The following is a 72,089-nucleotide window of genomic DNA, read 5'->3' on the forward strand; positions in this document are numbered from 1 at the left end:
CCTAGTACTCTTATTATTATCAGCCTAACTCATATTATTAGCCATATTATGCTTATATGATCGATAGAACGACAATTACTATACTCATTACTCTTATTATTATCGATCTAACTCATATTATTAGCCATATTATGCTTAAATGATCGATAGAACGACAATTACTATACTTATTACTCTTATTATTATCTACCTAACTCATATTATTAGCCATATTATGCTTATATTTTTGATAGAACGACAATTACTATACTTATTACGCTTATTATTATCAATCTAACTCATATTATTAGCCATATTATGCTTATATGATCGATAGAGCGAGAATTACTATACTCACTACTCTTAGTATTATCAATCTAACTCATATTATTAGCCATATTATGCTTATATTATCGATAGAACGACAATTACTATACTTATTACTGTTATTATTATCAATCTAACTCATGTTATTAGCCATATTATGCTTATATGATCGATAGAACGACAATTACTATACTTATTACACTCACTATTATCAATCTAACTCATATTATTAACCATATTATGCAGATATGATCGATAGCACGACATTTACTATACCTATTACTCTTATTATTATCAATCTAACTCATGTTATTAGCCATATTATGCTTATATGATCGATAGAACGACAATTACTATACTTATTACACTCACTACGATCAATCTAACTCATATTATTAACCATATTATGCAGATATGATCGATAGCACGACATTTACTATACCTAGTACTCTTATTATTATCAGCCTAACTCATATTATTAGCCATATTATGCTTATATGATCGACAGAACGACAACTACCATACTTATTACACTCACTGTTATCAATCTAACTCATATTATTAACCGTATTATGCAGATATGATCGATAGCACGACATTTACTATACTCATTACTCTTATTATTATCAACCTAAGTCATATTATTAGCCATATTATGCTCATATGATCGATAGAAGGACAATTACTATACTTATTACTCTTATTTTGATCAACCCAACTCATATTATTCGCCATATTATGCTTAAATGATCGATAGAACGACATTTACTATACTTATTACGTTCACTACTATCAATCTAACTCATGTTATTAACCATATTATGCACATATGATCGATAGAACGACAATTACTATACTTATTACTCTTATTATTATCAATCTAACTCATATTATTAGCCATATTATGCTCATATGATCGACAGAACGACAACTGCCATACTTATTACACTCACTGTTATCAATCTAACTCATATTATTAACCATATTATGCAAATTTGATCGATAGAACGACAATCACTATACTTATTACACTCACTATTATCAATCTAACTCATATTATTAACCATATTATGCAGATAAGATCGATAGCACGACATTTACTATACCTATTACACTCATTATTATCAACCTAACTCATATTATTAGCCATATTATGCTTATATGATCGATAGAATGACAATTACTATACTCACTACTCTTATTATTATCAATCTAACTCATATTATTAGCCATATTATGCTTATATGATCGATAGAACGACAATTACTATACTTATTACTGTTATTTTTATCAATCTAACTCATATTATTAACCATATTATGCTAATATGATCGATAGAACGACAATTTCTATACTTATTACACTCACTATTATCAATCTAACTCATATTATTAACCATATTATGCAGATAAGGTCGATAGCACGACATTTACTATACCTATTAGACTTATTATTATCAAGCTAACTCATATTATTAGCCATATTATGCTTATACGATCGATAGAACGACAATTACTATACTTATTATTCTTATTATTATCAATATCACTCATATTATTAGCCATATTATGCTTAAATGATCGATAGAACGACAATTACTATACTTATTACTCTTATTATTATCAACCTAACTCATACTATTAGCCATATTATGCTTATATGATCGATAGAGCGACAATTACTTTACTTATTACTCTTATTATTATCAATCTAACTCATGTTATTAGCCATATTATGCTTATATGATCGATAGAACGACAATTACTATACTTATTACACTCCCTATTATCAATCTAACTCATATTATTAACCATATTATGTAGATATGATCGATAGCACAACATTTACTATGCCTATTACTCTTATTATTATCAATCTAACTCATATTATCAACCTTATTATGCTAATATGATCGATAGAACGACAATTACTATACTTATTACACTGACTATTATCAATCTAACTCATATTATTAACCGTATTATGCAGATATGATCGATAGCACGACATTTACTATACTCATTACTCTTATTATTATCAACCTAAGTCATATTATTAGCCATATTATGCTTATATGATCGATAGAAGGACAATTACTATACTTATTACTCTTATTTTGATCAACCCAACTCATATTATTCGCCATATTATGCTTAAATGATCGATAGAACGACATTTACTATACTTATTACGTTCACTACTATCAATCTAACTCATGTTATTAACCATATTATGCACATATGATCGATAGAACGACAATTACTATACTTATTACTCTTATTATTATCAATCTAACTCATATTATTAGCCATATTATGCTCATATGATCGACAGAACGACAACTACCATACTTATTACACTCACTGTTATCAATCTAACTCATATTATTAACCATATTATGCAAATTTGATCGATAGAACGACAATCACTATACTTATTACTCTTATTATTATCAACCTAACTCATATTATTAGCCATATTATGCTTATATTATCGATAGAACGACAATTACTATACTTATTACTGTTATTATTTTCAATCTAACACATATTATTAGCCATATTATGCTTATATGATCGACAGAACTACAATTACTGTACTTATTACTCTTATCATTATCGATCTAACTCATATTATTAGCCATATTATGCTTATATGATCGATAGAACGACAATTACTATACTTATTACTCTTATTATTATAAATCTAACTCATATTATTAGCCATATTATGCTTATATGATCGATAGAACGACAAATACTATACTTATTACGCTTATTATTATCAATCTAACTCATATTATTAGCGATATTATGCTTATATGATCGATAGAACGATAATTACTGTACTCATTACTCTTATCATTATCGATCTAACTCATATTATTAGCCATATTATGCTCATATGATCGATAGGACGACAATTACTATACTTATTACGCTTATTATTATCAATCTAACTCATATTATTAGCGATATTATGCTTATATGATCGATAGAACGATAATTACTATACTTATTACTCCTATTGTTATCACTCTAACTCATATTATTAGCCATATTATGCTTATATGATCGATAGAACGACAATTACTATACTCATTACTCTTATTATTATCAATCTAACTCATATTATTAGCCATATTATGCTTAAATGATCGATAGAACGACAATTACTATACTTATTACTCTTATTATTATCTACCTGACTCATATTATCAGCCATATTATGCTTATATTTTTGATAGAACGACAATTACTATACTTATTACGCTTATTATTATCAATCTAACTCATATTATTAGCCATATTATGCTTATATGGTCGATAGAGCGAGAATTACTATACTCACTGCTCTTAGTATTATCAATCTAACTCATATTATTAGCCATATTATGCTTATATGATCGATAGAAGGACAATTACTATACTTCTTACTCTTATTATTATAAATCTAACTCATATTATCAACCATATTATGCTAATATGATCGATAGAACGACAATTACTCTACTTATTACTCTTATTATTATCAATCTAACTCATATTATTAAGCATATTATGCAGATATGATCGATAGCACGACATTTGCTATACCTATTACTCTTATTATTATGAATCTAACTCATATTATTAACCATATTATGCAGATAAGATCGATAGCACGACATTTACTATACCTATTACACTCATTATTATCAACCTAACTCATATTATTAGCCATATTATGCTTATATGATCGATAGAATGACAATTGCTATACTCACTACTCTTATTATTATCAATCTAACTCATATTATTAGCCATATTATGCTTATATGATCGATAGAACGACAATTACTATACTTATTACTGTTATTTTTATCAATCTAACTCATATTATTAACCATATTATGCTAATATGATCGATAGAACGACAATTACTATACTTATTACACTCACTATTATCAATCTAACTCATATTATTAACCATATTATGCAGATAAGGTCGATAGCACGACATTTACTATACCTATTAGACTTATTATTATCAAGCTAACTCATATTATTAGCCATATTATGCTTATACGATCGATAGAACGACAATTACTATACTTATTATTCTTATTATTATCAATCTCACTCATATTATTAGCCATATTATGCTTAAATGATCGATAGAACGACAATTACTATACTTATTACTCTTATTATTATCAACCTAACTCATACTATTAGCCATATTATGCTTATATGATCGATAGAACGACAATTACTATACTCATTATTCTTATTATTATCGATCTAACTCATATTATTAGCCATATTATGCTTATATGATCGATAGAACGACAAATACTATACTTATTACTCTTATCACTATCGATCTAACTCATATTATTAGCCATATTATGCTTATATGATCGATAGAACGACAATCACTATACTTATTACTCTTATTATTATCAACCTAACTCATATTATTAGCCATATTATGCTTAAATGATCGATAGAGCGACAATTACTTTACTTATTACTCTTATTATTATGAATGTAACTCATATTATTAACCATAATGTGCAGATATGATCGATAGAACGACAATTACTATACTTATTACTGTTATTATCAATCTAACTCATATAATTAGCCATATTATGCTTATATGATCGACAGAACGACAATCACTGTACTTATTACTCTTATCATTATCGATGTAACTCATATTATTAGCCATATTATGCTTATATGATAGATAGAACGACAACTACTATACTTATTACTCTTATCATTATCGATATAACTCATATTATTAACTATATTATGATAATATGATCGATAGAACGACAATTACTATACTTATTACACTCACTATTATCAATCTAACTCATATTATTACCCATGTTATGCTGATATGATCGATAGAACGACATTCACTATACTTATTACACTCACTATTATCAATCTAACTCATATTATTACCCATGTTATGCTGATATGATCGATAGAACGACATTCACTATACTTATTACACTCACTATTATCAATCTAACTCATATTATTAACCATATTATGCAGATATGATCGATAGAACGACAATTACTATACTTATTACTCTTATTATTATCATTCTAACTCAAATTATTAACCATATTATGCAGATATGGTCGATAGAACTACAATTACTATACTCATTACTCTTATTATTATCAATCTAACTCATATTATTAGCCATATTATGCTTATATGATCGATAGAACGACAAATACTATACTTATTACTCTTATCATTATCGATCTAACTCATATTATTAGCCATATTATGCTTATATGATCGATAGAACGATAATCACTATACTTATTACTTTTATTATTATCAACCTAACTCATATTATTAGCCATATTATGCTTAAATGATCGATAGAGCGACAATTACTTTACTTATTACTCTTATTGTTATCAATCTAACTCATGTTATTAGCCATATTATGCTTATATGATCGATAGAACGACAATTACTATACTTATTACACTCCCTATTATCAATCTAACTCATATTATTAACCATATTATGCAGATATGATCGATAGCACAACATTTACTATGCCTATTACTCTTATTATTATCAATCTAACTCATATTATCAACCTTATTATGCTAATATGATCGATAGAACGACAATTACTATACTTATTACACTGACTATTATCAATCTAACTCATATTATTAACCGTATTATGCAGATATGATCGATAGCACGACATTTACTATACTCATTACTCTTATTATTATCAACCTAAGTCATATTATTAGCCATATTATGCTTATATGATCGATAGAAGGACAATTACTATACTTATTACTCTTATTTTGATCAACCCAACTCATATTATTCGCCATATTATGCTTAAATGATCGATAGAACGACATTTACTATACTTATTACGTTCACTACTATCAATCTAACTCATGTTATTAACCATATTATGCACATATGATCGATAGAACGACAATTACTATACTTATTACTCTTATTATTATCAATCTAACTCATATTATTAGCCATATTTTGCTCATATGATCGACAGAACGACAACTACCATACTTATTACACTCACTGTTATCAATCTAACTCATATTATTAACCATATTATGCAAATTTGATCGATAGAACGACAATCACTATACTTATTACTCTTATTATTATCAACCTAACTCATATTATTAGCCATATTATGCTTATATTATCGATAGAACAACAATTACTATACTTATTACTGTTATTATTTTCAATCTAACACATATTATTAGCCATATTATGCTTATATGATCGACAGAACTACAATTACTGTACTTATTACTCTTATCATTATCGATCTAACTCATATTATTAGCCATATTATGCTTATATGATCGATAGAACGACAATTACTATACTTATTACTCTTATTATTATAAATCTAACTCATATTATTAGCCATATTATGCTTATATGATCGATAGAACGACAATTACTATACTCATTACTCTTATTATTATCAGCCTAACTCATATTATTAGCCATATTATGCTTATATGATCGACAGAACGAAAACTACCATACTTATTACACTGACTCTTATCAATCTAACTCATATTATTAACCGTATTATGCAGATATGATCGATAGAACGACAATTACTATACATATTACTCTTATTTTTATCAATCTAACTCATATTATTAACCATATTATGCTAATATGATCGATAGAACGACAATTACTATACTTATTACACTCACTATTATCAATCTAACTCATATTATTAACCATATTATGCAGATAAGATCGATAGCACGACATTTACTATACCTATTACACTCATTATTATCAACCTAACTCATATTATTAGCTATATTATGCTTATATGATCGATAGAATGACAATTGCTATACTCACTACTCTTATTATTATCAATCTAACTCATATTATTAGCCATATTATGCTTATATGATCGATAGAACGACAATTACTATACTTATTACTGTTATTTTTATCAATCTAACTCATATTATTAACCATATTATGCTAATATGATCGATAGAACGACAATTACTATACTTATTACACTCACTATTATCAATCTAACTCATATTATTAACCATATTATGCAGATAAGGTCGATAGCACGACATTTACTATACCTATTAGACTTATTATTATCAAGCTAACTCATATTATTAGCCATATTATGCTTATACGATCGATAGAACGACAATTACTATACTTATTATTCTTATTATTATCAATCTCACTCATATTATTAGCCATATTATGCTTAAATGATCGATAGAACGACAATTACTATACTTATTACTCTTATTATTATCAACCTAACTCATACTATTAGCCATATTATGCTTATATGATCGATAGAACGACAATTACTATACTCATTATTCTTATTATTATCGATCTAACTCATATTATTAGCCATATTATGCTTATATGATCGATAGAACGACAAATACTATACTTATTACTCTTATCACTATCGATGTAACTCATATTATTAGCCATATTATGCTTATATGATCGATAGAACGACAATCACTATACTTATTACTCTTATTATTATCAACCTAACTCATATTATTAGCCATATTATGCTTAAATGATCGATAGAGCGACAATTACTTTACTTATTACTCTTATTATTATGAATGTAACTCATATTATTAACCATAATATGCAGATATGATCGATAGAACGACAATTACTATACTTATTACTGTTATTATCAATCTAATTCATATAATTAGCCATATTATGCTTATATGATCGACAGAACGACAATTACTGTACTTATTACTCTTATCATTATCGATCTAACTCATATTATTAGCCATATTATGCTTATATGATAGATAGAACGACAAATACTATACTTATTACTCTTATCATTATCGATATAACTCATATTATTAACTATATTATGATAATATGATCGATAGAACGACAATTACTATACTTATTACACTCACTATTATCAATCTAACTCATATTATTACCCATGTTATGCTGATATGATCGATAGAACGACATTCACTATACTTATTACACTCACTATTATCAATCTAACTCATATTATTAACCATATTATGCAGATATGATCGATAGAACGACAATTACTATACTTATTACTCTTATTATTAACATTCTAACTGAAATTATTAACCATATTATGCAGATATGGTCGATAGAACTACAATTACTATACTCATTACTCTTATCATTATCGATCTAACTCATATTATTAGCCATATTATGCTTATATGATCGATAGAACGACAAATACTATACTTATTACTCTTATCATTATCGATCTAACTCATATTATTAGCCATATTATGCTGATATGATCGATAGAACGACAATTACTATACTTATTACTCTTATTATTATCATTCTAACTCATATTATTAACCATATTATGCAGATATGGTCGATAGAACTACAATTACTATACTCATTACTCTTATTATTATCAATCTAACTCATATTATTAGCCATATTATGCTTATATGATCGATAGAACGACAAATACTATACTTATTACTCTTATCATTATCGATCTAACTCATATTATTAGCCATATTATGCTTATATGATCGATAGAACGACAATCACTATACTTATTACTCTTATTATTATCAACCTAACTCATATTATTAGCCATATTATGCTTAAATGATCGATAGAGCGACAATTACTTTACTTATTACTCTTATTATTATCAATCTAACTCATGTTATTAGCCATATTATGCTTATATGATCGATAGAACGACAATTACTATACTTATTACACTCACTATTATCAATCTAACTCATATTATTAACCATATTATGCAGATATGATCGATAGCACGACATTTACTATACCTAGTACTCTTATTATTATCAGCCTAACTCATATTATTAGCCATATTATGCTTATATGATCGATAGAACGACAATTACTATACTCATTACTCTTATTATTATCGATCTAACTCATATTATTAGCCATATTATGCTTAAATGATCGATAGAACGACAATTACTATACTTATTACTCTTATTATTATCTACCTAACTCATATTATTAGCCATATTATGCTTATATTTTTGATAGAACGACAATTACTATACTTATTACGCTTATTATTATCAATCTAACTCATATTATTAGCCATATTATGCTTATATGATCGATAGAGCGAGAATTACTATACTCACTACTCTTAGTATTATCAATCTAACTCATATTATTAGCCATATTATGCTTATATTATCGATAGAACGACAATTACTATACTTATTACTGTTATTATTATCAATCTAACTCATGTTATTAGCCATATTATGCTTATATGATCGATAGAACGACAATTACTATACTTATTACACTCACTATTATCAATCTAACTCATATTATTAACCATATTATGCAGATATGATCGATAGCACGACATTTACTATACCTATTACTCTTATTATTATCAATCTAACTCATGTTATTAGCCATATTATGCTTATATGATCGATAGAACGACAATTACTATACTTATTACACTCACTACGATCAATCTAACTCATATTATTAACCATATTATGCAGATATGATCGATAGCACGACATTTACTATACCTAGTACTCTTATTATTATCAGCCTAACTCATATTATTAGCCATATTATGCTTATATGATCGACAGAACGACAACTACCATACTTATTACACTCACTGTTATCAATCTAACTCATATTATTAACCGTATTATGCAGATATGATCGATAGCACGACATTTACTATACTCATTACTCTTATTATTATCAACCTAAGTCATATTATTAGCCATATTATGCTCATATGATCGATAGAAGGACAATTACTATACTTATTACTCTTATTTTGATCAACCCAACTCATATTATTCGCCATATTATGCTTAAATGATCGATAGAACGACATTTACTATACTTATTACGTTCACTACTATCAATCTAACTCATGTTATTAACCATATTATGCACATATGATCGATAGAACGACAATTACTATACTTATTACTCTTATTATTATCAATCTAACTCATATTATTAGCCATATTATGCTCATATGATCGACAGAACGACAACTGCCATACTTATTACACTCACTGTTATCAATCTAACTCATATTATTAACCATATTATGCAAATTTGATCGATAGAACGACAATCACTATACTTATTACACTCACTATTATCAATCTAACTCATATTATTAACCATATTATGCAGATAAGATCGATAGCACGACATTTACTATACCTATTACACTCATTATTATCAACCTAACTCATATTATTAGCCATATTATGCTTATATGATCGATAGAATGACAATTACTATACTCACTACTCTTATTATTATCAATCTAACTCATATTATTAGCCATATTATGCTTATATGATCGATAGAACGACAATTACTATACTTATTACTGTTATTTTTATCAATCTAACTCATATTATTAACCATATTATGCTAATATGATCGATAGAACGACAATTTCTATACTTATTACACTCACTATTATCAATCTAACTCATATTATTAACCATATTATGCAGATAAGGTCGATAGCACGACATTTACTATACCTATTAGACTTATTATTATCAAGCTAACTCATATTATTAGCCATATTATGCTTATACGATCGATAGAACGACAATTACTATACTTATTATTCTTATTATTATCAATATCACTCATATTATTAGCCATATTATGCTTAAATGATCGATAGAACGACAATTACTATACTTATTACTCTTATTATTATCAACCTAACTCATACTATTAGCCATATTATGCTTATATGATCGATAGAGCGACAATTACTTTACTTATTACTCTTATTATTATCAATCTAACTCATGTTATTAGCCATATTATGCTTATATGATCGATAGAACGACAATTACTATACTTATTACACTCCCTATTATCAATCTAACTCATATTATTAACCATATTATGTAGATATGATCGATAGCACAACATTTACTATGCCTATTACTCTTATTATTATCAATCTAACTCATATTATCAACCTTATTATGCTAATATGATCGATAGAACGACAATTACTATACTTATTACACTGACTATTATCAATCTAACTCATATTATTAACCGTATTATGCAGATATGATCGATAGCACGACATTTACTATACTCATTACTCTTATTATTATCAACCTAAGTCATATTATTAGCCATATTATGCTTATATGATCGATAGAAGGACAATTACTATACTTATTACTCTTATTTTGATCAACCCAACTCATATTATTCGCCATATTATGCTTAAATGATCGATAGAACGACATTTACTATACTTATTACGTTCACTACTATCAATCTAACTCATGTTATTAACCATATTATGCACATATGATCGATAGAACGACAATTACTATACTTATTACTCTTATTATTATCAATCTAACTCACATTATTAGCCATATTATGCTCATATGATCGACAGAACGACAACTACCATACTTATTACACTCACTGTTATCAATCTAACTCATATTATTAACCATATTATGCAAATTTGATCGATAGAACGACAATCACTATACTTATTACTCTTATTATTATCAACCTAACTCATATTATTAGCCATATTATGCTTATATTATCGATAGAACGACAATTACTATACTTATTACTGTTATTATTTTCAATCTAACACATATTATTAGCCATATTATGCTTATATGATCGACAGAACTACAATTACTGTACTTATTACTCTTATCATTATCGATCTAACTCATATTATTAGCCATATTATGCTTATATGATCGATAGAACGACAATTACTATACTTATTACTCTTATTATTATAAATCTAACTCATATTATTAGCCATATTATGCTTATATGATCGATAGAACGACAATTACTATACTTATTACTCGTATTATTAACAACCTAACTCATACTATTAGCCATATTATGCTTATATGATCGATAGAACGACAATTACTATACTTATTACGCTTATTATTATCAATCTAACTCATATTATTAGCGATATTATGCTTATATGATCGATAGAACGATAATTACTATACTGATTACTCGTATTATTATCAACCTAACTCATATTATTAGCCATATTATGCTTATATGATCGATAGAACGACAATTACTATACTCATTACTCTTATTATTATCAGCCTATCTCATATTATTAGCCATATTATGCTTATATGATCGACAGAACGACAACTACCATACTTATTACACTGACTCTTATCAATCTAACTCATATTATTAACCGTATTATGCAGATATGACCGATAGAACGACAATTACTATACTTATTACACTGAATATTATCAATCTAACTCATATTATTAACCATATTATGCAGATATGGTCGATAGAACTACAATTACTATACTCATTACTCTTATTATTATCAACCTAACTCATATTATTAGCCATATTATGCTTATATGATCGATAGAACGACAAATACTATACTTATTACGCTTATTATTATCAATCTAACTCATATTATTAGCGATATTATGCTTATATGATCGATAGAACGATAATTACTGTACTCATTACTCTTATCATTATCGATCTAACTCATATTATTAGCCATATTATGCTCATATGATCGATAGGACGACAATTACTATACTTATTACGCTTATTATTATCAATCTAACTCATATTATTAGCCATATTATGCTTATATTATCGATAGAACGACAATTACTATACTTATTACTGTTATTATTTTCAATCTAACACATATTATTAGCCATATTATGCTTATATGATCGACAGAACTACAATTACTGTACTTATTACTCTTATCATTATCGATCTAACTCATATTATTAGCCATATTATGCTTATATGATCGATAGAACGACAATTACTATACTTATTACTCTTATTATTATAAATCTAACTCATATTATTAGCCATATTATGCTTATATGATCGATAGAACGACAATTACTATACTTATTACTCGTATTATTAACAACCTAACTCATACTATTAGCCATATTATGCTTATATGATCGATAGAACGACAATTACTATACTTATTACGCTTATTATTATCAATCTAACTCATATTATTAGCGATATTATGCTTATATGATCGATAGAACGATAATTACTATACTGATTACTCGTATTATTATCAACCTAACTCATATTATTAGCCATATTATGCTTATATGATCGATAGAACGACAATTACTATACTCATTACTCTTATTATTATCAGCCTATCTCATATTATTAGCCATATTATGCTTATATGATCGACAGAACGACAACTACCATACTTATTACACTGACTCTTATCAATCTAACTCATATTATTAACCGTATTATGCAGATATGACCGATAGAACGACAATTACTATACTTATTACACTGAATATTATCAATCTAACCCATATTATTAACCATATTATGCAGATATGGTCGATAGAACTACAATTACTATACTCATTACTCTTATTATTATCAATCTAACTCATATTATTAGCCATATTATGCTTATATGATCGATAGAGCGACAATTACTTTACTTATTACTCTTATTATTATCAATCTAACTCATGTTATTAGCCATATTATGCTTATATGATCGATAGAACGACAATTACTATACTTATTACACTCACTACTATCAATCTAACTCATGTTATTAACCATATTATGCACATATGATCGATAGAACGACAATTACTATACTTATTACTCTTATTATTATCAATCTAACTCATATTATTAGCCATATTATGCTCATATGATCGACAGAACGACAACTGCCATACTTATTACACTCACTGTTATCAATCTAACTCATATTATTAACCATATTATGCAAATTTGATCGATAGAACGACAATCACTATACTTATTACACTCACTATTATCAATCTAACTCATATTATTAACCATATTATGCAGATAAGATCGATAGCACGACATTTACTATACCTATTACACTCATTATTATCAACCTAACTCATATTATTAGCCATATTATGCTTATATGATCGATAGAATGACAATTACTATACTCACTACTCTTATTATTATCAATCTAACTCATATTATTAGCCATATTATGCTTATATGATCGATAGAACGACAATTACTATACTTATTACTGTTATTTTTATCAATCTAACTCATATTATTAACCATATTATGCTAATATGATCGATAGAACGACAATTTCTATACTTATTACACTCACTATTATCAATCTAACTCATATTATTAACCATATTATGCAGATAAGGTCGATAGCACGACATTTACTATACCTATTAGACTTATTATTATCAAGCTAACTCATATTATTAGCCATATTATGCTTATACGATCGATAGAACGACAATTACTATACTTATTATTCTTATTATTATCAATATCACTCATATTATTAGCCATATTATGCTTAAATGATCGATAGAACGACAATTACTATACTTATTACTCTTATTATTATCAACCTAACTCATACTATTAGCCATATTATGCTTATATGATCGATAGAGCGACAATTACTTTACTTATTACTCTTATTATTATCAATCTAACTCATGTTATTAGCCATATTATGCTTATATGATCGATAGAACGACAATTACTATACTTATTACACTCCCTATTATCAATCTAACTCATATTATTAACCATATTATGTAGATATGATCGATAGCACAACATTTACTATGCCTATTACTCTTATTATTATCAATCTAACTCATATTATCAACCTTATTATGCTAATATGATCGATAGAACGACAATTACTATACTTATTACACTGACTATTATCAATCTAACTCATATTATTTACCGTATTATGCAGATATGATCGATAGCACGACATTTACTATACTCATTACTCTTATTATTATCAACCTAAGTCATATTATTAGCCATATTATGCTTATATGATCGATAGAAGGACAATTACTATACTTATTACTCTTATTTTGATCAACCTAACTCATATTATTAGCCATATTATGCTTATATTATCGATAGAACGACAATTACTATACTTATTACTGTTATTATTTTCAATCTAACACATATTATTAGCCATATTATGCTTATATGATCGACAGAACTACAATTACTGTACTTATTACTCTTATCATTATCGATCTAACTCATATTATTAGCCATATTATGCTTATATGATCGATAGAACGACAATTACTATACTTATTACTCTTATTATTATAAATCTAACTCATATTATTAGCCATATTATGCTTATATGATCGATAGAACGACAATTACTATACTTATTACTCGTATTATTAACAACCTAACTCATACTATTAGCCATATTATGCTTATATGATCGATAGAACGACAATTACTATACTTATTACGCTTATTATTATCAATCTAACTCATATTATTAGCGATATTATGCTTATATGATCGATAGAACGATAATTACTATACTGATTACTCGTATTATTATCAACCTAACTCATATTATTAGCCATATTATGCTTATATGATCGATAGAACGACAATTACTATACTCATTACTCTTATTATTATCAGCCTATCTCATATTATTAGCCATATTATGCTTATATGATCGACAGAACGACAACTACCATACTTATTACACTGACTCTTATCAATCTAACTCATATTATTAACCGTATTATGCAGATGTGACCGATAGAACGACAATTACTATACTTATTACACTGAATATTATCAATCTAACTCATATTATTAACCATATTATGCAGATATGGTCGATAGAACTACAATTACTATACTCATTACTCTTATTATTATCAACCTAACTCATATTATTAGCCATATTATGCTTATATGATCGATAGAACGACAAATACTATACTTATTACGCTTATTATTATCAATCTAACTCATATTATTAGCGATATTATGCTTATATGATCGATAGAACGATAATTACTGTACTCATTACTCTTATCATTATCGATCTAACTCATATTATTAGCCATATTATGCTCATATGATCGATAGGACGACAATTACTATACTTATTACGCTTATTATTATCAATCTAACTCATATTATTAGCCATATTATGCTTATATTATCGATAGAACGACAATTACTATACTTATTACTGTTATTATTTTCAATCTAACACATATTATTAGCCATATTATGCTTATATGATCGACAGAACTACAATTACTGTACTTATTACTCTTATCATTATCGATCTAACTCATATTATTAGCCATATTATGCTTATATGATCGATAGAACGACAATTACTATACTTATTACTCTTATTATTATAAATCTAACTCATATTATTAGCCATATTATGCTTATATGATCGATAGAACGACAATTACTATACTTATTACTCGTATTATTAACAACCTAACTCATACTATTAGCCATATTATGCTTATATGATCGATAGAACGACAATTACTATACTTATTACGCTTATTATTATCAATCTAACTCATATTATTAGCGATATTATGCTTATATGATCGATAGAACGATAATTACTATACTGATTACTCGTATTATTATCAACCTAACTCATATTATTAGCCATATTATGCTTATATGATCGATAGAACGACAATTACTATACTCATTACTCTTATTATTATCAGCCTATCTCATATTATTAGCCATATTATGCTTATATGATCGACAGAACGACAACTACCATACTTATTACACTGACTCTTATCAATCTAACTCATATTATTAACCGTATTATGCAGATATGACCGATAGAACGACAATTACTATACTTATTACACTGAATATTATCAATCTAACCCATATTATTAACCATATTATGCAGATATGGTCGATAGAACTACAATTACTATACTCATTACTCTTATTATTATCAATCTAACTCATATTATTAGCCATATTATGCTTATATGATCGATAGAACGACAAATACTATACTTATTACTCTTATCATTATCGATCTAACTAATATTATTAGCCATATTATGCTTATATGATCGATAGAACGACAATCACTATACTTATTACTCTTATTATTATCAACCTAACTCATATTATTAGCCATATTATGCTTAAATGATCGATAGAGCGACAATTACTTTACTTATTACTCTTATTATTATCAATCTAACTCATGTTATTAGCCATATTATGCTTATATGATCGATAGAACGACAATTACTATACTTATTACACTCACTACTATCAATCTAACTCATATTATTAACCATATTATGCAGATATGATCGATAGCACGACATTTACTATACCTAGTACTCTTATTATTATCAGCCTAACTCATATTATTAGCCATATTATGCTTATATGATCGACAGAACGACAACTACCATACTTATTACACTCACTGTTATCAATCTAACTCATATTATTAACCATATTATGCAAATTTGATCGATAGAACGACAATCACTATACTTATTACTCTTATTATTATCAACCTAACTCATATTATTAGCCATATTATGCTTATATTATCGATAGAACGACAATTACTATACTTATTACTGTTATTATTATCAATCTAACACATATTATTAGCCATATTATGCTTATATGATCGACAGAACTACAATTACTGTACTTATTACTCTTATCATTATCGATCTAACTCATATTATTAGCCATATTATGCTTATATGATCGATAGAACGACAATTACTATACTTATTACTCTTATTATTATAAATCTAACTCATATTATTAGCCATATTATGCTTATATGATCGATAGAACGACAATTACTATACTTATTACTCGTATTATTATCAACCTAACTCATATTATTAGCCATATTATGCTTATATGATCGATAGAACGACAATTACTATACTCATTACTCTTATTATTATCAATCTAACTCATATTATTAGCCATATTATGCTTATATGATCGATAGAACGACAATCACTATACTTATTACTCTTATCATTATCGATATAACTCATATTATTAACCATATTATGCAGATATGATCGATAGCACGACATTTACTATACCTATTACTCTTATTATTATCAGCCTATCTCATATTATTAGCCATATTATGCTTATATGATCGACAGAACGACAACTACCATACTTATTACACTGACTCTTATCAATCTAACTCATATTATTAACCGTATTATGCAGATATGACCGATAGAACGACAATTACTATACTTATTACACTGAATATTATCAATCTAACTCATATTATTAACCATATTATGCAGATATGGTCGATAGAACTACAATTACTATACTCATTACTCTTATTATTATCAACCTAACTCATATTATTAGCCATATTATGCTTATATGATCGATAGAACGACAAATACTATACTTATTACGCTTATTATTATCAATCTAACTCATATTATTAGCGATATTATGCTTATATGATCGATAGAACGATAATTACTGTACTCATTACTCTTATCATTATCGATCTAACTCATATTATTAGCCATATTATGCTCATATGATCGATAGGACGACAATTACTATACTTATTACGCTTATTATTATCAATCTAACTCATATTATTAGCGATATTATGCTTATATGATCGATAGAACGATAATTACTATACTTATTACTCCTATTGTTATCACTCTAACTCATATTATTAGCCATATTATGCTTATATGATCGATAGAACGACAATTACTATACTCATTACTCTTATTATTATCAATCTAACTCATATTATTAGCCATATTATGCTTAAATGATCGATAGAACGACAATTACTATACTTATTACTCTTATTATTATCTACCTGACTCATATTATCAGCCATATTATGCTTATATTTTTGATAGAACGACAATTACTATACTTATTACGCTTATTATTATCAATCTAACTCATATTATTAGCCATATTATGCTTATATGGTCGATAGAGCGAGAATTACTATACTCACTGCTCTTAGTATTATCAATCTAACTCATATTATTAGCCATATTATGCTTATATGATCGATAGAAGGACAATTACTATACTTCTTACTCTTATTATTATAAATCTAACTCATATTATCAACCATATTATGCTAATATGATCGATAGAACGACAATTACTATACTTATTACACTGAATATTATCAATCTAACTCATATTATTAACCATATTATGCAGATATGGTCGATAGAACTACAATTACTATACTCATTACTCTTATTATTATCAATCTAACTCATATTATTAGCCATATTATGCTTATATGATCGATAGAACGACAAATACTATACTTATTACTCTTATCATTATCGATCTAACTAATATTATTAGCCATATTATGCTTATATGATCGATAGAACGACAATCACTATACTTATTACTCTTATTATTATCAACCTAACTCATATTATTAGCCATATTATGCTTAAATGATCGATAGAGCGACAATTACTTTACTTATTACTCTTATTATTATCAATCTAACTCATGTTATTAGCCATATTATGCTTATATGATCGATAGAACGACAATTACTATACTTATTACACTCACTACTATCAATCTAACTCATATTATTAACCATATTATGCAAATTTGATCGATAGAACGACAATCACTATACTTATTACTCTTATTATTATCAACCTAACTCATATTATTAGCCATATTATGCTTATATTATCGATAGAACGACAATTACTATACTTATTACTGTTATTATTATCAATCTAACACATATTATTAGCCATATTATGCTTATATGATCGACAGAACTACAATTACTGTACTTATTACTCTTATCATTATCGATCTAACTCATATTATTAGCCATATTATGCTTATATGATCGATAGAACGACAATTACTATACTTATTACTCTTATTATTATAAATCTAACTCATATTATTAGCCATATTATGCTTATATGATCGATAGAACGACAATTACTATACTTATTACTCGTATTATTATCAACCTAACTCATATTATTAGCCATATTATGCTTAAATGATCGATAGAACGACAATTACTATACTCATTACTCTTATTATTATCAATCTAACTCATATTATTAGCCATATTATGCTTATATGATCGATAGAACGACAATCACTATACTTATTACTCTTATCATTATCGATATAACTCATATTATTAACCATATTATGCAGATATGATCGATAGCACGACATTTACTATACCTATTACTCTTATTATTATCAATCTAACTCATATTATCAACCTTATTATGCTAATATGATCGATAGAACGACAATTACTATACTTATTACACTGAATATTATCAATCTAACTCATATTATTAACCATATTATGCAGATATGGTCGATAGAACTACAATTACTATACTCATTACTCTTATTATTATCAACCTAACTCATATTATTAGCCATATTATGCTTATATGATCGATAGAACGACAAATACTATACTTATTACGCTTATTATTATCAATCTAACTCATATTATTAGCGATATTATGCTTATATGATCGATAGAACGATAATTACTGTACTCATTACTCTTATCATTATCGATCTAACTCATATTATTAGCCATATTATGCTCATATGATCGATAGGACGACAATTACTATACTTATTACGCTTATTATTATCAATCTAACTCATATTATTAGCGATATTATGCTTATATGATCGATAGAACGATAATTACTATACTTATTACTCCTATTGTTATCACTCTAACTCATATTATTAGCCATATTATGCTTATATGATCGATAGAACGACAATTACTATACTCATTACTCTTATTATTATCAATCTAACTCATATTATTAGCCATATTATGCTTAAATGATCGATAGAACGACAATTACTATACTTATTACTCTTATTATTATCTACCTGACTCATATTATCAGCCATATTATGCTTATATGATCGATAGAACGACAATTACTATACTTATTACGCTTATTATTATCAATCTAACTCATATTATTAGCGATATTATGCTTATATGATCGATAGAACGATAATTACTATACTGATTACTCGTATTATTATCAACCTAACTCATATTATTAGCCATATTATGCTTATATGATCGATAGAACGACAATTACTATACTCATTACTCTTATTATTATCAGCCTATCTCATATTATTAGCCATATTATGCTTATATGATCGACAGAACGACAACTACCATACTTATTACACTGACTCTTATCAATCTAACTCATATTATTAACCGTATTATGCAGATATGACCGATAGAACGACAATTACTATACTTATTACACTGAATATTATCAATCTAACTCATATTATTAACCATATTATGCAGATATGGTCGATAGAACTACAATTACTATACTCATTACTCTTATTATTATCAACCTAACTCATATTATTAGCCATATTATGCTTATATGATCGATAGAACGACAATTACTATACTCATTACTCTTATTATTATCAGCCTATCTCATATTATTAGCCATATTATGCTTATATGATCGACAGAACGACAACTACCATACTTATTACACTGACTCTTATCAATCTAACTCATATTATTAACCGTATTATGCAGATATGACCGATAGAACGACAATTACTATACTTATTACACTGAATATTATCAATCTAACTCATATTATTAACCATATTATGCAGATATGGTCGATAGAACTACAATTACTATACTCATTACTCTTATTATTATCAATCTAACTCATATTATTAGCCATATTATGCTTATATGATCGATAGAACGACAAATACTATACTTATTACTCTTATCATTATCGATCTAACTAATATTATTAGCCATATTATGCTTATATGATCGATAGAACGACAATCACTATACTTATTACTCTTATTATTATCAACCTAACTCATATTATTAGCCATATTATGCTTAAATGATCGATAGAGCGACAATTACTTTACTTATTACTCTTATTATTATCAATCTAACTCATGTTATTAGCCATATTATGCTTATATGATCGATAGAACGACAATTACTATACTTATTACACTCACTACTATCAATCTAACTCATATTATTAACCATATTATGCAGATATGATCGATAGCACGACATTTACTATACCTAGTACTCATATTATTATCAGCCTAACTCATATTATTAGCCATATTATGCTTATATGATCGACAGAACGACAACTACCATACTTATTACACTCACTGTTATCAATCTAACTCATATTATTAACCATATTATGCAAATTTGATCGATAGAACGACAATCACTATACTTATTACTCTTATTATTATCAACCTAACTCATATTATTAGCCATATTATGCTTATATTATCGATAGAACGACAATTACTATACTTATTACTGTTATTATTATCAATCTAACACATATTATTAGCCATATTATGCTTATATGATCGACAGAACTACAATTACTGTACTTATTACTCTTATCATTATCGATCTAACTCATATTATTAGCCATATTATGCTTATATGATCGATAGAACGACAATTACTATACTTATTACTCTTATTATTATAAATCTAACTCATATTATTAGCCATATTATGCTTATATGATCGATAGAACGACAATTACTATACTTATTACTCGTATTATTATCAACCTAACTCATATTATTAGCCATATTATGCTTATATGATCGATAGAACGACAATTACTATACTCATTACTCTTATTATTATCAATCTAACTCATATTATTAGCCATATTATGCTTATATGATCGATAGAACGACAATCACTATACTTATTACTCTTATCATTATCGATATAACTCATATTATTAACCATATTATGCAGATATGATCGATAGCACGACATTTACTATACCTATTACTCTTATTATTATCAGCCTATCTCATATTATTAGCCATATTATGCTTATATGATCGACAGAACGACAACTACCATACTTATTACACTGACTCTTATCAATCTAACTCATATTATTAACCGTATTATGCAGATATGACCGATAGAACGACAATTACTATACTTATTACACTGAATATTATCAATCTAACTCATATTATTAACCATATTATGCAGATATGGTCGATAGAACTACAATTACTATACTCATTACTCTTATTATTATCAACCTAACTCATATTATTAGCCATATTATGCTTATATGATCGATAGAACGACAAATACTATACTTATTACGCTTATTATTATCAATCTAACTCATATTATTAGCGATATTATGCTTATATGATCGATAGAACGATAATTACTGTACTCATTACTCTTATCATTATCGATCTAACTCATATTATTAGCCATATTATGCTCATATGATCGATAGGACGACAATTACTATACTTATTACGCTTATTATTATCAATCTAACTCATATTATTAGCGATATTATGCTTATATGATCGATAGAACGATAATTACTATACTTATTACTCCTATTGTTATCACTCTAACTCATATTATTAGCCATATTATGCTTATATGATCGATAGAACGACAATTACTATACTCATTACTCTTATTATTATCAATCTAACTCATATTATTAGCCATATTATGCTTAAATGATCGATAGAACGACAATTACTATACTTATTACTCTTATTATTATCTACCTGACTCATATTATCAGCCATATTATGCTTATATTTTTGATAGAACGACAATTACTATACTTATTACGCTTATTATTATCAATCTAACTCATATTATTAGCCATATTATGCTTATATGGTCGATAGAGCGAGAATTACTATACTCACTGCTCTTAGTATTATCAATCTAACTCATATTATTAGCCATATTATGCTTATATGATCGATAGAAGGACAATTACTATACTTCTTACTCTTATTATTATAAATCTAACTCATATTATCAACCATATTATGCTAATATGATCGATAGAACGACAATTACTATACTTATTACACTGAATATTATCAATCTAACTCATATTATTAACCATATTATGCAGATATGGTCGATAGAACTACAATTACTATACTCATTACTCTTATTATTATCAATCTAACTCATATTATTAGCCATATTATGCTTATATGATCGATAGAACGACAAATACTATACTTATTACTCTTATCATTATCGATCTAACTAATATTATTAGCCATATTATGCTTATATGATCGATAGAACGACAATCACTATACTTATTACTCTTATTATTATCAACCTAACTCATATTATTAGCCATATTATGCTTAAATGATCGATAGAGCGACAATTACTTTACTTATTACTCTTATTATTATCAATCTAACTCATGTTATTAGCCATATTATGCTTATATGATCGATAGAACGACAATTACTATACTTATTACACTCACTACTATCAATCTAACTCATATTATTAACCATATTATGCAAATTTGATCGATAGAACGACAATCACTATACTTATTACTCTTATTATTATCAACCTAACTCATATTATTAGCCATATTATGCTTATATTATCGATAGAACGACAATTACTATACTTATTACTGTTATTATTATCAATCTAACACATATTATTAGCCATATTATGCTTATATGATCGACAGAACTACAATTACTGTACTTATTACTCTTATCATTATCGATCTAACTCATATTATTAGCCATATTATGCTTATATGATCGATAGAACGACAATTACTATACTTATTACTCTTATTATTATAAATCTAACTCATATTATTAGCCATATTATGCTTATATGATCGATAGAACGACAATTACTATACTTATTACTCGTATTATTATCAACCTAACTCATATTATTAGCCATATTATGCTTAAATGATCGATAGAACGACAATTACTATACTCATTACTCTTATTATTATCAATCTAACTCATATTATTAGCCATATTATGCTTATATGATCGATAGAACGACAATCACTATACTTATTACTCTTATCATTATCGATATAACTCATATTATTAACCATATTATGCAGATATGATCGATAGCACGACATTTACTATACCTATTACTCTTATTATTATCAATCTAACTCATATTATCAACCTTATTATGCTAATATGATCGATAGAACGACAATTACTATACTTATTACACTGAATATTATCAATCTAACTCATATTATTAACCATATTATGCAGATATGGTCGATAGAACTACAATTACTATACTCATTACTCTTATTATTATCAACCTAACTCATATTATTAGCCATATTATGCTTATATGATCGATAGAACGACAAATACTATACTTATTACGCTTATTATTATCAATCTAACTCATATTATTAGCGATATTATGCTTATATGATCGATAGAACGATAATTACTGTACTCATTACTCTTATCGTTATCGATCTAACTCATATTATTAGCCATATTATGCTCATATGATCGATAGGACGACAATTACTATACTTATTACGCTTATTATTATCAATCTAACTCATATTATTAGCGATATTATGCTTATATGATCGATAGAACGATAATTACTATACTTATTACTCCTATTGTTATCACTCTAACTCATATTATTAGCCATATTATGCTTATATGATCGATAGAACGACAATTACTATACTCATTACTCTTATTATTATCAATCTAACTCATATTATTAGCCATATTATGCTTAAATGATCGATAGAACGACAATTACTATACTTATTACTCTTATTATTATCTACCTGACTCATATTATCAGCCATATTATGCTTATATTTTTGATAGAACGACAATTACTATACTTATTACGCTTATTATTATCAATCTAACTCATATTATTAGCCATATTATGCTCATATGGTCGATAGAGCGAGAATTACTATACTCACTGCTCTTAGTATTATCAATCTAACTCATATTATTAGCCATATTATGCTTATATGATCGATAGAAGGACAATTACTATACTTCTTACTCTTATTATTATAAATCTAACTCATATTATTAGCCATATTATGCTTATATGATCGATAGAACGACAAATACTATACTTATTACTCTTATCATTATCGATCTAACTAATATTATTAGCCATATTATGCTTATATGATCGATAGAACGACAATCACTATACTTATTACTCTTATTATTATCAACCTAACTCATATTATTAGCCATATTATGCTTAAATGATCGATAGAGCGACAATTACTTTACTTATTACTCTTATTATTATCAATCTAACTCATGTTATTAGCCATATTATGCTTATATGATCGATAGAACGACAATTACTATACTTATTACACTCACTACTATCAATCTAACTCATATTATTAACCATATTATGCAGATATGATCGATAGCACGACATTTACTATACCTAGTACTCTTATTATTATCAGCCTAACTCATATTATTAGCCATATTATGCTTATATGATCGACAGAACGACAACTACCATACTTATTACACTCACTGTTATCAATCTAACTCATATTATTAACCATATTATGCAAATTTGATCGATAGAACGACAATCACTATACTTATTACTCTTATTATTATCAACCTAACTCATATTATTAGCCATATTATGCTTATATTATCGATAGAACGACAATTACTATACTTATTACTGTTATTATTATCAATCTAACACATATTATTAGCCATATTATGCTTATATGATCGACAGAACTACAATTACTGTACTTATTACTCTTATCATTATCGATCTAACTCATATTATTAGCCATATTATGCTTATATGATCGATAGAACGACAATTACTCTACTTATTACTCTTATTATTATAAATCTAACTCATATTATTAGCCATATTATGCTTATATGATCGATAGAACGACAATTACTATACTTATTACTCGTATTATTATCAACCTAACTCATATTATTAGCCATATTATGCTTATATGATCGATAGAACGACAATTACTATACTCATTACTCTTATTATTATCAATCTAACTCATATTATTAGCCATATTATGCTTATATGATCGATAGAACGACAATCACTATACTTATTACTCTTATCATTATCGATATAACTCATATTATTAACCATATTATGCAGATATGATCGATAGCACGACATTTACTATACCTATTACTCTTATTATTATCAGCCTATCTCATATTATTAGCCATATTATGCTTATATGATCGACAGAACGACAACTACCATACTTATTACACTGACTCTTATCAATCTAACTCATATTATTAACCGTATTATGCAGATATGACCGATAGAACGACAATTACTATACTTATTACACTGAATATTACCAATCTAACTCATATTATTAACCATATTATGCAGATATGGTCGATAGAACTACAATTACTATACTCATTACTCTTATTATTATCAACCTAACTCATATTATTAGCCATATTATGCTTATATGATCGATAGAACGACAAATACTATACTTATTACGCTTATTATTATCAATCTAACTCATATTATTAGCGATATTATGCTTATATGTTCGATAGAACGATAATTACTGTACTCATTACTCTTATCATTATCGATCTAACTCATATTATTAGCCATATTATGCTCATATGATCGATAGGACGACAATTACTATACTTATTACGCTTATTATTATCAATCTAACTCATATTATTAGCGATATTATGCTTATATGATCGATAGAACGATAATTACTATACTTATTACTCCTATTGTTATCACTCTAACTCATATTATTAGCCATATTATGCTTATATGATCGATAGAACGACAATTACTATACTCATTACTCTTATTATTATCAATCTAACTCATATTATTAGCCATATTATGCTTAAATGATCGATAGAACGACAATTACTATACTTATTACTCTTATTATTATCTACCTGACTCATATTATCAGCCATATTATGCTTATATTTTTGATAGAACGACAATTACTATACTTATTACGCTTATTATTATCAATCTAACTCATATTATTAGCCATATTATGCTTATATGGTCGATAGAGCGAGAATTACTATACTCACTGCTCTTAGTATTATCAATCTAACTCATATTATTAGCCATATTATGCTTATATGATCGATAGAAGGACAATTACTATACTTCTTACTCTTATTATTATAAATCTAACTCATATTATCAACCATATTATGCTAATATGATCGATAGAACGACAATTACTATACTTATTACACTGAATATTATCAATCTAACTCATATTATTAACCATATTATGCAGATATGGTCGATAGAACTACAATTACTATACTCATTACTCTTATTATTATCAATCTAACTCATATTATTAGCCATATTATGCTTATATGATCGATAGAACGACAAATACTATACTTATTACTCTTATCATTATCGATCTAACTAATATTATTAGCCATATTATGCTTATATGATCGATAGAACGACAATCACTATACTTATTACTCTTATTATTATCAACCTAACTCATATTATTAGCCATATTATGCTTAAATGATCGATAGAGCGACAATTACTTTACTTATTACTCTTATTATTATCAATCTAACTCATGTTATTAGCCATATTATGCTTATATGATCGATAGAACGACAATTACTATACTTATTACACTCACTACTATCAATCTAACTCATATTATTAACCATATTATGCAAATTTGATCGATAGAACGACAATCACTATACTTATTACTCTTATTATTATCAACCTAACTCATATTATTAGCCATATTATGCTTATATTATCGATAGAACGACAATTACTATACTCATTACTGTTATTATTATCAATCTAACACATATTATTAGCCATATTATGCTTATATGATCGACAGAACTACAATTACTGTACTTATTACTCTTATCATTATCGATCTAACTCATATTATTAGCCATATTATGCTTATATGATCGATAGAACGACAATTACTATACTTATTACTCTTATTATTATAAATCTAACTCATATTATTAGCCATATTATGCTTATATGATCGATAGAACGACAATTACTATACTTATTACTCGTATTATTATCAACCTAACTCATATTATTAGCCATATTATGCTTATATGATCGATAGAACGACAATTACTATACTCATTACTCTTATTATTATCAATCTAACTCATATTATTAGCCATATTATGCTTATATGATCGATAGAACGACAATCACTATACTTATTACTCTTATCATTATCGATATAACTCATATTATTAACCATATTATGCAGATATGATCGATAGCACGACATTTACTATACCTATTACTCTTATTATTATCAATCTAACTCATATTATCAACCTTATTATGCTAATATGATCGATAGAACGACAATTACTATACTTATTACACTGACTATTATCAATCTAACTCATATTATTAACCGTATTATGCAGATATGATCGATAGCACGACATTTACTATACTTATTACTCGTATTATTATCAACCTAACTCATATTATTAGCCATATTATGCTTATATGATCGATAGAACGACAATTACTATACTCATTACTCTTATTATTATCAATCTAACTCATATTATTAGCCATATTATGCTTATATGATCGATAGAACGACAAATACTATACTTATTACGCTTATTATTATCAATCTAACTCATATTATTAGCGATATTATGCTTATATGATCGATAGAACGATAATTACTGTACTCATTACTCTTATCATTATCGATCTAACTCATATTATTAGCCATATTATGCTCATATGATCGATAGGACGACAATTACTATACTTATTACGCTTATTATTATCAATCTAACTCATATTATTAGCGATATTATGCTTATATGATCGATAGAACGATAATTACTATACTTATTACTCCTATTGTTATCACTCTAACTCATATTATTAGCCATATTATGCTTATATGATCGATAGAACGACAATTACTATACTCATTACTCTTATTATTATCAATCTAACTCATATTATTAGCCATATTATGCTTATATGATCGAGAGAGCGAGAATTACTATACTTATTACTCTTATTATTATCAACCTAACTCATATTATTAGCCATATTATGCTTAAATGATCGATAGAGCGACAATTACTTTACTTATTACTTTTATTATTATCAATCTAACTCATGTTATTAGCCATATTATGCTTATATGATCGATAGAACGACAATTACTATACTTATTACACTCACTACTATCAATCTAACTCATATTATTAACCATATTATGCAGATATGATCGATAGCACGACATTTACTATACCTAGTACTCTTATTATTATCAGCCTAACTCATATTATTAGCCATATTATGCTTAAATGATCGACAGAACGACAACTACCATACTTATTACACTCACTGTTATCAATCTAACTCATATTATTAACCATATTATGCAAATTTGATCGATAGAACGACAATCACTATACTTATTACTCTTATTATTATCAACCTAACTCATATTATTAGCCATATTATGCTTATATTATCGATAGAACGACAATTACTATACTTATTACTGTTATTATTATCAATCTAACACATATTGTTAGCCATATTATGCTTATATGATCGACAGAACTACAATTACTGTACTTATTACTCTTATCATTATCGATCTAACTCATATTATTAGCCATATTATGCTTATATGATCGATAGAACGACAATTACTATACTTATTACTCTTATTATTATAAATCTAACTCATATTATTAGCCATATTATGCTTATATGATCGATATAACGACAATTACTATACTTCTTACTCGTATTATTACCAACCTAACTCATATTATTAGCCATATTATGCTTATATGATCGATAGAACGACAATTACTATACTTATTACGCTTATTATTATCAATCCAACTCATATTATTAGCCATATTATGCTTATATGATCGATAGAGCGAGAATTACTATACTCGCTGCTCTTAGTATTATCAATCTAACTCATATTATTAGCCATATTATGCTTATATGATCGATAGAACGACAAATACTATACTTATTACGCTTATTATTATCAATCTAACTCATATTATTAGCGATATTATGCTTATATGATCGATAGAACGATAATTACTGTACTCATTACTCTTATCATTATCGATCTAACTCATATTATTAGCCATATTATGCTCATATGATCGATAGGACGACAATTACTATACTTATTACGCTTATTATTATCAATCTTACTCATATTATTAGCGATATTATGCTTATATGATCGATAGAACGATAATTACTATACTTATTACTCCTATTGTTATCACTCTAACTCATATTATTAGCCATATTATGCTTATATGATCGATAGAACGACAATTACTATACTCATTACTCTTATTATTATCAATCTAACTCATATTATTAGCCATATTATGCTTAAATGATCGATAGAACGACAATTACTATACTTATTACTCTTATTATTATCTACCTGACTCATATTATCAGCCATATTATGCTTATATTTTTGATAGAACGACAATTACTATACTTATTACGCTTATTATTATCAATCTAACTCATATTATTAGCCATATTATGCTTATATGGTCGATAGAGCGAGAATTACTATACTCACTGCTCTTAGTATTATCAATCTAACTCATATTATTAGCCATATTATGCTGATATGATCGATAGAAGGACAATTACTATACTTCTTACTCTTATTATTATAAATCTAACTCATATTATCAACCATATTATGCTAATATGATCGATAGAACGACAATTACTATACTTATTACACTGAATATTATCAATCTAACTCATATTATTAACCATATTATGCAGATATGGTCGATAGAACTACAATTACTATACTCATTACTCTTATTATTATCAATCTAACTCATATTATTAGCCATATTATGCTTATATGATCGATAGAACGACAAATACTATACTTATTACTCTTATCATTATCGATCTAACTAATATTATTAGCCATATTATGCTTAAATGATCGATAGAGCGACAATTACTTTACTTATTACTCTTATTATTATCAATCTAACTCATGTTATTAGCCATATTATGCTTATATGATCGATAGAACGACAATTACTATACTTATTACACTCACTACTATCAATCTAACTCATATTATTAACCATATTATGCAGATATGATCGATAGCACGACATTTACTATACCTAGTACTCTTATTATTATCAGCCTAACTCATATTATTAGCCATATTATGCTTATATGATCGACAGAACGACAACTACCATACTTATTACACTCACTGTTATCAATCTAACTCATATTATTAACCATATTATGCAAATTTGATCGATAGAACGACAATCACCATACTTATTACTCTTATTATTATCAACCTAACTCATATTATTAGCCATATTATGCTTATATTATCGATAGAACGACAATTACTATACTTATTACTGTTATTATTATCAATCTAACACATATTATTAGCCATATTATGCGTATATGATCGACAGAACTACAATTACTGTACTTATTACTCGTATTATTATCAACCTAACTCATATTATTAGCCATATTATGCTTATATGATCGATAGAACGACAATTACTATACTCATTACTCTTATTATTATCAATCTAACTCATATTATTAGCCATATTATGCTTATATGATCGATAGAACGACAAATACTATACTTATTACGCTTATTATTATCAATCTAACTCATATTATTAGCGATATTATGCTTATATGATCGATAGAACGATAATTACTGTACTCATTACTCTTATCATTATCGATCTAACTCATATTATTAGCCATATTATGCTCATATGATCGATAGGACGACAATTACTATACTTATTACGCTTATTATTATCAATCTAACTCATATTATTAGCGATATTATGCTTATATGATCGATAGAAGGATAATTACTATACTTATTACTCCTATTGTTATCACTCTAACTCATATTATTAGCCATATTATGCTTATATGATCGATAGAACGACAATTACTATACTCATTACTCTTATTACTATCAATCTAACTCATATTATTAGCCATATTATGCTTATATGATCGAGAGAGCGAGAATTACTATACTTATTACTCTTATTATTATCAACCTAACTCATATTATTAGCCATATTATGCTTAAATGATCGATAGAGCGACAATTACTTTACTTATTACTTTTATTATTATCAATCTAACTCATGTTATTAGCCATATTATGCTTATATGATCGATAGAACGACAATTACTATACTTATTACACTCACTACTATCAATCTAACTCATATTATTAACCATATTATGCAGATATGATCGATAGCACGACATTTACTATACCTAGTACTCTTATTATTATCAGCCTAACTCATACTATTAGCCATATTATGCTTATATGATCGACAGAACGACAATTACTGTACTTATTACTCTTATCATTATCGATCTAACTCATATTATTAGCCATATTATGCTTATATGATCGATAGAACGACAATTACTATACTTATTACTCTTATTATTATAAATCTAACTCATATTATTAGTGTAGGACAGTGATAACGGTCGTGCCGCGAATATACCGCGAAGTTTCGGAAATTGTCTAGCATAAAATTACCGTATTTCATGGAGTGCCTTTTAGTTTCGGAGGTAACGATAGGGCAAGGGTCGCCCGTCGTTCGCAACGTAACGAAACCGATAATCAACGAACGAGGTCTTTGGCTCGACTTCGACGTGACGTACCAAGGATCCCTGACCATGACGGTCGAAACGAAACTGAACCTGATGAAGTTGACGAGGGCCGGATCGGTTCCGAGTAACAGCAACGTAATAATTTCTTCGGAGAAACACGAATCGATGGCGAGGTCAGCGATTTTTGACAGCGACTTAGAGGACACTCCAGAAACGTCTACGGAGGACGAAGATGCTTCGAGAGCACAGTTATACAACACGGCCAAAGAAGCAACCGGTATACGACAGTCGTCTGGGAAAAAGTTTCTCAGCATGGTCGACAGGATAGCTGCAAACAAATATTTTCAACATGCGACGGAATTGTCTTACGTTCGAAGGGCGATGGAAGGAGTTTCGAACACGGAAATTCGTCTGATGGTTACCGTTTCAAGTATAGAAGGTTGTCTGTCGGTAAACGTTCCACCGGCGCCGTCCGATCGTTTATGGTACGGTTTCAAACCCGTGCCGAAAGTAACTCTTACCGTAAAACCCGCGGTTGGCGAGAGAACGGTTAACATCGTTTACGTTACCAAGTGGATAGAAGCCAAGTTACTCAGGGAATTTGAGAAGCTAAGAGCGAACAACGGGTGACGAGCGTGTGTGCGACGATTACGATCTTTATCACGGTTACGGTTCACGATTACGGCGTACGATTTTACGAATTACGGATTTCTGGACTTTTGGACTTTTGGACTTTTGGACTTTTGGACTTTTTTGTACTTTTGTTGTTGTGTGTGCGTGCGTGTATGTTTTTGTAATTTTACGTGTACTTTTCACCACTGTTCTATCGTGTTCTGTAATAAAGGTTTAGTTCGTGAAAATACTAATCCTACAATTGGGGGCTCGTCCGGGATCTCAACAGCGATCCAAAAGTGCGTGATAAAACAGTGTTTGTGAAACGGACAATTACGATAAAATGGAGGAAAAATCCTTGCAAGACCTGACCACGGCACGCTTGAAAGAGATCTTGCGAGAGAAAGCTCTTTCTACGAGTGGTACGAAAAACGAATTAGTCGCGAGACTGCTCGAACACGGCACACAGGTGGATGATGTTTTTTACGGAGGCGAGACGTCGCGCGACAACGACAGCAAACTGGCACCGACGCCTCATACACCAGCTCAGTCTACAGAATTGGAGCTGATGAAGCTACGACTGGAACTTTTAGAAAAAGAAAAGGAAATGGCCCTCCGAGAAGCAGATCTGGCGAGGCGCGAGCTGGAATTCGCGCGCGCGGCTCAAGGTAACGCGGGTCAACCATCAACGAGAGCGGAGGTCGCGGCTGTGCCACCCGAACCCCTTCGCATGAACATCACGGCTATGGCGGATCTTTTGAACCACTTCGATGGATCAGAAGGCGCATTTGAAACGTGGTCGAGACAACTACAGCTGCTACGGGAAACCTACAGAGTGCAAGACGATGCATGCCGCTTCCTCGTCGTGTCAAGACTCCGAGGGAGAGCGCAGGAATGGTTCCATTCCCGCCCCGAGCACATGACGATGACGATTGAGATGCTGCTGGGGCGAATGGGCTCAATGTACGATCGACGGCCAAATCGGTTGGTGGCGAGACGGCGATTTGAAGAGCGGACGTGGCACCGAGGGGAAACCTTCGCCGATTACCTCCACGAGAAAGTAATCCTGGCGAACCGGATTTCTCTAAACGAAGAGGAACTCATCGACTACGTCATCGACGGGATTCCCGATCCCGTTCTCCAGGACCAGGCTCGTCTCCAGAGGTTCAAGACGAACGCCGATTTGCTGGAAGCATTCGGCAATATCACCTTGAGGCCGAAAGCGACGAACACCACGGGCAAAGGAGGAGAGTCAGCGTCGAAATCTCGAAGCGATGGTGCAGCCTATGCAGCAACGGCAGGGAGAAGATGCATCAACTGCGGCGACCAAGGACATCTGACGTCGGAATGTCCCTCGCAAGGAAAAGGGCGTAAGTGCTTCCAATGTAACGAGTTTGGCCACATTTCGCGCGAGTGCCCGACGAAAAAAGAAGCGATCGCGAAAAACGTTCTCACTGTTACGGCAAGGGGGAAAGGAAAATACCGGAAAGACATACGCGTGAACGGATGCGCCGCGCTAGCCGTGTTAGATACGGGGAGTGACATTTCGCTAATTAGAAAAACCGTGTACATGAGCATCGGGGCACCTCCGCTGACCAATGAGGTAATGCGTCTCCGTGGCGTGGGGTCGGACGAATACTTGACGCTCGGGAAATTCGACGGCGAAATCGAAATAGACGGGGAGAGGCGCGGGGTCACCTTGCATGTAGTGGAGGACGCGCTCCTAAAGTGCGGGGTATTGCTGGGCTTCGACTTTATAACGACCGCGGAATGGATAATAAAGAACGGAACTATGTCGCTCATAACACGGCCAAACGCGTGTGATGCACCGGCGGAAATTTTGTATATCGATTGCGAACGAGACCGCGACACGATTGAATTAGCCGACGTCGAAAACCCGGAAATTCGCGAGCAAACCGAGACCGTCATTCGCGAATACAAACCCAAGCGAAGTCGCGAATGTAATGTAATGATGAAACCTGTATTGAAAGATGACGAACCGGTGTACGAACGGGCGAGACAGCTTGCTTCCTCCAAAAGAGAAGAGTTTAACTGGCAAAACGAAAAAGGGATACGCGACGATATTGTACGATCTTCTCTGTCGGAGTACGCAAGGCCGATCGCCCTAGTCGAAAAGAACGACGGGACTGCCCGCTTATGCGTTGATTGTAGGCGACTGAACGTGGAAAAAGTACGAGACCGGTACCCCATGGTCAAGATTTACGAAAACGAGCGACCGAAACGGAAAAGAAAACGAGGAAGAGATATTAAGAAGAAGCAGAAGAAGGATTATGAAAGGCATCTGGGGTCATATGCCTTTTTAGGATGGCCGAGTGTAGGACAGTGATAACGGTCGTGCCGCGAATATACCGCGAAGTTTCGGAAATTGTCTAGCATAAAATTACCGTATTTCATGGAGTGCCTTTTAGTTTCGGAGGTAACGATAGGGCAAGGGTCGCCCGTCGTTCGCAACGTAACGAAACCGATAATCAACGAACGAGGTCTTTGGCTCGACTTCGACGTGACGTACCAAGGATCCCTGACCATGACGGTCGAAACGAAACTGAACCTGATGAAGTTGACGAGGGCCGGATCGGTTCCGAGTAACAGCAACGTAATAATTTCTTCGGAGAAACACGAATCGATGGCGAGGTCAGCGATTTTTGACAGCGACTTAGAGGACACTCCAGAAACGTCTACGGAGGACGAAGATGCTTCGAGAGCACAGTTATACAACACGGCCAAAGAAGCAACCGGTATACGACAGTCGTCTGGGAAAAAGTTTCTCAGCATGGTCGACAGGATAGCTGCAAACAAATATTTTCAACATGCGACGGAATTGTCTTACGTTCGAAGGGCGATGGAAGGAGTTTCGAACACGGAAATTCGTCTGATGGTTACCGTTTCAAGTATAGAAGGTTGTCTGTCGGTAAACGTTCCACCGGCGCCGTCCGATCGTTTATGGTACGGTTTCAAACCCGTGCCGAAAGTAACTCTTACCGTAAAACCCGCGGTTGGCGAGAGAACGGTTAACATCGTTTACGTTACCAAGTGGATAGAAGCCAAGTTACTCAGGGAATTTGAGAAGCTAAGAGCGAACAACGGGTGACGAGCGTGTGTGCGACGATTACGATCTTTATCACGGTTACGGTTCACGATTACGGCGTACGATTTTACGAATTACGGATTTCTGGACTTTTGGACTTTTGGACTTTTGGACTTTTGGACTTTTTTGTACTTTTGTTGTTGTGTGTGCGTGCGTGTATGTTTTTGTAATTTTACGTGTACTTTTCACCACTGTTCTATCGTGTTCTGTAATAAAGGTTTAGTTCGTGAAAATACTAATCCTACATTAGCCATATTATGCTTATATGATCGATAGAACGACAATTACTATACTTATTACTCGTATTATTAACAACCTAACTCATATTATTAGCGATATTATGCTTATATGATCGATAGAACGACAATTACTATACTCATTACTCTTATTATTATCAGCCGAACTCATATTATTAGCCATATTATGCTTATATGATCGACAGAACGACAACTACCATACTTATTACACTGACTATTATCAATCTAACTCATATTATTAACCGTATTATGCAGATATGATCGATAGAACGACAATTACTATACATATTACTCTTATTTTTATCAATCTAACTCATATTATTAACCATATTATGCTAATATGATCGATAGAACGACAATTACTATACTTATTACACTCACTATTATCAATCTAACTCATATTATTAACCATATTATGCAGATAAGATCGATAGCACGACATTTACTATACCTATTACACTCATTATTATCAACCTAACTCATATTATTAGCCATATTATGCTTATATGATCGATAGAATGACAATTACTATACTCACTACTCTTATTATTATCAATCTAACTCATATTATTAGCTATATTATGCTTATATGATCGATAGAACGACAATTACTATACTTATTACTGTTATTTTTATCAATCTAACTCATATTATTAACCATATTATGCTAATATGATCGATAGAACGACAATTACTATACTTATTACACTCACTATTATCAATCTAACTCATATTATTAACCATATTATGCAGATAAGGTCGATAGCACAACATTTACTATACCTATTAGACTTATTATTATCAAGCTAACTCATATTATTAGCCATATTATGCTTATACGATCGATAGAACGACAATTACTATACTTATTATTCTTATTATTATCAATCTCACTCATATTATTAGCCATATTATGCTTAAATGATCGATAGAACGACAATTACTATACTTATTACTCTTATTATTATCAACCTAACTCATACTATTAGCCATATTATGCTTATATGATCGATAGAACGACAATTACTATACTCATTATTCTTATTATTATCGATCTAACTCATATTATTAGCCATATTATGCTTATATGATCGATAGAACGACAAATACTATACTTATTACTCTTATCACTATCGATCTAACTCATATTATTAGCCATATTATGCTTATATGATCGATAGAACGACAATCACTATACTTATTACTCTTATTATTATCAACCTAACTCATATTATTAGCCATATTATGCTTAAATGATCGATAGAGCGACAATTACTTTACTTATTACTCTTATTATTATCAATGTAACTCATATTATTAACCATAATATGCAGATATGATCGATAGAACGACAATTACTATACTTATTACTGTTATTATCAATCTAACTCATATAATAAGCCATATTATGCTTATATGATCGACAGAACGACAATTACTGTACTTATTACTCTTATCATTATCGATCTAACTCATATTATTAGCCATATTATGCTTATATGATAGATAGAACGACAAATACTATACTTATTACTCTTATCATTATCGATATAACTCATATTATTAACTATATTATGATAATATGATCGATAGAACGACAATTACTATACTTATTACACTCACTATTATCAATCTAACTCATATTATTACCCATGTTATGCTGATATGATCGATAGAACGACATTCACTATACTTATTACACTCACTATTATCAATCTAACTCATATTATTAACCATATTATGCAGATATGATCGATAGAACGACAATTACTATACTTATTACTCTTATTATTATCATTCTAACTCATATTATTAACCATATTATGCAGATATGGTCGATAGAACTACAATTACTATACTCATTACTCTTATTATTATCAATCTAACTCATATTATTAGCCATATAATGCTTATATGATCGATAGAACGACAAATACTATACTTATTACTCTTATCATTATCGATCTAACTCATATTATTAGCCATATTATGCTTATATGATCGATAGAACGACAATCACTATACTTATTACTCTTATTATTATCAACCTAACTCATATTATTAGCCATATTATGCTTAAATGATCGATAGAGCGACAATTACTTTACTTATTACTCTTATTATTATCAATCTAACTCATGTTATTAGCCATATTATGCTTATATGATCGATAGAACGACAATTACTATACTTATTACACTCACTATTATCAATCTAACTCATATTATTAACCATATTATGCAGATATGATCGATAGCACGACATTTACTATACCTAGTACTCTTATTATTATCAGCCTAACTCATATTATTAGCCATATTATGCTTATATGATCGACAGAACGACAACTACCATACTTATTACACTCACTGTTATCAATCTAACTCATATTATTAACCATATTATGCAAATTTGATCGATAGAACGACAATCACTATACTTATTACTCTTATTATTATCTACCTAACTCATATTATTAGCGATATTATGCTTATATGATCGATAGAACGATAATTACTGTACTCATTACTCTTATCATTATCGATCTAACTCATATTATTAGCCATATTATGCTCATATGATCGATAGAACGACAATTACTATACTTATTACGCTTATTATTATCAATCTAACTCATATTATTAGCGATATTATGCTTATATGATCGATAGAACGATAATTACTATACTGATTACTCGTATTATTATCAGCCGAACTCATATTATTAGCCATATTATGCTTATATGATCGACAGAACGACAACTACCATACTTATTACACTGACTATTATCAATCTAACTCATATTATTAACCGTATTATGCAGATATGATCGATAGAACGACAATTACTATACATATTACTCTTATTTTTATCAATCTAACTCATATTATTAACCATATTATGCTAATATGATCGATAGAACGACAATTACTATACTTATTACACTCACTATTATCAATCTAACTCATATTATTAACCATATTATGCAGATAAGATCGATAGCACGACATTTACTATACCTATTACACTCATTATTATCAACCTAACTCATATTATTAGCCATATTATGCTTATATGATCGATAGAATGACAATTACTATACTCACTACTCTTATTATTATCAATCTAACTCATATTATTAGCCATATTATGCTTATATGATCGATAGAACGACAATTACTATACTTATTACTGTTATTTTTATCAATCTAACTCATATTATTAACCATATTATGCTAATATGATCGATAGAACGACAATTACTATACTTATTACACTCACTATTATCAATCTAACTCATATTATTAACCATGTTATGCAGATAAGGTCGATAGCACGACATTTACTATACCTATTAGACTTATTATTATCAAGCTAACTCATATTATTAGCCATATTATGCTTATACGATCGATAGAACGACAATTACTATACTTATTATTCTTATTATTATCAATCTCACTCATATTATTAGCCATATTATGCTTAAATGATCGATAGAACGACAATTACTATACTTATTACTCTTATTATTATCAACCTAACTCATACTATTAGCCATATTATGCTTATATGATCGATAGAACGACAATTACTATACTCATTATTCTTATTATTATCGATCTAACTCATATTATTAGCCATATTATGCTTATATGATCGATAGAACGACAAATACTATACTTATTACTCTTATCACTATCGATCTAACTCATATTATTAGCCATATTATGCTTATATGATCGATAGAACGACAATCACTATACTTATTACTCTTATTATTATCAACCTAACTCATATTATTAGCCATATTATGCTTAAATGATCGATAGAGCGACAATTACTTTACTTATTACTCTTATTATTATCAATCTAACTCATGTTATTAGCCATATTATGCTTATATGATCGATAGAACGACAATTACTATACTTATTACACTCACTATTATCAATCTAACTCATATTATTAACCATATTATGCAGATATGATCGATAGCACGACATTTACTATACCTAGTACTCTTATTATTATCAGCCTAACTCATATTATTAGCCATATTATGCTTATATGATCGACAGAACGACAACTACCATACTTATTACACTCACTGTTATCAATCTAACTCATATTATTAACCATATTATGCAAATTTGATCGATAGAACGACAATCACTATACTTATTACTCTTATTATTATCTACCTAACTCATATTATTAGCCATATTATGCTTATATTATCGATAGAACGACAATTACTATACTTATTACTGTTATTATTATCAATCTAACACATATTATTAGCCATATTATGCTTATATGATCGACAGAACTACAATTACTGTACTTATTACTCTTATCATTATCGATCTAACTCATATTATTAGCCATATTATGCTTATATGATCGATAGAACGACAATTACTATACTCATTACTCTTATTATTATCAATCTAACTCATATTATTAGCCATATTATGCTTATATGATCGATAGAACGACAATTACTATACTTATTACTCGTATTATTATCTACCTAACTCATATTATTAGCCATATTATGCTTATATTTTTGATAGAACGACAATTACTATACTTATTACTCTTATTATTATCAATCTAACTCATATTATTAGCGATATTATGCTTATATGATCGATAGAACGATAATTACTATACTTATTACTCCTATTGTTATCAATCTAACTCATATTATTAGCCATATTATGCTTATATGATCGATAGAACGACAATTACTATACTCATTACTCTTATTATTATCAATCTAACTCATATTATTAGCCATATTATGCTTATATGATCGATAGAACGACAATTACTATACTTATTACTCGTATTATTATCAACCTAACTCATATTATTAGCCATATTATGCTTATATGATCGATAGAACGACAATTACTATACTCATTACTCTTATTATTATCAATCTAACTCATATTATTAGCCATATTATGCTTAAATGATCGATAGAACGACAATTACTATACTTATTACTCTTATTATTATCTACCTAACTCATATTATTAGCCATATTATGCTTATATTTTTGATAGAACGACAATTACTATACTTATTACTCTTATTATTATCAATCTAACTCATATTATTAGCGATATTATGCTTATATGATCGATAGAACGATAATTACTATACTTATTACTCCTATTGTTATCAATCTAACTCATATTATTAGCCATATTATGCTTATATGATCGATAGAACGACAATTACTATACTTATTACTCTTATTATTATCAACCTAACTCATATTATTAGCCATATTATGCTTATATGATCGATAGAACGACAATTACTATACTCATTACTCTTATTATTATCAATCTAACTCATATTATTAGCCATATTATGCTTAAATGATCGATAGAACGACAATTACTATACTTATTACTCTTATTATTATCTACCTAACTCATATTATTAGCCATATTATGCTTATATGATCGATAGAACGACAATTACTATTCTCATTACTCTTATTATTATCAATCTAACTCATATTATTAGCCATATTATGCTTATATGATCGATAGAACGACAAATACTATACTTATTACTCTTATCATTATCGATCTAACTCATATTATTAGCCATATTATGCTTATATGATCGATAGAACGACAATCACTATACTTATTACTGTTATTATTATCAATCTAACACATATTATTAGCCATATTATGCTTATATGATCGACAGAACTACAATTACTGTACTTATTACTCTTATCATTATCGATCTAACTCATTTTATTAGCCATATTATGCTTATATGATCGATAGAACGACAATTACTATACTTATTACTCTTATTATTATAAATCTAACTCATATTATTAGCCATATTATGCTTATATGATCGATAGAAGGACAATTACTATACTTATTACTCTTATTTTGATCAACCCAACTCATATTATTCGCCATATTATGCTTAAATGATCGATTGAACGACATTTACTATACTTATTACGTTCACTACTATCAATCTAACTCATGTTATTAACCATATTATGCACATATGATCGATAGAACGACAATTACTATACTTATTACTCTTATTATTATCAATCTAACTCATATTATTAGCCATATTATGCTCATATGATCGACAGAACGACAACTACCATACTTATTACACTCACTGTTATCAATCTAACTCATATTATTAGCCATATTATGCTTAAATGATCGATAGAGCGACAATTACTATACTTATTACTCTTATTATTATCTACCTAACTCATATTATTAGCCATATTATGCTTATATTTTTGATAGAACGACAACTACTATACTTATTACGCTTATTATTATCAATCTAACTCATATTATTAGCGATATTATGCTTATATGATCGATAGAACGATAATTACTGTACTCATTACTCTTATCATTATCGATCTAACTCATATTATTAGCCATATTATGCTCATATGATCGATAGAACGACAATTACTATACTTATTACGCTTATTATTATCAATCTAACTCATATTATTAGCGATACTATGCTTATATGATCGATAGAACGATAATTACTATACTGATTACTCGTATTATTATCAACCTAACTCATATTATTAGCCATATTATGCTTATATGATCGATAGAACGACAATTACTATACTCATTACTCTTATTATTATCAGCCTAACTCATATTATTAGCCATATTATGCTTATATGATCGACAGAACGACAACTACCATACTTATTACACTGACTATTATCAATCTAACTCATATTATTAACCGTATTATGCAGATATGATCGATAGAACGACAATTACTATACATATTACTCTTATTTTTATCAATCTAACTCATATTATTAACCATATTATGCTAATATGATCGATAGAACGACAATTACTATACTTATTACACTCACTATTATCAATCTAAGTCATATTATTAACCATATTATGCAGATAAGATCGATAGCACGACATTTACTATACCTATTACACTCATTATTATCAACCTAACTCATATTATTAGCCATATTATGCTTATATGATCGATAGAATGACAATTACTATACTCACTACTCTTATTATTATCAATCTAACTCATATTATTAGCCATATTATGCTTATATGATCGATAGAACGACAATTACTATACTTATTACTGTTATTTTTATCAATCTAACTCATATTATTAACCATATTATGCTTATATTTTTGATAGAACGACAATTACTATACTTATTACGCTTATTATTATCAATCTAACTCATATTATTAGCCATATTATGCTTATATGATCGATAGAGCGAGAATTACTATACTCACTACTCTTAGTATTATCAATCTAACTCATATTATTAGCCATATTATGCTTATATTATCGATAGAACGACAATTACTATACTTATTACTGTTATTATTATCAATCTAACTCATGTTATTAGCCATATTATGCTTCTATGATCGATAGAACGACAATTACTATACTTATTACACTAACTATTATCAATCTAACTCATATTATTAACCATATTATGCAGATATGATCGATAGCACGACATTTACTATACCTATTACTCTTATTATTATCAATCTAACTCATATTATTAACCATATTATGCTAATATGATCGATAGAACGACAATTACTATACATATTACTCTTATTTTTATCAATCTAACTCATATTATTAACCATATTATGCTAATATGATCGATAGAACGACAATTACTATACTTATTACACTCACTATTATCAATCTAACTCATATTATTAACCATATTATGCAGATAAGATCGATAGCACGACATTTACTATACCTATTACACTCATTATTATCAACCTAACTCATATTATTAGCCATATTATGCTTATATGATCGATAGAATGACAATTACTATACTCACTACTCTTATTATTATCAATCTAACTCATATTATTAGCTATATTATGCTTATATGATCGATAGAACGACAATTACTATACTTATTACTGTTATTTTTATCAATCTAACTCATATTATTAACCATATTATGCTAATATGATCGATAGAACGACAATTACTATACTTATTACACTCACTATTATCAATCTAACTCATATTATTAACCATATTATGCAGATAAGGTCGATAGCACAACATTTACTATACCTATTAGACTTATTATTATCAAGCTAACTCATATTATTAGCCATATTATGCTTATACGATCGATAGAACGACAATTACTATACTTATTATTCTTATTATTATCAATCTCACTCATATTATTAGCCATATTATGCTTAAATGATCGATAGAACGACAATTACTATACTTATTACTCTTATTATTATCAACCTAACTCATACTATTAGCCATATTATGCTTATATGATCGATAGAACGACAATTACTATACTCATTATTCTTATTATTATCGATCTAACTCATATTATTAGCCATATTATGCTTATATGATCGATAGAACGACAAATACTATACTTATTACTCTTATCACTATCGATCTAACTCATATTATTAGCCATATTATGCTTATATGATCGATAGAACGACAATCACTATACTTATTACTCTTATTATTATCAACCTAGCTCATATTATTAGCCATATTATGCTTAAATGATCGATAGAGCGACAATTACTTTACTTATTACTCTTATTATTATCAATGTAACTCATATTATTAACCATAATATGCAGATATGATCGATAGAACGACAATTACTATACTTATTACTGTTATTATCAATCTAACTCATATAATAAGCCATATTATGCTTATATGATCGACAGAACGACAATTACTGTACTTATTACTCTTATCATTATCGATCTAACTCATATTATTAGCCATATTATGCTTATATGATAGATAGAACGACAAATACTATACTTATTACTCTTATCATTATCGATATAACTCATATTATTAACTATATTATGATAATATGATCGATAGAACGACAATTACTATACTTATTACACTCACTATTATCAATCTAACTCATATTATTACCCATGTTATGCTGATATGATCGATAGAACGACATTCACTATACTTATTACACTCACTATTATCAATCTAACTCATATTATTAACCATATTATGCAGATATGATCGATAGAACGACAATTACTATACTTATTACTCTTATTATTATCATTCTAACTCATATTATTAACCATATTATGCAGATATGGTCGATAGAACTACAATTACTATACTCATTACTCTTATTATTATCAATCTAACTCATATTATTAGCCATATAATGCTTATATGATCGATAGAACGACAAATACTATACTTATTACTCTTATCATTATCGATCTAACTCATATTATTAGCCATATTATGCTTATATGATCGATAGAACGACAATCACTATACTTATTACTCTTATTATTATCAACCTAACTCATATTATTAGCCATATTATGCTTAAATGATCGATAGAGCGACAATTACTTTACTTATTACTCTTATTATTATCAATCTAACTCATGTTATTAGCCATATTATGCTTAATGATCGATAGAACGACAATTACTATACTTATTACACTCACTATTATCAATCTAACTCATATTATTAACCATATTATGCAGATATGATCGATAGCACGACATTTACTATACCTAGTACTCTTATTATTATCAGCCTAACTCATATTATTAGCCATATTATGCTTATATGATCGACAGAACGACAACTACCATACTTATTACACTCACTGTTATCAATCTAACTCATATTATTAACCATATTATGCAAATTTGATCGATAGAACGACAATCACTATACTTATTACTCTTATTATTATCTACCTAACTCATATTATTAGCGATATTATGCTTATATGATCGATAGAACGATAATTACTGTACTCATTACTCTTATCATTATCGATCTAACTCATATTATTAGCCATATTATGCTCATATGATCGATAGAATGACAATTACTATACTCACTACTCTTATTATTATCAATCTAACTCATATTATTAGCCATATTATGCTTATATGATCGATAGAACGACAATTACTATACTTATTACTGTTATTTTTATCAATCTAACTCATATTATTAACCATATTATGCTAATATGATCGATAGAACGACAATTACTATACTTATTACACTCACTATTATCAATCTAACTCATATTATTAACCATGTTATGCAGATAAGGTCGATAGCACGACATTTACTATACCTATTAGACTTATTATTATCAAGCTAACTCATATTATTAGCCATATTATGCTTATACGATCGATAGAACGACAATTACTATACTTATTATTCTTATTATTATCAATCTCACTCATATTATTAGCCATATTATGCTTAAATGATCGATAGAACGACAATTACTATACTTATTACTCTTATTATTATCAACCTAACTCATACTATTAGCCATATTATGCTTATATGATCGATAGAACGACAATTACTATACTCATTATTCTTATTATTATCGATCTAACTCATATTATTAGCCATATTATGCTTATATGATCGATAGAACGACAAATACTATACTTATTACTCTTATCACTATCGATCTAACTCATATTATTAGCCATATTATGCTTATATGATCGATAGAACGACAATCACTATACTTATTACTCTTATTATTATCAACCTAACTCATATTATTAGCCATATTATGCTTAAATGATCGATAGAGCGACAATTACTTTACTTATTACTCTTATTATTATCAATCTAACTCATGTTATTAGCCATATTATGCTTATATGATCGATAGAACGACAATTACTATACTTATTACACTCACTATTATCAATCTAACTCATATTATTAACCATATTATGCAGATATGATCGATAGCACGACATTTACTATACCTAGTACTCTTATTATTATCAGCCTAACTCATATTATTAGCCATATTATGCTTATATGATCGACAGAACGACAACTACCATACTTATTACACTCACTGTTATCAATCTAACTCATATTATTAACCATATTATGCAAATTTGATCGATAGAACGACAATCACTATACTTATTACTCTTATTATTATCTACCTAACTCATATTATTAGCCATATTATGCTTATATTATCGATAGAACGACAATTACTATACTTATTACTGTTATTATTATCAATCTAACACATATTATTAGCCATATTATGCTTATATGATCGACAGAACTACAATTACTGTACTTATTACTCTTATCATTATCGATCTAACTCATATTATTAGCCATATTATGCTTATATGATCGATAGAACGACAATTACTATACTCATTACTCTTATTATTATCAATCTAACTCATATTATTAGCCATATTATGCTTATATGATCGATAGAACGACAATTACTATACTTATTACTCGTATTATTATCTACCTAACTCATATTATTAGCCATATTATGCTTATATTTTTGATAGAACGACAATTACTATACTTATTACTCTTATTATTATCAATCTAACTCATATTATTAGCGATATTATGCTTATATGATCGATAGAACGATAATTACTATACTTATTACTCCTATTGTTATCAATCTAACTCATATTATTAGCCATATTATGCTTATATGATCGATAGAACGACAATTACTATACTCATTACTCTTATTATTATCAATCTAACTCATATTATTAGCCATATTATGCTTATATGATCGATAGAACGACAATTACTATACTTATTACTCGTATTATTATCAACCTAACTCATATTATTAGCCATATTATGCTTATATGATCGATAGAACGACAATTACTATACTCATTACTCTTATTATTATCAATCTAACTCATATTATTAGCCATATTATGCTTAAATGATCGATAGAACGACAATTACTATACTTATTACTCTTATTATTATCTACCTAACTCATATTATTAGCCATATTATGCTTATATTTTTGATAGAACGACAATTACTATACTTATTACTCTTATTATTATCAATCTAACTCATATTATTAGCGATATTATGCTTATATGATCGATAGAACGATAATTACTATACTTATTACTCCTATTGTTATCAATCTAACTCATATTATTAGCCATATTATGCTTATATGATCGATAGAACGACAATTACTATACTTATTACTCTTATTATTATCAACCTAACTCATATTATTAGCCATATTATGCTTATATGATCGATAGAACGACAATTACTATACTCATTACTCTTATTATTATCAATCTAACTCATATTATTAGCCATATTATGCTTAAATGATCGATAGAACGACAATTACTATACTTATTACTCTTATTATTATCTACCTAACTCATATTATTAGCCATATTATGCTTATATGATCGATAGAACGACAATTACTATTCTCATTACTCTTGTTATTATCAATCTAACTCATATTATTAGCCATATTATGCTTATATGATCGATAGAACGACAAATACTATACTTATTACTCTTATCATTATCGATCTAACTCATATTATTAGCCATATTATGCTTATATGATCGATAGAACGACAATCACTATACTTATTACTGTTATTATTATCAATCTAACACATATTATTAGCCATATTATGCTTATATGATCGACAGAACTACAATTACTGTACTTATTACTCTTATCATTATCGATCTAACTCATTTTATTAGCCATATTATGCTTATATGATCGATAGAACGACAATTACTATACTTATTACTCTTATTATTATAAATCTAACTCATATTATTAGCCATATTATGCTTATATGATCGATAGAAGGACAATTACTATACTTATTACTCTTATTTTGATCAACCCAACTCATATTATTCGCCATATTATGCTTAAATGATCGATAGAACGACATTTACTATACTTATTACGTTCACTACTATCAATCTAACTCATGTTATTAACCATATTATGCACATATGATCGATAGAACGACAATTACTATACTTATTACTCTTATTATTATCAATCTAACTCATATTATTAGCCATATTATGCTCATATGATCGACAGAACGACAACTACCATACTTATTACACTCACTGTTATCAATCTAACTCATATTATTAGCCATATTATGCTTAAATGATCGATAGAGCGACAATTACTATACTTATTACTCTTATTATTATCTACCTAACTCATATTATTAGCCATATTATGCTTATATTTTTGATAGAACGACAACTACTATACTTATTACGCTTATTATTATCAATCTAACTCATATTATTAGCGATATTATGCTTATATGATCGATAGAACGATAATTACTGTACTCATTACTCTTATCATTATCGATCTAACTCATATTATTAGCCATATTATGCTCATATGATCGATAGAACGACAATTACTATACTTATTACGCTTATTATTATCAATCTAACTCATATTATTAGCGATACTATGCTTATATGATCGATAGAACGATAATTACTATACTGATTACTCGTATTATTATCAACCTAACTCATATTATTAGCCATATTATGCTTATATGATCGATAGAACGACAATTACTATACTCATTACTCTTATTATTATCAGCCTAACTCATATTATTAGCCATATTATGCTTATATGATCGACAGAACGACAACTACCATACTTATTACACTGACTATTATCAATCTAACTCATATTATTAACCGTATTATGCAGATATGATCGATAGAACGACAATTACTATACATATTACTCTTATTTTTATCAATCTAACTCATATTATTAACCATATTATGCTAATATGATCGATAGAACGACAATTACTATACTTATTACACTCACTATTATCAATCTAACTCATATTATTAACCATATTATGCAGATAAGATCGATAGCACGACATTTACTATACCTATTACACTCATTATTATCAACCTAACTCATATTATTAGCCATATTATGCTTATATGATCGATAGAATGACAATTACTATACTCACTACTCTTATTATTATCAATCTAACTCATATTATTAGCCATATTATGCTTATATGATCGATAGAACGACAATTACTATACTTATTACTGTTATTTTTATCAATCTAACTCATATTATTAACCATATTATGCTTATATTTTTGATAGAACGACAATTACTATACTTATTACGCTTATTATTATCAATCTAACTCATATTATTAGCCATATTATGCTTATATGATCGATAGAGCGAGAATTACTATACTCACTACTCTTAGTATTATCAATCTAACTCATATTATTAGCCATATTATGCTTATATTATCGATAGAACGACAATTACTATACTTATTACTGTTATTATTATCAATCTAACTCATGTTATTAGCCATATTATGCTTCTATGATCGATAGAACGACAATTACTATACTTATTACACTAACTATTATCAATCTAACTCATATTATTAACCATATTATGCAGATATGATCGATAGCACGACATTTACTATACCTATTACTCTTATTATTATCAATCTAACTCATGTTATTAGCCATATTATGCTTATATGATCGATAGAACGACAATTACTATACTTATTACTCTTATTATTATAAATCTAAATCATATTATTAGCCATATTATGCTTATATGATCGATAGAACGACAATTACTATACTTATTACTCGTATTATTATCAACCTAACTCATATTATTAGCCATATTATGCTTATATGATCGATAGAACGACAATTACTATACTCATTACTCTTATTATTATCAATCTAACTCATATTATTAGCCATATTATGCTTAAATGATCGATAGAACGACAATTACTATTCTTATTACTCGTATTATTATCAACCTAACTCATATTATTAGCCATATTATGCTTATATGATCGATAGAACGACAATTACTATACTCATTACTCTTATTATTATCAATCTAACTCATATTATTAGCCATATTATGCTTAAATGATCGATAGAACGACAATTACTATACTTATTACTCTTATTATTATCTACCTAACTCATATTATTAGCCATATTATGCTTATATTTTTGATAGAACGACAATTACTATACTTATTACTCTTATTATTATCAATCTAACTCATATTATTAGCGATATTATGCTTATATGATCGATAGAACGATAATTACTATACTTATTACTCCTATTGTTATCAATCTAACTCATATTATTAGCCATATTATGCTTATATGATCGATAGAACGACAATTACTATACTCATTACTCTTATTATTATCAATCTAACTCTTATTATTAGCCATATTATGCTTAAATGATCGATAGAACGACAATTACTATACTTATTACTCTTATTATTATCTACCTGACTCATATTATCAGCCATATTATGCTTATATTTTTGATAGAACGACAATTACTATACTTATTACGCTTATTATTATCAATCTAACTCATATTATTAGCCATATTATGCTTATATGATCGATAGAGCGAGAATTACTATACTCACTGCTCTTAGTATTATCAATCTAACTCATATTATTAGCCATATTATGCTTATATGATCGATAGAAGGACAATTACTATACTTCCTACTCTTATTATTATAAATCTAACTCATATTATCAACCATATTATGCTAATATGATCGATAGAACGACAATTACTATACTTATTACACTGAATATTATCAATCTAACTCATATTATTAACCATATTATGCAGATATGGTCGATAGAACTACAATTACTATACTCATTACTCTTATTATTATCAATCTAACTCATATTATTAGCCATATTATGCTTATATGATCGATAGAACGACAAATACTATACTTATTACTCTTACCATTATCGATCTAACTCATATTATTAGCCATATTATGCTTATATGATCGATAGAACGACAATCACTATACTTATTACTCTTATTATTATCAACCTAACTCGAATTATTAGCCATATTATGCTTAAATGATCGATAGAGCGACAATTACTTTACTTATTACTCTTATTATTATGAATCTAACTCATATTATTAACCATAATATGCAGATATGATCGATAGAACGACAATTACTATACTTATTACTGTTATTATCAATCTAACTCATATAATTAGCCATATTATGCTTATATGATCGACAGAACGACAATTACTGTACTTATTACTCTTATCATTATCGATCTAACTCATATTATTAGCCATATTATGCTTATATGATAGATAGAACGACAAATACTATACTTATTACTCTTATCATTATCCATATAACTCATATTATTAACCATATTATGCTAATATGATCGATAAAACGACAAATACTATAACTATTACTCTTATCATTATCGATATAACTCATATTATTAACCATATTATGCTAATATGATCGATAGAACGACAATTACTATACTTATTACACTCACTATTAACAATCTAACTCATATTATTACCCATGTTATGCTGATATGATCGATAGAACGACATTCACTATACTTATTACACTCACTATTATCAATCTAACTCATATTATTAACCATATTATGCAGATATGATCGATAGAACGACAATTACTATACTTATTACTCTTATTATTATCATTTTAACTCAAATTATTAACCGTATTATGCAGATATGATCGATAGCACGACATTTACTATACTCATTACTCTTATTATTATCAACCTAAGTCATATTATTAGCCATATTATGCACATATGATCGATAGAACGACAATTACTATACTTATTACTCTTATTATTATCAATCTAACTCATATTATTAGCCATATTATGCTCATATGATCGACAGAACGACAACTACCATACTTATTACACTCACTGTTATCAATCTAACTCATATTATTAACCATATTATGCAAATTTGATCGATAGAACGACAATCACTATACTTATTACTCTTATTATTATCAACCTAACTCATATTATTAGCAATATTATGCTTATATTATCGATAGAACGACAATTACTATACTTATTACTGTTATTATTATCAATCTAACACATATTATTAGCCATATTATGCTTATATGATCGACAGAACTACAATTACTGTACTTATTACTCTTATCATTATCGATCTAACTCATTTTATTAGCCATATTATGCTTATATGATCGATAGAACGACAATTACTATGCTTATTACTCTTATTATTATAAATCTAACTCATATTATTAGCCATATTATGCTTATATGATCGATAGAACGACAATTACTATACTCACTACTCTTATTATTATCAGCCTAACTCATATTATTAGCCATATTATGCTTATATGATCGCCAGAACGACAACTACCATACTTATTACACTGACTATTATCAATCTAACTCATATTATTAACCGTATTATGCAGATATGATCGATAGAACGACAATTACTATACATATTACTCTTATTTTTATCAATCTAACTCATATTATTAACCATATTATGCTAATATGATCGATAGAACGACAATTACTATACTTATTACACTCACTATTATCAATCTAACTCATATTATTAACCATATTATGCAGATAAGATCGATAGCACGACATTTACTATACCTATTACACTCATTATTATCAACCTAACTCATATTATTAGCCATATTATGCTTATATGATCGATAGAATGACAATTACTATACTCACTACTCTTATTATTATCAATCTAACTCATATTATTAGCCATATTATGCTTATATGATCGATAGAACGACAATTACTATACTTATTACTGTTATTTTTATCAATCTAACTCATGTTATTAACCATATTATGCTAATATGATCGATAGAACGACAATTACTATACTTATTACACTCACTATTATCAATCTAACGCATATTATTAACCATATTATGCAGATAAGGTCGATAGCACGACATTTACTATACCTATTAGACTTATTATTATCAAGCTAACTCATATTATTAGCCATATTATGCTTATACGATCGATAGAACGACAATTACTATACTTATTATTCTTATTATTATCAATATCACTCATATTATTAGCCATATTATGCTTAAATGATCGATAGAACGACAATTACTATACTTATTACTCTTATTATTATCAACCTAACTCATACTATTAGCCATATTATGCTTATATGATCGATAGAACGACAATTACTATACTCATTATTCTTATTATTATCGATCTAACTCATATTATTAGCCATATTATGCTTATATGATCGATAGAACGACAAATACTATACTTATTACTCTTATCACTATCGATCTAACTCATATTATTAGCCATATTATGCTTATATGATCGATAGAACGACAATCACTATACTCATTACTCTTATTATTATCAACCTAACTCATATTATTAGCCATATTATGCTTAAATGATCGATAGACCGACAATTACTTTACTTATTACTCTTATTATTATGAATGTAACTCATATTATTAACCATAATATGCAGATATGATCGATAGAACGACAATTACTATACTTATTACTGTTATTATCAATCTAACTCATATAATTAGCCATATTATGCTTATATGATCGACAGAACGACAATCACTGTACTTATTACTCTTATCATTATCGATCTAACTCATATTATTAGCCATATTATGCTTATATGATAGATAGAACGACAAATACTATACTTATTACTCTTATCATTATCGATATAACTCATATTATTAACTATATTATGATAATATGATCGATAGAACGACAATTACTATACTTATTACACTCACTATTATCAATCTAACTCATATTATTACCCATGTTATGCTGATATGATCGATAGAACGACATTCACTATACTTATTACACTCACTATTATCAATCTAACTCATATTATTACCCATGTTATGCTGATATGATCGATAGAACGACATTCACTATACTTATTACACTCACTATTATCAATCTAACTCATATTATTAGCCATATTATGCTTATACGATCGATAGAACGACAATTACTATACTTATTACTCTTATTATTATCATTCTAACTCAAATTATTAACCATATTATGCAGATATGGTCGATAGAACTACAATTACTATACTCATTACTCTTATTATTATCAATCTAACTCATATTATTAGCCATATTATGCTTATATGATCGATAGAACGACAAATACTATACTTATTACTCTTATCATTATCGATCTAACTCATATTATTAGCCATATTATGCTTATATGATCGATAGAACGATAATCACTATACTTATTACTTTTATTATTATCAACCTAACTCATATTATTAGCCATATTATGCTTAAATGATCGATAGAGCGACAATTACTTTACTTATTACTCTTATTATTATCAATCTAACTCATGTTATTAGCCATATTATGCTTATATGATCGATAGAACGACAATTACTATACTTATTACACTCACTATTATCAATCTAACTCATATTATTAACCATATTATGCAGATATGATCGATAGCACAACATTTACTATGCCTATTACTCTTATTATTATCAATCTAACTCATATTATCAACCTTATTATGCTAATATGATCGATAGAACGACAATTACTATACTTATTACACTGACTATTATCAATCTAACTCATATTATTAACCGTATTATGCAGATATGATCGATAGCACGACATTTACTATACTCATTACTCTTATTATTATCAACCTAAGTCATATTATTAGCCATATTATGCTTATATGATCGATAGAAGGACAATTACTATACTTATTACTCTTATTTTGATCAACCCAACTCATATTATTCGCCATATTATGCTTAAATGATCGATAGAACGACATTTACTATACTTATTACGTTCACTACTATCAATCTAACTCATGTTATTAACCATATTATGCACATATGATCGATAGAACGACAATTACTATACTTATTACTCTTATTATTATCAACCTAACTCATATTATTAGCAATATTATGCTTATATTATCGATAGAACGACAATTACTATACTTATTACTGTTATTATTATCAATCTAACACATATTATTAGCCATATTATGCTTATATGATCGACAGAACTACAATTACTGTACTTATTACTCTTATCATTATCGATCTAACTCATTTTATTAGCCATATTATGCTTATATGATCGATAGAACGACAATTACTATGCTTATTACTCTTATTATTATAAATCTAACTCATATTATTAGCCATATTATGCTTATATGATCGATAGAACGACAATTACTATACTCACTACTCTTATTATTATCAGCCTAACTCATATTATTAGCCATATTATGCTTATATGATCGCCAGAACGACAACTACCATACTTATTACACTGACTATTATCAATCTAACTCATATTATTAACCGTATTATGCAGATATGATCGATAGAACGACAATTACTATACATATTACTCTTATTTTTATCAATCTAACTCATATTATTAACCATATTATGCTAATATGATCGATAGAACGACAATTACTATACTTATTACACTCACTATTATCAATCTAACTCATATTATTAACCATATTATGCAGATAAGATCGATAGCACGACATTTACTATACCTATTACACTCATTATTATCAACCTAACTCATATTATTAGCCATATTATGCTTATATGATCGATAGAATGACAATTACTATACTCACTACTCTTATTATTATCAATCTAACTCATATTATTAGCCATATTATGCTTATATGATCGATAGAACGACAATTACTATACTTATTACTGTTATTTTTATCAATCTAACTCATGTTATTAACCATATTATGCTAATATGATCGATAGAACGACAATTACTATACTTATTACACTCACTATTATCAATCTAACGCATATTATTAACCATATTATGCAGATAAGGTCGATAGCACGACATTTACTATACCTATTAGACTTATTATTATCAAGCTAACTCATATTATTAGCCATATTATGCTTATACGATCGATAGAACGACAATTACTATACTTATTATTCTTATTATTATCAATATCACTCATATTATTAGCCATATTATGCTTAAATGATCGATAGAACGACAATTACTATACTTATTACTCTTATTATTATCAACCTAACTCATACTATTAGCCATATTATGCTTATATGATCGATAGAACGACAATTACTATACTCATTATTCTTATTATTATCGATCTAACTCATATTATTAGCCATATTATGCTTATATGATCGATAGAACGACAAATACTATACTTATTACTCTTATCACTATCGATCTAACTCATATTATTAGCCATATTATGCTTATATGATCGATAGAACGACAATCACTATACTCATTACTCTTATTATTATCAACCTAACTCATATTATTAGCCATATTATGCTTAAATGATCGATAGACCGACAATTACTTTACTTATTACTCTTATTATTATGAATGTAACTCATATTATTAACCATAATATGCAGATATGATCGATAGAACGACAATTACTATACTTATTACTGTTATTATCAATCTAACTCATATAATTAGCCATATTATGCTTATATGATCGACAGAACGACAATCACTGTACTTATTACTCTTATCATTATCGATCTAACTCATATTATTAGCCATATTATGCTTATATGATAGATAGAACGACAAATACTATACTTATTACTCTTATCATTATCGATATAACTCATATTATTAACTATATTATGATAATATGATCGATAGAACGACAATTACTATACTTATTACACTCACTATTATCAATCTAACTCATATTATTACCCATGTTATGCTGATATGATCGATAGAACGACATTCACTATACTTATTACACTCACTATTATCAATCTAACTCATATTATTACCCATGTTATGCTGATATGATCGATAGAACGACATTCACTATACTTATTACACTCACTATTATCAATCTAACTCATATTATTAGCCATATTATGCTTATACGATCGATAGAACGACAATTACTATACTTATTACTCTTATTATTATCATTCTAACTCAAATTATTAACCATATTATGCAGATATGGTCGATAGAACTACAATTACTATACTCATTACTCTTATTATTATCAATCTAACTCATATTATTAGCCATATTATGCTTATATGATCGATAGAACGACAAATACTATACTTATTACTCTTATCATTATCGATCTAACTCATATTATTAGCCATATTATGCTTATATGATCGATAGAACGATAATCACTATACTTATTACTTTTATTATTATCAACCTAACTCATATTATTAGCCATATTATGCTTAAATGATCGATAGAGCGACAATTACTTTACTTATTACTCTTATTATTATCAATCTAACTCATGTTATTAGCCATATTATGCTTATATGATCGATAGAACGACAATTACTATACCTATTACACTCACTATTATCAATCTAACTCATATTATTAACCATATTATGCAGATATGATCGATAGCACAACATTTACTATGCCTATTACTCTTATTATTATCAATCTAACTCATATTATCAACCTTATTATGCTAATATGATCGATAGAACGACAATTACTATACTTATTACACTGACTATTATCAATCTAACTCATATTATTAACCGTATTATGCAGATATGATCGATAGCACGACATTTACTATACTCATTACTCTTATTATTATCAACCTAAGTCATATTATTAGCCATATTATGCTTATATGATCGATAGAAGGACAATTACTATACTTATTACTCTTATTTTGATCAACCCAACTCATATTATTCGCCATATTATGCTTAAATGATCGATAGAACGACATTTACTATACTTATTACGTTCACTACTATCAATCTAACTCATGTTATTAACCATATTATGCACATATGATCGATAGAACGACAATTACTATACTTATTACTCTTATTATTATCAATCTAACTCATATTATTAGCCATATTATGCTCATATGATCGACAGAACGACAACTACCATACTTATTACACTCACTGTTATCAATCTAACCCATATTATTAACCATATTATGCAAATTTGATCGATAGAACGACAATCACTATACTTATTACTCTTATTATTATCAACCTAACTCATATTATTAGCCATATTATGCTTAAATTATCGATAGAACGACAATTACTATACTTATTACTGTTATTATTATCAATCTCACTCATATTATTAGCCATATTATGCTTAAATGATCGATAGAACGACAATTACTATACTTATTACTCTTATTATTATCAACCTAACTCATACTATTAGCCATATTATGCTTATATGATCGATAGAACGACAATTACTATACTCATTATTCTTATTATTATCGATCTAACTCATATTATTAGCCATATTATGCTTATATGATCGATAGAACGACAAATACTATACTTATTACTCTTATCACTATCGATCTAACTCATATTATTAGCCATATTATGCTTATATGATCGATAGAACGACAATCACTATACTTATTACTCTTATTATTATCAACCTAACTCATATTATTAGCCATATTATGCTTAAATGATCGATAGAGCGACAATTACTTTACTTATTACTCTTATTATTATGAATGTAACTCATATTATTAACCATAATATGCAGATATGATCGATAGAATGACAATTACTATACTTATTACTGTTATTATCAATCTAACTCATATAATTAGCCATATTATGCTTATATGATCGACAGAACGACAATTACTGTACTTATTACTCTTATCATTATCGATCTAACTCATATTATTAGCCATATTATGCTTATATGATAGATAGAACGACAAATACTATACTTATTACTCTTATCATTATCGATATAACTCATATTATTAACTATATTATGATAATATGATCGATAGAACGACAATTACTATACTTATTACACTCACTATTATCAATCTAACTCATATTATTACCCATGTTATGCTGATATGATCGATAGAACGACATTCACTATACTTATTACACTCACTATTATCAATCTAACTCATATTATTAACCATATTATGCAGATATGATCGATAGAACGACAATTACTATACTTATTACTCTTATTATTATCATTCTAACTCAAATTATTAACCATATTATGCAGATATGGTCGATAGAACTACAATTACTATACTCATTACTCTTATCATTATCGATCTAACTCATATTATTAGCCATATTATGCTTATATGATCGATAGAACGACAAATACTATACTTATTACTCTTATCATTATCGATCTAACTCATATTATTAGCCATATTATGCTGATATGATCGATAGAACGACAATTACTATACTTATTACTCTTATTATTATCATTCTAACTCATATTATTAACCATATTATGCAGATATGGTCGATAGAACTACAATTACTATACTCATTACTCTTATTATTATCAATCTAACTCATATTATTAGCCATATTATGCTTATATGATCGATAGAACGACAAATACTATACTTATTACTCTTATCATTATCGATCTAACTCATATTATTAGCCATATTATGCTTATATGATCGATAGAACGACAATCACTATACTTATTACTCTTATTATTATCAACCTAACTCATATTATTAGCCATATTATGCTTAAATGATCGATAGAGCGACAATTACTTTACTTATTACTCTTATTATTATCAATCTAACTCATGTTATTAGCCATATTATGCTTATATGATCGATAGAACGACAATTACTATACTTATTACACTCACTATTATCAATCTAACTCATATTATTAACCATATTATGCAGATATGATCGATAGCACGACATTTACTATACCTAGTACTCTTATTATTATCAGCCTAACTCATGTTATTAGCCATATTATGCTTATATGATCGATAGAACGACAATTACTATACTCATTACTCTTATTATTATCAATCTAACTCATATTATTAGCCATATTATGCTTAAATGATCGATAGAACGACAATTACTATACTTATTACTCTTATTATTATCTACCTAACTCATATTATTAGCCATATTATGCTTATATTTTTGATAGAACGACAATTACTATACTTATTACGCTTATTATTATCAATCTAACTCATATTATTAGCCATATTATGCTTATATGATCGATAGAGCGAGAATTACTATACTCACTACTCTTAGTATTATCAATCTAACTCATATTATTAGCCATATTATGCTTATATTATCGATAGAACGACAATTACTATACTTATTACTGTTATTATTATCAATCTAACTCATGTTATTAGCCATATTATGCTTATATGATCGATAGAACGACAATTACTATACTTATTACACTCACTATTATCAATCTAACTCATATTATTAACCATATTATGCAGATATGATCGATAGCACGACATTTACTATACCTATTACTCTTATTATTATCAATCTAACTCATGTTATTAGCCATATTATGCTTATATGATCGATAGAACGACAATTACTATACTTATTACACTCACTACTATCAATCTAACTCATATTATTAACCATATTATGCAGATATGATCGATAGCACGACATTTACTATACCTAGTACTCTTATTATTATCAGTCTAACTCATATTATTAGCCATATTATGCTTATATGATCGACAGAACGACAACTACCATACTTATTACACTCACTGTTATCAATCTAACTCATATTATTAACCATATTATGCAAATTTGATCGATAGAACGACAATCACCATACTTATTACTCTCATTATTATCAATCTAACACATATTATTAGCCATATTATGCTTATATGATCGACAGAACTACAATTACTGTACTTATTACTCTTATCATTATCGATCTAACTCATATTATTAGCCATATTATGCTTATATGATCGATAGAACGACAATTACTATACTTATTACTCTTAATATTATAAATCTAACTCATATTATTAGCCATATTATGCTTATATGATCGATAGAACGACAATTACTATACTTATTACTCGTATTATTATCAACCTAACTCATATTATTAGCCATATTATGCTTATATGATCGATAGAACGACAATTACTATACTCATTACTCTTATTATTATCAATCTAACTCATATTATTAGCCATATTATGCTTAAATGATCGATAGAACGAAAATTACTATACTTATTACTCTTATTATTATCTACCTAACTCATATTATTAGCCATATTATGCTTATATTTTTGATAGAACGACAATTACTATACTTATTACTCTTATTATTATCAATCTAACTCATATTATTAGCGATATTATGCTTATATGATCGATAGAACGATAATTACTATACTTATTACTCCTATTGTTATCAATCTAACTCATATTATTAGCCATATTATGCTTATATGATCGATAGAACGACAATTACTATACTCATTACTCTTATTATTATCAATCTAACTCATATTATTAGCCATATTATGCTTAAATGATCGATAGAACGACAATTACTATACTTATTACTCTTATTATTATCTACCTGACTCATATTATCAGCCATATTATGCTTATATGATCGATAGAACGACAATTACTATACTTATTACTGTTATTATCAATCTAACTCATATAATTAGCCATATTATGCTTATATGATCGATAGAGCGAGAATTACTATACTCACTACTCTTAGTATTATCAATCTAACTCATATTATTAGCCATATTATGCTTATATTATCGATAGAACGACAATTACTATACTTATTACACTCACTATTATCAATCTATCTCATATTATTAACCATATTATGCAGATATGATCGATAGCACGACATTTACTATACCTATTACTCTTATTATTATCAATCTAACCCATATCATTAGCCATATTATGCTCATATGATCGATAGAACGACAATTACTATACTTATTACACTCACTATTATCAATCTAACTCATATTATTAACCATATTATGCAGATATGATCGATAGCACGACATTTACTATACCTAGTACTCTTATTATTATCAGCCTAACTCATATTATTAGCCATATTATGCTTATATGATCGACAGAACGACAACTACCATACTTATTACACTCACTGTTATCAATCTAACTCATATTATTAACCATATTATGCAAATTTGATCGATAGAACGACAATCACTATACTTATTACTCTTATTATTATCTACCTAACTCATATTATTAGCGATATTATGCTTATATGATCGATAGAACGATAATTACTGTACTCATTACTCTTATCATTATCGATCTAACTCATATTATTAGCCATATTATGCTCATATGATCGATAGAACGACAATTACTATACTTATTACGCTTATTATTATCAATCTAACTCATATTATTAGCGATATTATGCTTATATGATCGATAGAACGATAATTACTATACTGATTACTCGTATTATTATCAGCCGAACTCATATTATTAGCCATATTATGCTTATATGATCGACAGAACGACAACTACCATACTTATTACACTGACTATTATCAATCTAACTCATATTATTAACCGTATTATGCAGATATGATCGATAGAACGACAATTACTATACATATTACTCTTATTTTTATCAATCTAACTCATATTATTAACCATATTATGCTAATATGATCGATAGAACGACAATTACTATACTTATTACACTCACTATTATCAATCTAACTCATATTATTAACCATATTATGCAGATAAGATCGATAGCACGACATTTACTATACCTATTACACTCATTATTATCAACCTAACTCATATTATTAGCCATATTATGCTTATATGATCGATAGAATGACAATTACTATACTCACTACTCTTATTATTATCAATCTAACTCATATTATTAGCCATATTATGCTTATATGATCGATAGAACGACAATTACTATACTTATTACTGTTATTTTTATCAATCTAACTCATATTATTAACCATATTATGCTAATATGATCGATAGAACGACAATTACTATACTTATTACACTCACTATTATCAATCTAACTCATATTATTAACCATGTTATGCAGATAAGGTCGATAGCACGACATTTACTATACCTATTAGACTTATTATTATCAAGCTAACTCATATTATTAGCCATATTATGCTTATACGATCGATAGAACGACAATTACTATACTTATTATTCTTATTATTATCAATCTCACTCATATTATTAGCCATATTATGCTTAAATGATCGATAGAACGATAATTACTATACTGATTACTCGTATTATTATCAACCTAACTCATATTATTAGCCATATTATGCTTATATGATCGATAGAACGACAATCACTATACTTATTACTCTTATTATTATCAACCTAACTCATATTATTAGCCATATTATGCTTAAATGATCGATAGAGCGACAATTACTTTACTTATTACTCTTATTATTATCAATCTAACTCATGTTATTAGCCATATTATGCTTATATGATCGATAGAACGACAATTACTATACTTATTACACTCACTATTATCAATCTAACTCATATTATTAACCATATTATGCAGATATGATCGATAGCACGACATTTACTATACCTAGTACTCTTATTATTATCAGCCTAACTCATATTATTAGCCATATTATGCTTATATGATCGACAGAACGACAACTACCATACTTATTACACTCACTGTTATCAATCTAACTCATATTATTAACCATATTATGCAAATTTGATCGATAGAACGACAATCACTATACTTATTACTCTTATTATTATCTACCTAACTCATATTATTAGCCATATTATGCTTATATTATCGATAGAACGACAATTACTATACTTATTACTGTTATTATTATCAATCTAACACATATTATTAGCCATATTATGCTTATATGATCGACAGAACTACAATTACTGTACTTATTACTCTTATCATTATCGATCTAACTCATATTATTAGCCATATTATGCTTATATGATCGATAGAACGACAATTACTATACTCATTACTCTTATTATTATCAATCTAACTCATATTATTAGCCATATTATGCTTATATGATCGATAGAACGACAATTACTATACTTATTACTCGTATTATTATCTACCTAACTCATATTATTAGCCATATTATGCTTATATTTTTGATAGAACGACAATTACTATACTTATTACTCTTATTATTATCAATCTAACTCATATTATTAGCGATATTATGCTTATATGATCGATAGAACGATAATTACTATACTTATTACTCCTATTGTTATCAATCTAACTCATATTATTAGCCATATTATGCTTATATGATCGATAGAACGACAATTACTATACTCATTACTCTTATTATTATCAATCTAACTCATATTATTAGCCATATTATGCTTATATGATCGATAGAACGACAATTACTATACTTATTACTCGTATTATTATCAACCTAACTCATATTATTAGCCATATTATGCTTATATGATCGATAGAACGACAATTACTATACTCATTACTCTTATTATTATCAATCTAACTCATATTATTAGCCATATTATGCTTAAATGATCGATAGAACGACAATTACTATACTTATTACTCTTATTATTATCTACCTAACTCATATTATTAGCCATATTATGCTTATATTTTTGATAGAACGACAATTACTATACTTATTACTCTTATTATTATCAATCTAACTCATATTATTAGCGATATTATGCTTATATGATCGATAGAACGATAATTACTATACTTATTACTCCTATTGTTATCAATCTAACTCATATTATTAGCCATATTATGCTTATATGATCGATAGAACGACAATTACTATACTTATTACTCTTATTATTATCAACCTAACTCATATTATTAGCCATATTATGCTTATATGATCGATAGAACGACAATTACTATACTCATTACTCTTATTATTATCAATCTAACTCATATTATTAGCCATATTATGCTTAAATGATCGATAGAACGACAATTACTATACTTATTACTCTTATTATTATCTACCTAACTCATATTATTAGCCATATTATGCTTATATGATCGATAGAACGACAATTACTATTCTCATTACTCTTGTTATTATCAATCTAACTCATATTATTAGCCATATTATGCTTATATGATCGATAGAACGACAAATACTATACTTATTACTCTTATCATTATCGATCTAACTCATATTATTAGCCATATTATGCTTATATGATCGATAGAACGACAATCACTATACTTATTACTGTTATTATTATCAATCTAACACATATTATTAGCCATATTATGCTTATATGATCGACAGAACTACAATTACTGTACTTATTACTCTTATCATTATCGATCTAACTCATTTTATTAGCCATATTATGCTTATATGATCGATAGAACGACAATTACTATACTTATTACTCTTATTATTATAAATCTAACTCATATTATTAGCCATATTATGCTTATATGATCGATAGAAGGACAATTACTATACTTATTACTCTTATTTTGATCAACCCAACTCATATTATTCGCCATATTATGCTTAAATGATCGATAGAACGACATTTACTATACTTATTACGTTCACTACTATCAATCTAACTCATGTTATTAACCATATTATGCACATATGATCGATAGAACGACAATTACTATACTTATTACTCTTATTATTATCAATCTAACTCATATTATTAGCCATATTATGCTCATATGATCGACAGAACGACAACTACCATACTTATTACACTCACTGTTATCAATCTAACTCATATTATTAGCCATATTATGCTTAAATGATCGATAGAGCGACAATTACTATACTTATTACTCTTATTATTATCTACCTAACTCATATTATTAGCCATATTATGCTTATATTTTTGATAGAACGACAACTACTATACTTATTACGCTTATTATTATCAATCTAACTCATATTATTAGCGATATTATGCTTATATGATCGATAGAACGATAATTACTGTACTCATTACTCTTATCATTATCGATCTAACTCATATTATTAGCCATATTATGCTCATATGATCGATAGAACGACAATTACTATACTTATTACGCTTATTATTATCAATCTAACTCATATTATTAGCGATACTATGCTTATATGATCGATAGAACGATAATTACTATACTGATTACTCGTATTATTATCAACCTAACTCATATTATTAGCCATATTATGCTTATATGATCGATAGAACGACAATTACTATACTCATTACTCTTATTATTATCAGCCTAACTCATATTATTAGCCATATTATGCTTATATGATCGACAGAACGACAACTACCATACTTATTACACTGACTATTATCAATCTAACTCATATTATTAACCGTATTATGCAGATATGATCGATAGAACGACAATTACTATACATATTACTCTTATTTTTATCAATCTAACTCATATTATTAACCATATTATGCTAATATGATCGATAGAACGACAATTACTATACTTATTACACTCACTATTATCAATCTAACTCATATTATTAACCATATTATGCAGATAAGATCGATAGCACGACATTTACTATACCTATTACACTCATTATTATCAACCTAACTCATATTATTAGCCATATTATGCTTATATGATCGATAGAATGACAATTACTATACTCACTACTCTTATTATTATCAATCTAACTCATATTATTAGCCATATTATGCTTATATGATCGATAGAACGACAATTACTATACTTATTACTGTTATTTTTATCAATCTAACTCATATTATTAACCATATTATGCTTATATTTTTGATAGAACGACAATTACTATACTTATTACGCTTATTATTATCAATCTAACTCATATTATTAGCCATATTATGCTTATATGATCGATAGAGCGAGAATTACTATACTCACTACTCTTAGTATTATCAATCTAACTCATATTATTAGCCATATTATGCTTATATTATCGATAGAACGACAATTACTATACTTATTACTGTTATTATTATCAATCTAACTCATGTTATTAGCCATATTATGCTTCTATGATCGATAGAACGACAATTACTATACTTATTACACTAACTATTATCAATCTAACTCATATTATTAACCATATTATGCAGATATGATCGATAGCACGACATTTACTATACCTATTACTCTTATTATTATCAATCTAACTCATGTTATTAGCCATATTATGCTTATATGATCGATAGAACGACAATTACTATACTTATTACTCTTATTATTATAAATCTAAATCATATTATTAGCCATATTATGCTTATATGATCGATAGAACGACAATTACTATACTTATTACTCGTATTATTATCAACCTAACTCATATTATTAGCCATATTATGCTTATATGATCGATAGAACGACAATTACTATACTCATTACTCTTATTATTATCAATCTAACTCATATTATTAGCCATATTATGCTTAAATGATCGATAGAACGACAATTACTATTCTTATTACTCGTATTATTATCAACCTAACTCATATTATTAGCCATATTATGCTTATATGATCGATAGAACGACAATTACTATACTCATTACTCTTATTATTATCAATCTAACTCATATTATTAGCCATATTATGCTTAAATGATCGATAGAACGACAATTACTATACTTATTACTCTTATTATTATCTACCTAACTCATATTATTAGCCATATTATGCTTATATTTTTGATAGAACGACAATTACTATACTTATTACTCTTATTATTATCAATCTAACTCATATTATTAGCGATATTATGCTTATATGATCGATAGAACGATAATTACTATACTTATTACTCCTATTGTTATCAATCTAACTCATATTATTAGCCATATTATGCTTATATGATCGATAGAACGACAATTACTATACTCATTACTCTTATTATTATCAATCTAACTCTTATTATTAGCCATATTATGCTTAAATGATCGATAGAACGACAATTACTATACTTATTACTCTTATTATTATCTACCTGACTCATATTATCAGCCATATTATGCTTATATTTTTGATAGAACGACAATTACTATACTTATTACGCTTATTATTATCAATCTAACTCATATTATTAGCCATATTATGCTTATATGATCGATAGAGCGAGAATTACTATACTCACTGCTCTTAGTATTATCAATCTAACTCATATTATTAGCCATATTATGCTTATATGATCGATAGAAGGACAATTACTATACTTCCTACTCTTATTATTATAAATCTAACTCATATTATCAACCATATTATGCTAATATGATCGATAGAACGACAATTACTATACTTATTACACTGAATATTATCAATCTAACTCATATTATTAACCATATTATGCAGATATGGTCGATAGAACTACAATTACTATACTCATTACTCTTATTATTATCAATCTAACTCATATTATTAGCCATATTATGCTTATATGATCGATAGAACGACAAATACTATACTTATTACTCTTACCATTATCGATCTAACTCATATTATTAGCCATATTATGCTTATATGATCGATAGAACGACAATCACTATACTTATTACTCTTATTATTATCAACCTAACTCGAATTATTAGCCATATTATGCTTAAATGATCGATAGAGCGACAATTACTTTACTTATTACTCTTATTATTATGAATCTAACTCATATTATTAACCATAATATGCAGATATGATCGATAGAACGACAATTACTATACTTATTACTGTTATTATCAATCTAACTCATATAATTAGCCATATTATGCTTATATGATCGACAGAACGACAATTACTGTACTTATTACACTCACTATTATCAATCTAACTCATATTATTAACCATATTATGCAGATAAGATCGATAGCACGACATTTACTATACCTATTACACTCATTATTATCAACCTAACTCATATTATTAGCCATATTATGCTTATATGATCGATAGAATGACAATTACTATACTCACTACTCTTATTATTATCAATCTAACTCATATTATTAGCCATATTATGCTTATATGATCGATAGAACGACAATTACTATACTTATTACTGTTATTTTTATCAATCTAACTCATGTTATTAACCATATTATGCTAATATGATCGATAGAAAGACAATTACTATACTTATTACACTCACTATTATCAATCTAACG

The 72,089-nt window shown here is 27.8% G+C and overlaps 3 protein-coding genes across 3 annotated transcripts; all 3 read left to right on the forward strand.

Annotated features, from left to right (window-relative positions):
* The first annotated feature begins 33,978 nt into the window (after positions 1-33,978).
* Positions 33,979-34,674, forward strand: LOC143266360 (testis-expressed protein 2-like). Its single transcript, XM_076541946.1, has one exon. The coding sequence runs from the start codon at positions 33,979-33,981 to the stop codon at positions 34,672-34,674; it is 696 nt and encodes a 231-aa protein (XP_076398061.1).
* A 325-nt stretch (positions 34,675-34,999) lies between these two features.
* On the forward strand, positions 35,000-37,003 carry LOC143266361 (uncharacterized). The gene has a single exon (XM_076541947.1). It carries the CDS (start codon positions 35,000-35,002, stop codon positions 37,001-37,003), a length of 2,004 nt encoding a protein of 667 aa, XP_076398062.1.
* A 66-nt stretch (positions 37,004-37,069) lies between these two features.
* Positions 37,070-37,765, forward strand: LOC143266362 (testis-expressed protein 2-like). The gene has a single exon (XM_076541948.1). It carries the CDS (start codon positions 37,070-37,072, stop codon positions 37,763-37,765), a length of 696 nt encoding a protein of 231 aa, XP_076398063.1.
* The last annotated feature ends 34,324 nt before the right edge of the window (positions 37,766-72,089 follow it).

This window comes from Megachile rotundata, unplaced genomic scaffold (assembly GCF_050947335.1).
Source record: "Megachile rotundata isolate GNS110a unplaced genomic scaffold, iyMegRotu1 scaffold0374, whole genome shotgun sequence".
NCBI classification, from domain to species: Eukaryota; Metazoa; Arthropoda; class Insecta; order Hymenoptera; family Megachilidae; genus Megachile; species Megachile rotundata.

What these genes read in the sequence shown, in the direction of transcription:
- LOC143266360 (XM_076541946.1), top strand. Translation starts at nt 33,979, where the DNA reads ATGGAGTGCCTTTTAGTTTCGGAGGTAACGATAGGGCAAGGGTCGCCC.
- LOC143266361 (XM_076541947.1), top strand. Translation starts at nt 35,000, where the DNA reads ATGGAGGAAAAATCCTTGCAAGACCTGACCACGGCACGCTTGAAAGAG.
- LOC143266362 (XM_076541948.1), top strand. Translation starts at nt 37,070, where the DNA reads ATGGAGTGCCTTTTAGTTTCGGAGGTAACGATAGGGCAAGGGTCGCCC.